Source organism: Mya arenaria, chromosome 4 (assembly GCF_026914265.1).
Source record: "Mya arenaria isolate MELC-2E11 chromosome 4, ASM2691426v1".
In the NCBI taxonomy this organism is placed as follows: Eukaryota; Metazoa; Mollusca; class Bivalvia; order Myida; family Myidae; genus Mya; species Mya arenaria.
In genome coordinates this window covers 49,716,321-49,780,832 of record NC_069125.1, presented here as the reverse complement: position 1 = coordinate 49,780,832, position 64,512 = coordinate 49,716,321, and the positions used below count along the sequence as shown (strand labels likewise).

Here is a 64,512-nt window from a genome sequence, read left to right as displayed (position 1 = left end):
GTCACAGAGGTGGGCATTCAGGTGGTCACTGTGGTGAGCAAGCATGTGGTCACAGTGGCGAGCAAGCAGGTGGTCACAGTGCTGGGCGCACAGGTGGTCACAGTGGCTGTGCATTCAGGTGGTCACAGTGGTTGGGCATTCAGTTGGTCACAGTGGCGGGCATGCGGTTGGTCATAGTGGCGAGGCATTCAGGTGGTCACGGTAATTGAGCATTCAGGTGGTCACAGAGGTGGGCATTCAGGTTGTCACAGTGGTGAGCAAGCAGGTGGTCACAGTGTCGGGCAAGCAGGTGGTCACAGTGGTGGGCATTAAGGTGGTCACAGTGGTGGGCATTCAGGTGGTCACAGTGGTGGCCATTCAGGTGGTCACAGTGGTGGTCATTTAGGTGGTCACAGTGGCGAGCAAGCAGATGGTCACAGTGATCGGGCATTCAGGTGGTCACAGAGGTGGGGATTCAGGTGATCACAGTGGTGAGCAAGCATGTGGTCACAGTGGCGAGCAAGCAGGTTGTCACAGTGGTGGCCATTCAGGTGGTCACAGTGGTTGGCATTCAGGTGGTAACAGTTGAAAGCAAGCAGGTGGTCACAGTGGCGAGCAAGCAGGTTGTCACAGTGGTGGCCATTCAGGTGGTCACAGTGGTTGGCATTCAGGTGGGTACAGTTGCAAGCAAGCAGGTGGTCACAGTGGTGGGCATTCAGATCGTCAAAGTGGCGGGCAAACAGGTGGTCACAGTGGTGGGCATTCAGGTTGTGACAGTTGCTGGCCATTCAGGTGGTCACAGAGTGGACATGCAGGTGGTCACAGTGGCGAGCAAACAGGAGGTCACAGTGGCTGGGCATTCTGATGGTCACAGTGGCGGGCATTCAGTTGGGCACAGTGATGGGGATGCAGATGGTCACAGTGGCGAGCAAGCAGGTGGTCACAGTGGCGAGCAAGCAGGTGTTCACAGAGGTGGGCATTCAGATGGTCACAGTGGCGGGCATTCAATTGGTCACAGTGGCGGGCATTCAGTTGGTCACAGTAGCGGGCATGCAGGTGGTCACAAAGTGGACATGCAGGTGGTCACAGTGGCGAGTAAGCAGGTGGTCACAATGGTGGACATTCAGATGGTCACAGTGGCGGGCATTCAATTGGTCACAGTGGTGGGCATTCAGTTGGTCACAGTAGCGGGCATGCAGGTGGTCACAGAGTGGACATGCAGGTGGTCACAGTGGCGAGCAAGCAGGTGGTCACAATGGTGGACATTCAGATGGTCACAGTGGCGGGCATGCAGGTGGTCACAGTGGGTGGGCATTCAGGTGGTCACAGTGGTGGGCATGCAGGTGTTCACAGTAATCGGGCATTCAGGTGGTTAAAGAGGTGGGCTTTCAGGTGGTCACAATGGTGAGCAAGCAGGTGGTCACAGTGGCGAGCAAGCATGTGGTCACAGTGGTGGCCATTCAGATGGTCACAGTGGCGGGCATACAGGTGGTCACAGTGGTGGGCATTAAGATTGTCACAATGGCTGGGCATTCAGGTGATCACAGAGTGGACATGCAGGTGGTCACAGTGGCGAGCAAGCAGGTGGTCACAGTGATGGGCATTCAGGTGGTCACAGTGATGGGGATGCAGGTGGTCCCAGTAGCGAGCAAGCGGGTGGTCACAGTGACTGGGCATTCAGGTTGTCACAGTGGTGGGCATTCAGGTGGTTACAGTGGCAGGCATTCAGGTGGTCACAGTGGTTGGCATTTAGGTGGTCATAGTGGTGGGCATGCAGGTGGTCACAGTGGCAAGCAAGCAGGTGGTCACAGTGGCGAGCAAGCAGGTGGTTACAGTTGCTGGGCATTCAGGTGGTCACAGTGGCGGGCTTGCAGTTGGTCACAGTGGGGGTATGCAGGTGGTCACAGTGGCTGGGCATTCAGGTGGCCACAGTGGTGTGCATGCAGGTGGTAACAGTGGTGGGCATTCAGGTGATCACAGTGGTGGGCATTCAGATGGTCACAGTGGTGGTCATTCAGGTGGTCACAGTGGCTGGGAATTAAGGTGGTCACATTAATCGGGCATTCAGGTGGTCACAGAGGTGGGCATTCAGGTGGTCACTGTGGTGAGCAAGCATGTGGTCACAGTGGCGAGCAAGCAGGTGGTCACAGTGCTGGGCGCACAGGTGGTCACAGTGGCTGTGCATTCAGGTGGTCACAGTGGTTGGGCATTCAGTTGGTCACAGTGGCGGGCATGCGGTTGGTCATAGTGGCGAGGCATTCAGGTGGTCACGGTAATTGAGCATTCAGGTGGTCACAGAGGTGGGCATTCAGGTTGTCACAGTGGTGAGCAAGCAGGTGGTCACAGTGTCGGGCAAGCAGGTGGTCACAGTGGTGGGCATTAAGGTGGTCACAGTGGTGGGCATTCAGGTGGTCACAGTGGTGGCCATTCAGGTGGTCACAGTGGTGGTCATTTAGGTGGTCACAGTGGCGAGCAAGCAGATGGTCACAGTGATCGGGCATTCAGGTGGTCACAGAGGTGGGGATTCAGGTGATCACAGTGGTGAGCAAGCATGTGGTCACAGTGGCGAGCAAGCAGGTTGTCACAGTGGTGGCCATTCAGGTGGTCACAGTGGTTGGCATTCAGGTGGTAACAGTTGAAAGCAAGCAGGTGGTCACAGTGGCGAGCAAGCAGGTTGTCACAGTGGTGGCCATTCAGGTGGTCACAGTGGTTGGCATTCAGGTGGGTACAGTTGCAAGCAAGCAGGTGGTCACAGTGGTGGGCATTCAGATCGTCAAAGTGGCGGGCAAACAGGTGGTCACAGTGGTGGGCATTCAGGTTGTGACAGTTGCTGGCCATTCAGGTGGTCACAGAGTGGACATGCAGGTGGTCACAGTGGCGAGCAAACAGGAGGTCACAGTGGCTGGGCATTCTGATGGTCACAGTGGCGGGCATTCAGTTGGGCACAGTGGCGGGCATTCATTTGATCACAGTGGCGGACATTCAGGTGGTCACAGAGTGGACATGCAGGTGGGCACAGCGGCGAGCAAGCAGACGGTCACAGGGGTGGGCATTCAGATGGTCACAGTGGCGGGCATTCAGTTGGTCACAGTGGCGGGCATGCAGGTGGTCACAGTGGGTGGGCATTAAGGTGGTCACAGTGGTGGGCATGCAGGTGTTCACAGTAATCGGGCATTCAGGTGGTCACATAGGTGGGCTTTCAGGTGGTCACAATTGTGAGCAAGCAGGTGGTCACAGTGGCGAGTAAGCATGTGATCACAGTGGTGGCCATTCAGTTGGTCACAGTGGTGGGCATTCAGGTGGTAATAGTGGCTGGGGATTCAGTTGGTCACAGTTGCGGGCCTGAGGGTGGTCATAGTGGCTAGGCATTCAGGTGGTCACAGTAATTGGGCATTCAGGTGGTCACAGAGGTGGGCATTCAGGTGGTCACAGTGGTGAGCAAGCAAGTGGTCATAGTGGTGGGCATTCAGGTGGTCACAGAGGTGGGCATTCAGCGGTGGCCATTCAGGTGGTCACAGTGGCGAGCAAGCAGATGTTCAAAGTAATCGGGCATTCAGGTGGTCACAGAAGTGGTCACAGTGGTGAGCAAGCAGGTGGTCTAAGTGGCGAGCAAGCAGGTGGTGGCCATTCAGGTGGTCACAGTGGTGGGCATGCAGGTGGTCACAGTGGCGAGTAAACAGATGGTCACAGTGGTGGGCATTCAGGTGGTCACAGTAATGAGGCATTCAGGAGGTCACAAAGGTGGGCATTCAGGTGGTCACAGTGGTGAGCAAGCAGGTGGTAACAGTGGCGAGCAAGCAGGTGGTCACAGTGGTGGCCATTCAGGTGGTCAGTGGTGGGCATGCAGGTGGTCACAGTGGCGAGTAAACAGATGGTCACAGTGATGGGCATTCAGGTGGTCACAGTGGTGGGCATTCAGGTGGTCACAGTGGCGGGCATTCAGGTAGTCACTGAGGTGGGCATTCAGGTGTTCACAGTGGTGGGCATTCAGGTGGTCACAGTGGTGGGCATGCAGGTGGTCACAGTGGTGAGGAAGCAGGTGGTCAGTGGCTGGGGATTCAGGTGGTTACAGTGGTGGGCATTCAGGTGGTCACAGTGGTGGGCATACAGGTGGTCACAGTGGTGGGCATGGAGGTGGTCACAGTGGTGGGCATGGAGGTGGTCACAGTGGTGGGCATTCAGGTGGTCACAGTGGTGGGCATGGAGGTGGTTACAGAGGCTTGGGTATTTTGGTAGTTACAGTGGCAGGCATTCATGTGGTCAAAGTGACAGGGATGCAGGTGGTCAGTGGCAGGCATGCAGGTGATCACAGTGGCTGGTGGGCATGCAGGTGGTCATTGTGGCTGGTGGACATGCAGTTGGTCACAGTGGCTGGTGGGCATGCAGGTGGTCATGGTGGCTGGTGGGCATGCAGGTGGTCACAGTGGTTGCCATGCAGGTGGTCACAGTGGCAAGAAAGAGAAACAAGTAGCAAAAGGAGTTCAGTTTTTATTTGAAATTAACACAACCTTAATCAATTACATGACATGTGAAATTTGGACTAGTATTACAAGGCTAAGGGTGAACATCAGTTTGTGTTCAATAAAGTTAACTGTCATTTCGCTTGAAAAATAAAGAAAGAATTGTTTTAGGAACAATCACAAAACTTAGAAATTTGGAACAGGTAGATGTAGATTTTCTATAGTATTAATACTATCTACTGCATCGTGTTGTGATCATTAAATTGTTACACTGAAACACTAGCTACTGTTCTATTGTAAATGAACTTGGAAACATTAAAAGCCTAAAAATAATGTGCTAGTGCCAATGATCCTTGCATTCTTTGATTAAAACAGAATAAAATGCTCATTAATTGCCTGTTGGTAATAAGATGTTTATTATCAAACAGCACTCTACAATGATCCAGAGTGTCTTGGTAAAACATGTGTTATGAAACTTCAACTTTTTCTACATTACAATAGATAATAAAATCATTACATGTATGTGAATGATTTTTTTCATAATTAACCAGAGATTCCCACTACATACTGAATAAGATGTAGATGCATACATTTTCATCAGAACTACTTTCACAGGGGTTAACACATAAAATGAACCATATCACAAACGGTCAACCTGCCACACCCACCCCTAGAAAATAACATAAGCCCCCATTTTCAAAAATAATTGATCATGTACCATACACTTTAAACTAAGTATGTTACAGTTGGAATATATAGTGTGGAAATATGTGCAAATAATAAATCGTAACTGTTAGAAACCTAAAATACAGTGTGCATATATAAGTGTATGTTAGTCCGCAAAATGCCTGACATATCTTTACTACATTGTAGTATCAGTAATCACCAACAACAATTTGAGCATTTTCAATATGCAGACTGGCTTCATTTCACAATCATTTCAATATTGACTTTGACCAGACAAGATCAAGAAGAAATGTATGTGTGTCAGATCTAAAAAATATAAACTTTTTGTTTCAAAGGGCATAAATATAAGCTAATTTTAATGATTCACTGCCCACTATCTTCCAGGATTGTCCATAATTGTCAAAAATTCTTGAAGAATCCTTCTACCAAATAGAAGTGAAGATGCTTGTCATTTTTCAATCATTCACTATGACCATTCATGATAGTCAAAAGTGTCTGAATTCGCTCTACCATATACAAGCAGAATAGCACAGTCTAAATAATACAAGTCTCCACATGCTGGTCGATGCATTGAAACACTCCCAACACAACTCGGGATATCCAGAGACACGATTAGACACTTCCATCTGGTTATCATGCATCATATACCATAACTATTCATCATTGTCAGTTCTTGAATTCCCTCAACCTTAAACCAATAGAAGCAAACACCCTTGTCACATGATGTCTTTCAACAAGTTTGAATCTCTTTACCAAGAAGAATGTGAACACTGATCTCAAATGTCATTCATGTCTTATGTACATAATATTTTCATCATCTGGCATACATGTGTTAACTGTCAAACTGTCAAGTTATTTAATATCCACTACCATGTACAAATAGCACCACCCATAATGTCACAAAATCTGGTTTGGGTTCACTTTTCAAGCAGGAACATCCTGTACAGCAGCTTTAGCTTCTCGTCAGTGAATTTAGGTACAAAATTGACCTTCACCATCTCTTTGTAGCCTTCACTCATCTCTGGGGCTTTGTACTTGCCTCTGTAAAAGGGATGTATTGAGATAAAGAAAGTCCAAATATTGGTAGGAATTATCTTTAGTTCATAATGATAATTACAGCCAAGTTCAGTGTTAAGCAATTTTCAGATTTAACTAGAGTGCTGCATGTGGATGGAAATACTTGTTTCTTGTTGTTATTTTCTTTTAAAACATGCCAATGATTACAGACAAAATCATCAACCTTGGTACACATGTACCCATTGTTGCACACAACATTTGTACCAAGTTTCATGCAATAATCTTGAAACTGTTTTTGAGTGATGTCCAACGTTAAAAAGAGTTGAACAAGGATGACAACAACACCAAGGCTATTACAATACCTCAACTTCTTTGCCTTCGAAAAACTAACAATTTCAACAGAACTTCAGACATATTAAAGATAGGGGGTAAAACTTGTGTGAATACACATACCTAACACTTTTTACTGGGAAGTAAACCATTTAACAATTGGAATGTTTATTCAAGATAGTCACTTACTTGAAACTGTTCATAATCATGTCATTAATAGGCTGGTGTGACTTGTCTGTAATCTCACGGAACTGAAAACAATCAATAGCAACATGAATGGCAATTTATAAAACTGATGCTTAAAGACAAGACAGATTAAAAGTTAACATAAGTTGAGCAAAAAAATAATCATCTAAATGAGATATTGTTTAATATTCAAACAGATTATTACACATTTAGGTTTTAATATGAGTCATTGGCCATTTGATATTGTAAATGGCATCCTTGTTAACTTTAAAAGGTTAAATATTTGTGATGTGCTCATATATTTGACAAAAAAAAGACAGCTAAAACAGATCTCTTGAACCTTGTTAGAAATATCAACAAAGTTCTGAACAATCGACCAATTGTTAATTTATAAGTTATAAACATTGTTATGAAATTAACAATTATTTAAAAGAGACACTAGTCAAGAACAGCTTAACTAACTGACCCTTTCATTGTGTTTGGCGTGCTGGAGAGTAGTGGTGAACACGAAACACCGACATGGCACACCCTGGGCTTTAGCTGCAGTCAAATACCTAGTGAAACACAAGTAGTATATATGAGCTATGGGAAAATCAGAAGTATCAGAAAAACATAAACAAGCACCAGAAAATTAGTCGCAATGGTAATTAAATAAGAGAATCTGTTAAATAGAGGTAAACATATCAGACATTTTATCATGAATATGAAATCAGATATGCTTGACACCATTTATGTATGGTATCACCTAATGAGACAGTAACAGGGGTACATAAACATGTAGTTACAAATGATAAAATTAGATTCCAGTTAATTTAAATCTACCAGTAAATGCAAAAATGTTTTCATACGTATGGCTCACCTTGCACGTGACTCAACATCAGGGTTTGTGTTGTCGACAGCCACACTCTTCCCTGCCTTCAGGCTCTCTGTACACATGGCTACACACTTTTGCCATGTCTTCAATGTGTCCTTAAAAACAACACCAGCATTACTATACTACACAAATGAACATATGAAATTATAAAAGTGAAATGAATAATAAGATTGAAACTACCATGGTAATAAATATGACGATGAATGTGAGAAGCATGATCACATGCAATTACGTAATATTTTTTGGAAAACATTTTAGTTTTCAACTTTTGTAAGAAAAGTTTTGGGCAGATGAAAGTTGGATCAGCACATTATGGGCCGATTGTTTAAAACTTCGCTAAAGTAAACAACGTTGTTAACAGCATCATTGTTAACTGTAAAAGGTGAACTCTTGAAACAGGTTTATATATTTAGATAAAACATATTCAGCTAAAACAGGTATCTTGAAAATTATTAAAAATATTGCAGACCACAAATGTGTCCACTTCAGTTACAGAACAGTAAAGAAATGAGAGTTAAAAATGATGACATACACAACAATGTTAACTTAAACCCAATTTCTGAACAATCAGCCAAAAATATATATATTTGTACATTTAACAAGAGCCGTCGTAAGACAGCGCACTTGACTACGCCGCTTTGTCTTAGAATACAATAACGATGTAATAATACCAAGTTTGGTCTCTATGTCAAACCTTACTAAAATTATTCAATACATAAGGTGACTTTGATGCTGCCCTCCCATCAGCCCGCCCAAACAATGACACAAGTCATTCAAATAACTTGATTTACCATTATGAAAATGTGGTTAAGAATATACAAATATGCCTTTCAAAGGAAATTCAAAAAAAATAATAATAATAATAATTCAAGGGCCATAATTTGTATTTAGGCTTAAAACAATATGCCTTTCAAAGAAAATTAAAAAAAAAAAAAATCAAAAAAAAATCAAGGGCCATGATTTGTATTTAGGCTTAAAACGGAGTTATGTTTCTTGTTGTAAGATGGTCATAAATAATTTTGAATTTTATTAAGTGCATTTAATGAACGGTATAGAAGTTTTTTTTATTAAAATCCCAACTTGCCCTTAACTTTTACTTGCCTAAAACTTTAACCTAAGTCAATCAGGGGCCATAACTTGTATTAAGGATATGGAGTAATGTAACCTCATTGGGTGATGGACCTGAACAATTGTGTGAAGTATTAAGTCAATTGAATGAAGGGTATAGAAGTTATTAAACAATATCCATACCTGCCCTAAAACTTTAACCTAAGTTGCATAGTCAATCAGGGGCCATAATTTGTATAAAAGATAATATGGAGTTATCTAACCTCATTATGTGATGGCTCTGAACATCTGTGTGAAGTATTAAGTCAATTGAATGAATGGTATTGGAGTTTTAAGTGAAAATCCCAACTTGCCCTAAAACTTTAACCTGCCCTAAAACTTTAACCTAAGTCAATCAGGGGCCATAACTTGTATTTAGGATAATATAGAGTTATGTAACCTCATTGTGTGATGGTCCTGAACAACTGTGTGAAGTATTAAGCCAATTGAACAAAGGATATAGAAGTTATTAATAAATATTCCAACTTGCCCTAAAACTTTAACCTGAGTTCCATAGTCAATCAGGGGCCATAATCTGTGTAAAGAATGATATGGAGTTATCTAACCTCATCATGTGATGGCCCTGAACAACTGCGTGAAGTATTAAGTCAATTGAATGTAGGGTATTGGACTTTAAGTGAAAATCCCAACTTGCCCTAAAACTTTAACTGGACGCCGACGCTTGGGAGAGTAGTACAGCCCACCTATTCTTCGAATAGTCGAGCTAAAAACCAGCCCAACATATGTATATTTGTACATTTAAAAACAAAACTAGGAATAAACATTTCTAAACATTTTAAGACACCAATCTTGCACATCACTCACTCTGTTCACCACAACATATCCCTTTGGCTCCAGGTAATGCTTGGCAAAGAAGGACTTTCCAGCTAAAAAGAAAACAAATGTCAATTCAAATGTCACATACTTTTTCCAAACACAAAGCAACAAGAAAACTTGATGTACATTCATGAATTCAACAAAATGTTGTTGTTTTTTTCGTTCTTTTCAAGATCTGCCCTCACATATTGGTTGCAGCATGGCTTAACCACATCACAATTAAAGCCTACCAAGCTCTCTGCCTGTCTATATGGATAATTTGTAATGAACTGTCCCCAAGTAAGGCTCAGAGCCTCAACTCAGAATATCTGATGATAATCACAGCCGAGAACCTGAACAAAATGTAAATAATACTCATCACATAATGTACTGGAAATTAATGAATGCAAACTTTTTTAATAATGAAAAAAAAACTGGAAGTTGGCTTCATTTAAGAAATTAAGATTAATTCATGACAAAATAAGTCTTAGATAACTTACAGGCTGGGCATCCCACCAGCAAAATCACCTGCAAGGGAGATAATCAATCAGTGCTTGACCTTATATGGACTGTATAATTATAAAGAAATTATTTCATGTAACCTATAATTTTGGAAGTCATCTTACATTCAAATACAAATGTGAACATAAAAAACTTGCTGCAAAACATTCTATGCCTGATCGGCAGTCTACAGTCATCCCCAGTCACTCAATTATTCCCATGTTTCATGTTAACTTGTTTTAACATGTACTTATCTGTAGAATACCTCTTTTGCAGATGAAGTTAGTTGTGTCGATTTAGGTTCGAACATTGGGGCATCTGGGTCTAGAGTTCGCTGTAATCAAATAAGATTAAGTATCATTGCAAAGATTAGGCACTAAACAATCTACAGCATATGGATGTACTGAAGCACAAAATTAAACTTATGATTGTCCAAATATCCTATATTATACATATACTCATATGAGAAGGCTAATATTATATTGTAATATATCATATGAAATTTCAACCATGTATAATGAACCTAATATGAGAGGCCCAATTAGAACATTTATTAAACACAAAGAATCATACATAAATAATACTGCTTATTATTATTATATAAAGTTATCACACATGTTTGGTCAAATGGTGCTTATGTGGATGTGTAAAGAAGCATATGGAAACAAGAGCGCCCAGAAGCAAATGCCCATGCTCCACAGATTTTTGTAGGAGAAAAGGGGCTTAACTCAACAACCTCTAGCGGGCATTGATAAACATGCTTATGTACATGTCTTACAGGGTCAAACTCTGGCATGACAAACTTGGTGGAAGGGTAGCCCAGGAAATACTCCTCAGGTGTGTGGAAAGCCAAGCCTTGGCCAATATTCAAGGCAAACTGGAATATATCGGATCAAACCTAAATTACTAAACAGTTTACATGGTGCCTTACATATGATTACACCATACTTGCTTTCAGTCATGTAAAATTTTTATCAAATCAAGATACCGTAATTCTTTTTTTGTTGTTGAAAGTATGGAAAGGGCAACTTTTAGGTCGTTTCTATTAAAAAATATTTCACAGTATGCTGGTGACCCACAGAAAAAAACCTTATTTACTTAATTTGAGAATATTAACTTTATAACCACACTTGATGGCAGCCTTACCAGTCTGTCACTGCTGCTGAAGTCTTTCTTCTTCTTTGGAGCCCAGTCTTTTGGTCTGCCAGCAGCATCTGCGTACCGTAAATTAGTGAATGATGGAATAATATTTAAATTAATTTATTCACTCTCAGAATTCATGGATTGTTTGTCCGATAAAGATCAATTTTTCTCTTATTTTGGTCAAAAGTTTTAAATTAGATGTGAATAGATGAAAAAAATCAGCATGTAACCAGTATCACTTGACACACACAACTAGCATAAAGCAGAGTCCCAAAACAAGTCAATCAGTGGATTTTTTTTAAAAGATATGAAAACAGCAAGCAATTCACATATTATAAATGTTCCATATATTTCTTTAACCGGCTGTGCCCACTGAGTCTTACCTCCAACATAGAAGCTCTTAGAAAAATCTATCTTCATGTTCCCATTTTGCTGAAAAATACAAGCAAGGAAGAATTCTGTATAACTACATACATCGTGTAATTCATGCAAGTGCAACTGTATGTTACATCACACTGTTCATTACAATGAAAAGCAGTTCTTTCCTTCATATTTCTTAACACAGAAAACAATCCAATGGTTATCAAATCTGCTGATCTTTTGGGACAGAATAAATCCGCTGTGTTTTCTGTCTGGAACGCCCATCATTTTTCTAACAAAGGTCACCATACAATGATCTTCGACCTACTGGCCCCTAAAATCAATAGGAGTCACCTATTGAACACGAGTCCATGACAAATGTGCATTCCAAGTTTGAAGACTCTACACTATGACTATTCAAAATTGATCAAAACCACAGTGTGAAGATGACATTGACATGATGTGGACAACAAGGGACAAAGTCAACTGTATGTGTCAACTTGGCAAGCAACACAAAACATTTTAAGAGCACAAACATTAAATATTATTTATATAATCTACATCCACATGTAAACACTAGGCTGTATACTTCCATTACCATTTTATCATCATGGGAACTGTACCATCTATAAGGGATTCTATAACATATATATGTACCTTGTCAACGAAATACGTCCACATCCCAGTGCATGGCTTTCTGTATAAACCTCCCTTGGTGGATACCAGGATCTAATATCAAAATAGTGAGTATAGAATTACACCTGTAATAATAGTTGCATCCACTCATCAACTTTTTTATTGTGACCAATTTGATTACAAACAATGGTGCCAACGGTTACAAAATATGCCTGACCTCATATAAGGTCACTAAGTTTGGTGATAAGTAGTTGTACATTAAGCCAAATGTAGAGAGCTAACACTGTAGACAGTTTTCGCCAATTCAGGGTCATTACTCAGGTGACCTGGCTGGCTATTGAACTTCACCAAGCTTTTCTGCCCATACACACTCTGGCCAAATTTGGTGATGCTTGGAAAAGGTTTAAAAAAATAAAGACTGATTTCTATAAGTTTATAACTAAATGGTGATAATTCTTTAGTGACTAGAGAGATATGGCTGGTTATTGAACATGTTCAAGATATTATGCCCATATACATTCTGACTAAAATGGCTGATGATTGGACGAAGGTTTCTAAAGTTATTGATTGGACAAAACCAATTTAAAATATTTTCTATAATTAAAGGGCAATAAATCTGGAGTGACTACAGGTTAGATACTTGTTTGAGATATTATGCCATTTCACATTTTGACCAAATTTGGTGGTAATTGGACACAGGCTTCTAAATAAATAGAGTGGACAAGACCAATTTAAGGTAATTTCTTTAATAAAAGGTTGATAACTACGGATTATGGCTGGTTATCAAACTTGTCCAAGATATTATGCCAATACATATTCTGATCACATTATCAAGCGGACAACATACTGGATGACACCCACCCGACTGCGCAAGTAAACCTATAATATGAGCCGCATCACGCGATTTTGGGCTTTCGGACATATATTTGCTATTATAATGTTTTAAGGTTTTTGAACTAAATAATACTTCAGGAGGAAACTCTGAAAATATCATGATGATATCACTTAAATTGCGTATTAAGCTACGTGTTTAGAAGTGAGACCATGTATTGCGCATTTTGAATACTAAATTTGACGTCATTCACATGACGTCGTTATGAAAGCACATTATTCAAATGAAGTGCAAAATTAACGTATCAATATTACAACTACCAATAATTTTAACTATTCTCTTAATACAGACTCTTTAAGGAACATAAATTAAGATAAAAAAGATGAACCATTTTTGTGTTAAATATTAATGCAGTCAAAATATGTCTGGACGAAATCCATACTTGCCATGGAAACATGAGTTAACCAATGATCATAAATCATCGAGAAAATGATGCTCCAATGACAAACCTTTAAAAGAAAGCAGTTCGGAAGAAATTGATAAACATAGAAAAAACATACTGTTTGGCATTTTTTTTATTTATGATTAATTCATTTGTAATAATTATGTCCGAAGGCCAAAAATCACGATGCGGCTCATATGTCCTATTTTAAAAATATCAATTAAATTGATTTTTCAATATTAATTGTATTTAAATAATATCATTATCATGATATCATGTTTTAAAGTCAAAGTTTACAGTGTACACATAAAGATTGTTATTTCCTATCTGTATAAAAAGGTTCCAAATCATGATAACCATGTTGTAAAGTTTCAAAAACATACCTATTGCCAGTGGTTACAATTTGAATTTTATATGCTAGGAAACAATTATAAAAATTGTGGGGCTTGTTAAAAGTAATTGTATCAAGTCTTTCATCCGACCTGTACGGGCAAACGAAGCTGGCGAACAATGTCCTCGAACTTGCTCTTCAACTCATGAATTTTAATCTTTCCCTTCGACACACCAAGCTGAAAATGTCAAAGTGGCATATGAAGTGATTTCTTATGGAATATTCAATGGCATCAAATGGGATAGTGCATTGTAATTTAAAGAATAATTTCACGCTATTACATGAACATAATATATAAAACACAGTCAATGTTATAAATTAACAATGATAAATTGTTAAATATGGGATAACATTTTATTTAGCAGGTTTACATACAAATATACTAGCTACCAATAGTATTTTGCTAGGGAAGAATTATAATGATTGCTTACATTTTCCAAGATGTTCAAAAGCTAAAATGATATTATCCAGTGTACTTGTAGTCCATACATGTAGTTCAGTGTGAGTGTACATGCCTTGTACGAACATTATAACTAGGCCTAAGAGGATAAGTCTACTCATCTAGTTACCTGATTGGTAAAGAACACAATCTTAAACCCATCCTCATAGAGACTTTTCAACTTTTTGAGAATCTCAGCTTTGTACAACAATCTGAAATTGAAATGCATTTCTTAGTATACAATACATTAACATGGCAAACTCAACGTATGCGGTATATTTTTAATGAGCATGTAATGCTGACAAAGTTAAAAACATAAACCAATGTATGATTTGATTTGAGTGTTTGAAATACTATTACTATTAAAATTTAAAAGCAAAACATTTATTCCTTGACTTATGGTATATTTATGAAAGCACATGTGTATGTATCAAGAAAATGTGACGATCCAAAACTCAAATTTACATCAACATCAAAGATTGTGACTTAAAATGTCTTCCTCAGCTTAAGTCCCCTATCACTCATGTCATTTTTTTTTCTTCATCATTAATTACATTTCTGGCAATAATGAATTATATCAAAAGTTACCATAGTATGTTGTCAGAAATATCATGTGAATATGAGTGAGAACTTGCCTCCAGTCCCCTGCATTAATAGGAAAGATCTTGCCAGACTGTGTAGTAATGATTGTGCCATCAATGTCAAACCCAGCAACCTAAAACAGAGTTCTTTGTAGCAAAATTCCAGAAAGAACAGACTTTGCATGAAATTCAATGCCTCAGTCAATATCTACATTGTTTGTGTTCAATTGCAAGCTTCAAATTTAAACATGCAATCACCATTTAATACAAAGCTTTAGCAAGGTCCCCATGACTTCAAACTAATGGTGCTAAGTGTAGGCACCAAATTAACTTCATGGATTCATTTTTCTGCATATATCTTTTTTTCAATTTCTTATATGAAAGTGATAAATAAATTCTTCAATTTCAATAATGAACAAATAAAATCATCTAAAACCTTTGAACTATGTTTCAATCCTTTACAAGTGTAAACGTGGAGACTCTCATGCTGGTCCCATTTAGATTCACTCGCTTGATAACTCCCTGAACTGTCATTTCTTTTATTGACTTCTTCATATACTTCAGTTGTTTTCTTTGCATTGTTAGTAGAACTGCCATTTTCAGATTTTTTTTGCTGCTTGGCAGAAGACTTCAAAAGATCCAATTTAGCCGACACATCGAGTAAATTCTTTTCATCCTCATCTGAGGCTTGTGCATGCTGCTGACTTGAACTTGCAGTTTCACTGTCATGTCCAAGTTTTTGCTTCTTATATGGCAAACCACCTCCACTGTCAGAGGAGGAAGGCCTCTTCTTGCTCTGAGATTCTTTATGAGACTGACCTGAAGTAGAATGATGCCTTGTCTTTTCATTACTGGAGTGATTTGATGACTTCCGTTCAGTTGAATCAGATTTATGTCTGTTCTTTGAGGTTGATAGTTCTGCTATTTTCAGTTTTTGAGGAAAGCAGCCAGTGAGTACATGGAGAACTGAGTTTGGCTTCATCTGGTATACTTTATTCTGTATCATTTCAACTCCATCAAGGGCTGAACTATTTGATCCAAGTTGAACTGCTTCAATTTGACAGGCATATAAGTCTGCTTTTATTTTCACTGCAATAAAAACAAATCAGATATTTGAAATTTTAAATGCACAATTTTTAATGTGTATGTCAAGGTACATGTATGTAAGTGGCGTAAATAGTGGTACTGTTATTAATGGCATTATGCCATATGCTATAACCTGATGTTTGTGTACATGCTGACAATCTTGACATAATTTACTTATGTAAGATTCACTTTATGTCACAGTTATTGATAAACAAGTAACAAGTATAAATTGATATTAATGGACTGTTCACCAAAGCAATTATTGAAACAGGTCAGGTTCAATTGAAAGAGGTTTTCCAGTAATCCATTGGATAATGCAACCAACTGCTTCTATTTATTAATTTACAAAATATTATCCTATTATTGGTCAACTGATTGCTATTAAACTAAGTCCAACAAGGCAAATAACTTAATTAATGATTAAGCATTATAGGTGATGCTAAACATGTGTTTACTGGCACTGACAAAATGTGTACCAGTTTTCTTTTGCCTATTTAAAACCTTTTTTTAATTATGATCAAAGTAAAAGGTTTTGGATTATACCATAGCCACAATAATTCGCGTATCGGGAACTTTTTTTAACATTTGGATATTCATTTTGTACTCTAAACGCCACAAGTCGACTGATTCATACCAATGTAAAATATATTCTTCAACTGGAGCTCAACAATATTTAATACAGCATTGTTAGATAAAAACACAAAAGTTACACATAAATTATTTTTAGCCAATACCTTTCTCTTATCACACTTAAGTGTTTCATGATACACAAATTCAGATCGATCTGTCAACAAAGCATCGCCATTTTTAAACTATCTAGCAGGTGCCCGTTATCTTTCCGCTCAATATACATGTACTTAGCGCTGGGATCTGTCATTCTTGGCTAAGAAAACACTAAGTGGGATATGTACGCATAGAGTTGCCAAAACAATTTTTTTCAAAGATTCTGAAGCTGTTTATATGGACTTGATTATGCCAATGACGCTGACACCAGTTCTTTTGGTCTGATCAACAGGCAAGGTATAAAAAATATATAAGAACTACTGACCCATCTTAGGATTCTCACCATTTTCATGAAATTCATAATCTACCACACTTCTGCACTGCAAATCAACTGAAATGCTGTAAACAATACACATATGAAATACCTTGTTTTCTCGAACATCTTGGATCAACAATACGAGTCTCTGGTGATCGACCCACATACACAGGCTCCAAATGTGGTAGATTAATGGGATCATGGTTATCATTTGGACAGACCAGTGAAATAGACCACCTTGACTTTGACGATTTTGAAGTCATCCTTATCGTCGTTTGTAGACTAATTAAGTTCACCCCGACTTGGCCAAGTCTAGAAATTTGTGTCCGAAAACTATGAATACAATAGAGCAACATAAAATAAGACGGGAGTGTTGTCACAAGAAGTCATCAGATATGTATCATGTAATAATCATACAACAGTCCAAAAAGTAACTTTTGCAAAATTTTCAAGTCAATATCAAATTGCTTTAAAACAATTTTATCAAATGTTTTGTCGGCATAATAACTGTCCGAATGTTAAGCCACTTTAATTTATTATGTTATAACGGAAATTTCTACAACGGGATAAAGCAATGGTTACAAGAGATACAGGATAGTGACTCGAGCGAGCAAGATATTAACGATTTATTGGAGTAATAGATTTTGTATCGAAACAAATAAAGAAAAAAAATATTTCAACGTCGGTCGGAGGCATCATAAATAAAACGTATTTGGATTTGGTTATTCACAACTTTTTGATGCCAAATGGCAGCGTATTTATAACAATGTCATCTAATGTGCAGATTCTGACATCAGGGTCGTCACGGTTAAACGACGTTTTTAAAATACAATGGCAACTACAGAGACAAGCCCAGGCGTCAACAACATATAATAAAGCACAAAGCTTTAAAAGGCCCATTAGACATGTGGCGGATCCGTGGTATAGTGGTAAAACACTTGACTATCAATCCAAGGGTCGCTAGTTCGATACCCCGTCGCAGCCCTAAAATACTAACTGTTTTCCGGGAGGGACGTTAAATGGCGGTCCCGTGTGACAGTGCTATACATTGGTGCACGTTTAAGAATATTCTAACCAGCGTTACACTCTGTCTGTGCACTATGCTGCAACAACCGTGGCTAAAATGACTATCACTCTTATCGGAGCCCTAGCCGAATGGGCAAGGCCCGAGTGCGAGTATAAATAAGCTAACACACACACGCACGAGCGAGAGACATATGAATCGTACAAACATCAAACACATACCACATATGCATCAAAATGTCAATAAAGTTCGGTCTGGAACAGTCAATGGAACAGGACCTTTTTGTACATTTATATATTATATGGGTGTGTACTATTTGAGAGGTGTGGAATTTACAGTTAGGTCTTACAGGAAAGAGCAAATTTTAAAAGATGAGTAGATTTGCGCCGGAACTTTCTTCTATTTTCCCACAAACGGGCATGGTTTCACAAATGGACGACTTTGATCTTAATATGAGACACCAGTGTATTGAATACGTGATGCGAATTTATGGCGTCACTTTCGCCTCTAAATTAATTGCTACCTTTCAATGAGTTCATTCTTATAATGTCATCAAAGGTTTGATAATGATATTTATGTTGTATGCATAACATCGTCGTCTGGTGTACAAGAATGTGGGAGTTTGGTATACAGAATTTTCTATTCGAAACTTTTCGAAAGAAGTATTTTTCTATGATTAAGTTTCATATTTTATTTAAACTCAGCTACCATATTTATAAGGAATGCTTCCTTCTATCTTAAAAGGGCATAGACTGGTGGAATTTTTTGATCCAGGTACCCGATCGTCAATTACACGCGAGTACCCGGGTACATTTACACCGTAGAATAAATACGACATATAAAGTAAATATATGCTTTCTTCTCTGTTTTAAAGCACTGGGAAGTCAGTGCACATGTCGTCTGAAACTTGGAGTAGGATTGTTATTAGTCCCAGTCTGAAGCAAAAATAGTACAGTTTCGTTCATTTTGTATCGCTTGTCAAATGAAAACACTTAATGCACGTGTTTTCCGTGACAGAGGTGGGGGACCGTCTTCATTGAAAAGGCACATGGAAACGAAACATCTCTTTTATTTACTTCAACTAGCATAATGTCAAATTCAATGTTGTATTGGTCGTGTACAGAGTTCTACAATTACACCAAGATACCCGCAAAAACGCATCCGGTCCGTGGGTACCTAGCTCAGGTACCCAACCATTCCCTTCTATATATATAGAGTAATATATAACAGTTCATGTTATCTCATTGCTACGTATGTTTAAATGTATCTTAATTAAAGTTTATTTTTGTAAAATGTTAAAAACGCTTTTAATAGTGCCATTATAATAATAATAATAATAATAACTTTATTTATAGAAGGTAACACATTAAGACATAGGCATCATATTATGAAAAACATAACACACGTCTTATTTACAATGCGGCCTTCTGAAAGAACATACAAAGACACACACACACACACACACACACACACACACACACACTAAATAAGATGTGATGCAAATAATTAATACTCAAAACACAAATGTGAAAAACACATTTTGAACAATACCGCAAAAATACATATTGTTAAAAAAGCATTATTACATTTTTTCGTCATGGCCTATAATTAGAATTAAAAACAATTGTAAAATATATCCCAAAAGCATATAAATGTTATTAGTTGTAAAGTCATTACAAACTTTGAAAGTCATTTTTTTCCACCGCAAAACGAATGAATACTAGGTTCTTGACCTATTCGATGTAGGTCAGTCGACAATGTGTTGGCTGCTCCATCCCGTTTAGAGGTTTCCGTTTTGACAAGAAAATTCTAAAAAACCATGACGTCACCTTTTAAAAGAAGGAAAACGAAATGAGGGATTTCGACTTTCAGTTCATGTTTCCATTGTTTAATTGTATTTTTGATCTATGATTACGTTAAAGATGGACGTAGACAATGATTTAGAGGGTAACCTGTTGCAGCAGTTCAGTTCAATGGGAACAACAGACAAAGAAGTGCTGATAGCTGAATTCCAAAACTTATTAGGAAATCAGCTGAACCCTGCAGGATGTGCATTTTTTCTAGATATGAACAATTGGTGGGTTTCATATTTTTCTATTTTAAATATTTGTAATATGCTGTAAACTGACTTTGTTGGTAATGTGTGTTGTACATTATGATAGATTAGAGATGTGTGTCATAAATAGTTAGTGGAAGGTTTTAGCATGACCCCGAATATGGTAGTCCACCTAAATGGCCGTCAACCAGTCTTTTGACAATTTTTAGACTATTGCAGACTGGTGACGTCCACCATCCCAGCAAAAAGTAGCAAACGGGCCTTGCGCAGAGGATCCTCGCGGCCACAATTTTTAAATTATCTTTGTTATAAATTCAAATTTCTACGAAAATATCATTGCCTACTATCAAACACACATTTATTTATGTCATTATGCCAAAAAAACATGTTCAGATACCATAATGCACTTACATGCATCGATTGTATCCATTAATCTGTAAATCTAGGACAAATCTGACAGGTTGTGTACATGTATGAAACGGGGTAGAGGATTTCGAATATTTTGGTCTTTAATAGGCTCGGTTAAATAACACTATTAAAATGCAACCATTTCAATGCGCTGAACGCTAACGTGTTTGATGGGTCAAGTTGGGAGAAGTTGATGATGATGATGTTCGTGATGATGATGATGATGATGATGATGATGATGATGATGATGATGATTAGGTATCACCATTTTTGAACACTGTTGCGTTGCTCTGCACAATACATAGAAAAGGGAGGATAACTGTGACTGCGCACAGGGTTAACCATCATTGACGGATGGGTACAAATTTATTCGATAAAAATCAACATGTATAAAAAATGGTGGACTGCTACGCTCATTTCGTGACTCAGAGTATATTTATGTGAAAATAACGACTCTAACGACAAATCCAACCCAGTTAAGATCACTGTTAGGTACATTTGTAACAATTATATCATTATTAATCAACATCGATGCATAATATTACTATATATTCTTTCGCCCAGTGTTAAATGGTAGAGAGTTGTAGCGTTACAGGGATACACATGAAATGTCAAAATAATAAAAAAGTATCCCTGATCGCTCATTATTGTAGCTACCGAATATGGCAACGATTGTCAGACAATATGGCCCAGACTGGCGGATAAAACAGCCCATATTGAAAGAAGAATAATTTGATATGGCACTAGCTGTCCGACTATGCCGCCCATTTTGTAAAGATTTATCCACCGTATGAACCATTGTCAAGGTGGAATTGGATTCAGTGATTGCGGACCTGATTTTCAGATCCCTGAATCTGGGTTGTAAAGTAAGCCACTTTAAGTAAACTGGCCTTAATCTGGACAGTATGTTCTTAATTTTCTTTCATTTTGGGCTGTATCATTTTTGAATGGGTACAGGCAAAGTCATACCAGTATGTAGTTCTGGAACATGGTTATGGTTATATGATTTGGTAAAATACACTTCAGCTTTTCTTCAGCTGAATAAATGCAAAAGTAAGTAAAATTAAATCATTTTATTGGCTCCGGATGACGTGTATTAAAGGGGTCAAATTCTAGTTCAACCGTAGTCATTCTCAGACGTTTCCTAAAATTTATAACAAAACTGGGAATCTTGTTCTGAAGAGATTTTAGCTCACCTGCGCACAAAGTGCACAGTGTGAGCTATTGTAATAACGCGTTTGTCTGTCGCTATATAAGTCTATTGTCAACATTTTTCTTTAAACAAGTTTTCCTAAAGTTTAAACCACTGCAACAATTTCGACCAAACATTGCAGAAATGTTCCTTGGGTGGTCCCCTTTCAGATTTCTTTAATAAAAGTGGTTTCATGCAGAACTCTTGTTGCCATGGCACCCAAAAGGAAAAACTTTGAAAAACTTCTTCTCAGAATCAGCAGGCATGATTTCAAAATAGTTTCACAGATAATTTCTAAGGTGATCCTCTGTCAAATTCCTTCACCACGTGTAATTCATAAAAAACTTGGCCCCTATAGACAGGGATACAATTTTTTGTTTATATGGGTAACTTTGAAAATCATTTCTTTAGAAACCATTGACCCAATTTAACAATAAATTTACTTAAATATTCCTTTATTTATTTAATCAGTGTAACATTTTAAAATAAATATATATTATACGTTCATATTGACTGATATACTTTTCACAGTCATACTGAAATAAAATGGTAAAACATGCCATATTCATTGTATATAATATTTATAATTAATTCCAAATGTAACCCAATTCCCTAGACCCTTCACTCCCCCCACCACCGACACCACCACCACAACCTCAAGCCCCTTTGTTCTCAATACTAAATTTATTTTCTGTACAATGGTTAATGTCATCTGTAAAAGAAACATTAGACCATAAAAACTTAACATGCCTGTAGTCCGTACTTTGTGTTTTTTTGCGCATGCGCACTGGGATTCCAAGTGGACATGAAATGTGATTTTTAGCTCTACTCAGTACTGGCCAAAGGCCAGAAGAACTTATGCGATGGCAATATGTACACCAAATGTGCATCCCTGCGTCTGTAAACATTTGCTTGTGAACACGATACAGTCTTCAGCAGTTTTGATTGTATCTTGTAAAAATTTTTTTTGGTTCTGCAGTTGGTTTTATGTTGTACTCTCCCTTGCAGAAGTGTCTGTCGTTCATGCATCCATCTAAACACAATTGCTTGTGAATGTTTGTTCAAATTATGCCCCTGGGGTCATTACTGGCCACGCCCAGGGGTTCAAAGGCTTGTTATACTTTAATATTTAGGGAAATGTTTAAAAAATCTTTTTGTCTGAAACCGCTAGTCAGACACTTGCTATTTTGAATAAGGCATCATTTAGTTGTCCACTTCCGAGATTGTTCATATTATGGCCCTTGGGTCAAAACTGGCCATGCCCCAGGATCACAACTTTCCTAGAGACTTTAAGAAAAACTTGCAATCTTTAGGTTTAAAACCACAAGGCTCATACCTTTGATATTTGTTGTGGAGCATCATAAAAACTATGATGACCCTCTATCAACACAGTTACAATTATGCCCCTTGGGCCAAAGCAGGCCCCACCCCTTTTGACCTACTCTTTTATTTTTAAAGATACGGCAATGAAATTTGGACCATGTGTACTGTTTCGCAAACAAGCATCAATGTTGTCCTCCGATGACCTTCACTGTGACCTTTTGATCTACTTTCTTATTTTTGAAGCTAAAGCAATGAAATTTGGACCATGTATACAGTTTTGCAAAGAAGTATCATTGTTGTCTTCTGATGACCTTGACTGTGACCTTTGACCTACTTTCTTATTTTTGAAGCTACATCAAAGAAATTTGAACCATGTGTACTGTTTTGTAAAAAAATAATATTTTGTTTTTTGATGACCATGTTTGTGACCTCTTGATGGACTTTTTCATTTTTGAAGCTACAGCAATAAAATTTGGACCATGTGTACTGTTTTGCAAACAAGTATCAATGTTGTCCTCTGATGACTTTGACCTTTTGACCTACTTTCTTATTTTTGAAGCTACTGCAATGAAATTTGGACCGCGTGTACAGTTTTGCAAATAAGCATCAATGTTGTCCTCAGATGACCATGACTGTGACTTTTTGACCTACTTTCTTATTTTAAAGCTACAGCAATGAAATTTGAACCAAGTGTACTGTTTTGTAAAAAAATAATATTTTGTACTTTGGTGACCTTGTTTGTGACCTCTTGACATACTTTTTCATTTTTGAATCTACAGCCATGTGTACAGTTTTGCAAACTAGTATCAATGTTGTCCTCAATAATTACCTTGACTGTGACCTTTTGACCTACTTTCTTAATTTTGAAGCTACAGCAGTGAAAATATGACCATGTGTACTGTTTTGAAAACAAATATTAATTTCATCATTGGATGACCTTGACTTGGCACATATTAAAATAGTTCATGCAACTCATCTGCTTACAATATTTTCTATCCTCAGATGTTAAACGTTTCCAGCTCTCCGAAACACAAAACTTTAACTTTATGTTTGTAGCCTATTACCCATACATACATGCTCTGGATTGAAAATGACCACAAGAGCCATGCCAGTAGAGCATAGGCCCTCATGGGCCTCTTGTTTAAAACACCTTATAAACTGTTTACAAACCCATGTATTTAACTTCAGAAATTCCTTATCTTTTGTAATAAAAAGTGTTATAATCTGCTGAGACACTTTAACCTGATTGATATTCACCATGTTCTTTATACTTAACTTAAAATGTGACTGTCCTAGAAATATAGCTGTTTGAGAACTACTACTGGCAGCAACATTAACTTGTACCATGTTGTGAACTCTTAGGGTCTAAATTATAGGATGCACTAAAGTTCTTCAAAGCAGACTTTGTGGGAATGTTTTTACACTACATGTCCAAACTTCATGGACCCAAAATAAATACCCTAATCACTAAGGAAATATACATGTATATATTAGTGACAACTTCATAGTGGTACAAACTGTCTTGTAATCCTTTCATTCAATCTGGGCCCTCATTTTTTCCATCATTTTGGAAAGGGGTCAAGGCATTTCTGCTTTAGTAAAAAATGCCTTGTTTTTATTAAATTTCGAAATTCCAATATTTCGTGGAAATTAACACTTATTAAATTAATGCTATAAAAAAGGTCGAGAAAGTCTTCCTCCGAAAAATGATAAAGTAGTAAATTTCTTTATTTCGTTGTGGAAAAAGTATGAATATATGACATTATAAATATTTTGGCATATAGAATCCAGCCATTAGGAATGGGACAGAGTATCAACCCTAACATGTCAAGGACAACCCCCAGCCATATTGTCTGCCAGTCTTGGGCAATGGGCCATATTGTCTGAGCTATATCAGGGATGGCCTTTGACATCCATATATTTTTTTTCTCATTTATTTGCACATAGAGTACCAATAACACATTAATGTTCATATTTATATAATTAAATAATTAAAAAAATACATACATTAAAAAAAAAATGAATCGTTATGGCTATTTATGTCTTTTACTGATTTATGTTAGTTTCAGTACTTCCCACTTTTTATTATGGGCTTCGTACTTAACGTTGTTTAAAGCAATTTGCTCTTCTATTTTAATTCTTAATTTAAGATACATCATACATGCATTAATGGATAGATGTCTATTATTACAATTGGTTGAGTTTATATAAAATTTCATTAAAACAATTTAAGGAAGTTGCAAATATTACTGTATTTGTTTTTACATACTATTCCTAATAAAGCCTCACACTTCTTGATAAATTTCAAGATCTAATTTCATCTAATGTGAACATCAGTTCTTCGCTCTGTATGTTTGGGTGTGTGGCTGTGAGCTTACTGATTTGTTGTGATGTAAATGGTAAAAATGTGAATACTTGTGACAATTCAGTATTGTCAAGAACTGAAGGAAGAGTTCTAGCATTTTTACATTAACATGTATGACAGGACACCCTACCCAGTATAGCTATAATTACTAGGTCATATTTAGAAAAAAATAGGGCTGTTTTTTGTGAAACTGTAAACTGACAGCATGACTTGTATTACATATTTAATTCACACACCATATTCCCCAATAAAGATGATTATATTGACAGGGCTTCTGTTAAAGAAAGTTTGGAAGTATATTACTCCCTAGAAATGGGTTAAAACTTCCAAAATTGATTCATTGGAAGTACAGAAACTTCCATAATTTTGAAGAAAACTTCCAAAGTTGAAAGCTTGGAAGTTCAAAATATCAAAACCTTTTTTATGCCCCCTTTTGAAAAAAGTGGGGTATATTGTTTTGCACATGTCGGTCGGTCGGTCGGTCTGTCTGTCTGTCTGTCGGTCGGTCGGTCGGTCGGAATACCAAATGGTTTCCGATCAATAACTTGAGAACGCTTTGACCGAGGGACCTCATACTTGGTATGTGTATTGGTCATCACCAGCAGATGAACCCTATTGATTTTGAGGTCAGTGGGTCAAAGGTCAAGGTCAGTGTGACCTTTACATGAAAAACGGTTTCCGATCAATAACTTGAGAACGCTTTGACCCAGGAACCTCATACTTGGTAGGTGTATTGGTCATGACCAGCAGATGAACCCTATTGATTTTGAGGTCAGTGGGTCAAAGGTCAAGGTCAGTGTGACCTTAACATGAAAAACGGTTTCCGATCAATAACTTGAGAACGCTTTGACCCAGGGACCTCATACTAGGTAGGCTTATTGGTCATGACCAGCAGATGAACCCTATTGATTTTGAGGTCAGTGGGTCAAAGGTCAAGGTCAGTGTGACCTTTACATGAAAAACGGTTTCCGATCAATAACTTGAGAACGCTTTGACCCAGGAACCTCATACTTGGTAGGTGTATTGGTCATGACCAGCAGATGAACCCTATTGATTTTGAGGTCAAAGGTCAAGGTCAGTGTGACCTTAACATGAAAAACGGTTTCCGATCAATAACTTGAGAACGCTTTGACCCAGGGACCTCATACTAGGTAGGCTTATTGGTCATGACCAGCAGATGAACCCTATTGATTTTGAGGTCAGTGGGTCAAAGGTCAAGGTCAGTGTGACTGTAAGCTGAAAAAAGGTTTTCTGATTGTCCATATTTTATTTTCTTATATAGTAGACAGTAGAAATTTATATGTCACTAAATGCATGAGTTGAAGTATCAGTTTTCAGTGAACATCTAGTTTAATTATGCCCCCCTTCGAAGCAGAGGGGTTATATAATTGCTTTGCACATGTCGGTCGGTCTGTTGGAAGACCAAAGCTTGTCCGAGTGATAACTCAACAATTCCCGGACCTATGGTCATCAAACTTGACATGAAGATTAGGTATGACCAGTAGATGACCTGCCTCATATGCATCCAATGACAAATCAGCTGTCATTTCAGTCCATGCATATTTCATTCAATTGTCCAAATATTTCTGGCAACTTGGCGCTCAGGGGGCATAATGTTTGACAAACATCTCTTGTTCAATATTACTTTTATAGTCACAATTTTAATCAGTTTAACTGTTTCTAAGTAGAATGAATTATCATAATATAAGTCTGTGAATTTGGCAAGTTAAAGTTGCAAATTATTTGATTATTAATAAACTTGTTGAAAAATGGTTGAAAAGATATTGTATTCTGGACACTTAAACTTCCACATTTCAGTGTAAAACTTCCAAAATTGATTGATAGGAAGTTCATACCGGGAACTTCCAGTTTCAAATTCTTAATGGAAGCCCAGAATTGATTAGTATGCTTCCTATTGTAGGAACCTTCAAGCAGCAATTGGTTCATACTATGATTTTGATCAGCCCAATGTGAAAGTTCCTGAGCTGGCTTTTGTGAGTGACGTAACAGTGGGTGAGGGAGAGGCTGTTCCACCTAACACAACATTCACAAAAACATGGAGGGTTGAAAACTCAGGTGCATTGCTATATTATAAAAAATATTATCCATCTGTATTCTTAAATTTTAAGTGTCAATTGTATGTTTTAGCTCAATTCTTAATATTGTGAAATATCTTTAAGCTGATATAACTAAGAACTAAACTAATAACTAAATACGGTTTGTTAGTTTTGGTGTCCATTACAAGGGTATCGGTTATAAATAGATACATTTCAACATATAAATATTGCATGACGTGAACTTGTGATATACTAAAATGATTACTAAGAGTAAGAGATGATTTAAGTATTCTTTGGATCCCACTCCTCATTTATCTAATTATTTATTTGCAATGTATGCTTGACATATCATATGACATGATCATGTTATATATTGTAGTATTCACAAAAATCTTGCAGGAGATGAGTCATGGCCACCAGGCTGCCAGCTTCGATTCTGTCAAGGAGAGAACCTGGCCAACACAGACCGTGTGTTGGTTGAGACTTTAGGCCCACGGGCAACAACAGACATCAGCGTTCAGATGCAGGCCCGCTCCGAACCTGGAACCTACCAGAGCCAGTGGAGGATGTGCACCGCCACTGGCATGTTTTTCGGAGGTGAGAAATACTGTATATGTTATTAAGTTGAAAAAATACTGACAAAACTCAAGATTGCTTTGTAGTTGAATGGTGCTCAATTGGTTCAACAAAACTAGAAATTTCCTGATTCAATTTGTTTAATGTAGGACGATACAATGTCAAGTTAGTAATGTTTTTCCATTCAGTCAAGATAGTAATATATGACAAAATTACACTTTAAAGACCATTATTTACGTGGTACTGTTACCAAGGTTTTTAATGTATATTATTTTTAAATTTTACTGTTTCTGTTTTGCAGAATCTGTATGGGTGATTATAACTGTAGCAGAAGGAGGTGTGTTAGGAGTGACTCAGCAACTTTCACGTTTTGGAAATGAATTTGTGCATAATCCCTCCCCACAAGGTGCTTCAAACCCATTTCTTTCCCCAAGTAAAACTAATCAGGCTGGAACAGACAGTATGAGTTGCCTGCCTGCATTCATGTCCCCAAATGATTCCCTGGTTGCTCAACAAGGAAGCCCTTACACGAGCCAGCTAAGCCCCAGTCCTGACCGGACAGCCCACACAGGGGCTGGGTTACCTAACCACACAACAGCTCCTGCCAGGACACTTTTCCCAGTAAGTCTTGCAGAAAGGACATTTTGGCAATTTTTCTGATGCACCATAGTGCCTGATCCTATGTTGCTAGTTAAAGCGTTATTGCTATGTTGTATTATTTATCTATAAGGTTAGCTCATATTTGGTTCAGATTAATTTTGATTTTATAAAACACGAAATTCTTAATTACAACCATTATTTGTAGTTTGACGTATAGACATAGTTAAATCTTAATCTGAAATAGAAGCTAATGTTCTATATCTTGATACTCTGTCTCTGACAGAAGAAAACTCCAATTCCAAGAAATATATGTTAAAACTATCATGTTTAATCATTACTGCGTTTACAGGGGTTGAATGGTGGGGCAGAGGGAGATGGAGACTGTGATACAATGCAAGAAGAGGAAATGTCCTAGCAGGCCTTGTGGCGATGAAGCTTTGGAAATAGTGACACAAGGAGCATCTCATTATACAGTTAATGTATGAAGAAAAACTTGCACTGCCTTGCAGGAGTTGGGGAGAAACCATTCCACTTGCTGGCCTGGAAGTATTGGCCACTGATTTAGTATGGGAAATAGAGGCACAACAAGGCCCCAAACTGAATGGTCATTGTTTGACAATTAGTGAATAAGTGTATTACATTTACTGTTCCTCTATAGGATAATGCAAATGGGTTTTTTTCAAAGCAGGTATCAACTGCACGTAAGGCAAGCATACACAATTTTGGTAATGGAGCTTTTTTGTTTTAAGTCAGCTTATAAACTTTTAAGGCTTGTGGTTTATATTTTATTTGGCTTCTTGGTGCCAAAGGTACATGCCAGCTTTGCACACAAGCAATAGTTCTTTTGAGGATATTTTAATAAAGACAGTTATTCTCTTGTTTTAATACTGGCAATTTTGGTATAACAGTTAAATGTTAATTACAGAAAACTCATGAATTTATGAACACATTAAGTTGAGCATAGAGAGAATTCATAGTGAAATGGATCATAGTGATTGCCTGCATGAACAAGTACATACTGGGAAACGCGCATTGTCAGTTATACAAATGAAGGTGTGTTTTTTGTTTTGTGAATGAATTTTTTTGTGGAATATACTTCCTTCTTTTGTCTGTATGTTAACTCAAGTAAGTTTTTAAATTGCATGTACCCCGTAACAGTATCTACTCCACATGGTAATACAGTTACAAAACCATTGATTATGTATCATGTGATATATGCACTAACTGTTGAAAATAATTTCCAATGATATTTTTTAAACCAGAGAAAAACTGCAATGAACACTAAATTATATAGGTTTTGGCTTCCAACAGAGAGAAGAATTTATCACTTGTAAAAGTATGAAACAATTATTCAGATATAAAAATGCTCATTTATTCAGATTGTTTAGTTTTGTCATATGTTATTCAATATTTTTTCTGGTTTAGCATTGATTTTAAAATGTTAATACTGGAGTGACCTTCCAAAAACACCAAAATCCTGTTGCTCATATATGTCTTATACATGTAGCTAGAGGTAATTATTTTTACATTCATATTGGAGTTTTAGGTGGTGTGTTAAAAAAACTGTTCAAAGTATTGTCATAGTTTTTTTGTGTTGTCGTTGATGGAAAACTTTCTAACTGTACTTATGTACATGTACCTGCAAAACGTCAAAGTGCTTGCTAGTGTCAAGTGGATTTGAGCAGCAGGATTTGTACCACAGTGCCATGTTTCTGACCAAACCCAAGATACTGTTCTGTTGGTGAATATATTACCGTAAGCTATGCATCTTTTGTTTTCCAATAGACCTGTACCAAACCAACTTATAATTATAAATTTTTGTTTCGTGAGAAAACCAAGGCAGTTGTAGATGAAAGCCTGATTTTTCATTTTTTTAAAGTTTTTCTTTCAATTTCTGTCATTATTCAAAGTACATGCACTTTTATTCTAAATAACTGTCAAGACACAAAGTAAAGTAGCTTCATCTCCTAAAGGTTGAAAATTGTTACGTACAAACATTTATTTTCAATATTTAATTTTCCTGATACAGACTGAACAATTTTTCTAATTGGTCACCTCAAATATTTTCTAAAATATAATTGTCAAAAGTAGTTGTAATTTACATAAGAAATCCTTTATTAATAAGGAATGCATGTGCAACCAATTGTTGATGTAACATAATGATGTTGGTTAAATCAAGAGAGAAGTAGTAAAACTTGCCATGAAGGTTCACAATGTGGCGGAGAGTCGCAGGTTCTGTGTGTGTGCGTCTGTCTTAGACTGAACCATGGCATTACCAAGCATTATAGGATTTTTTAAAAACTTACTTGTAAATTATATCAAAATCACTTGGCACAAATGCTCTCCACATTGACCTTAAGTGTTGATGAAACCGTAAAAAAATGAAAATTTATAACTGGTAGGTTACAAGAACAACTTTAAATTTGTGCTGTTTTTTCCGAATTTGTACCCAGTCAGGGAGCATACATAAGATAGAGTGATACTTTTTTATGAAAGGAAACTATTTTACATTTCATTGCAAAACTTGGCTGGACAGAAGGGGTAATAACTGTGAAAATGTGATGGTAAAGATCCCCTAAACAATCATAAGATTTGTTTTAGAAACTGGATGTCCTTTAGGCTATTACGTTTGAGGTGACAAACTACCCAGTAGCAAATGTATTGCAATTTTAAAAATGGCCAATTAGAAAATCTGTTCAATGTGAATCACACAAAAAGTGTATTGTTTTGGAAATGTTAATGATTTTAATTATATATAATGCTTTTGTATATATTAAACATGTTAATTTAATAAGGCACAAAATAAAATGTGATCTCAATTTGTTTGTATATTTTTTATGCCCCCCGAAGGTGGGCGTATTAAAATCGCACCGTCCGTCCGCCGTCCGTCCGTCCGGCTCTGTAACTTTCCCTTGTATGGACAGATTTTAAAATAACTTGCCACATGTGTTCCAAATACCAAGACGACGTGTGGCGTGTAAGACTCATGTCCCTACCTCAAAGGTCAAGGTCACAATTAGTGTTTATTCACAATGGAGTGCTGCATATAAGGACATATGTTGTCGTGTCCGGGCTGTAACTTTCTCTTGTATGGACAGATTTTAAAATAACTTGCCACATGTGTACCACATACCAAGACGACGTGTCGCGTGCAAGACCCGTGTCCCTACCTCAAAGGTCAAGGTCACACTTAGTGTTTATTCACAATGTAGTGCTGCATATAAGGACATTGTCATGTCCGGGCTGTAACTTTCCCTTGTATGGACAGATTTTAAAATAACTTGCCACATGTGTTCCACATACCAAGACGACGTGTCGCGTGCAAGACCCATGTCCCTACCTCAAAGGTCAAGGTCACACTTAGTGTTTATTCACAATGGAGTGCTGCATATAAGGACATAGAGTATAGGTTGGCGTGTCCGGGCTGTAACTTTCCCTTGTATGGACAGATTTTAAAATAACTTGCCACATGTGTTCCACATACCAAGACGACGTGTCGCGTGCAAGACCCATGTCCCTACCTCAAAGGTCAAGGTCACACTTAGTGTTTATTCACAATGGAGTGCTGCATATAAGGACATAGAGTATAGGTTGGCGTGTCTGGGCTGTAACTTTCTCTTGTATGGACAGATTTTAAAATAACTTGCCACATGTGTTCCACATACCAAGACGACGTGTCACGTGCAAGACCTGTGTCCCTGCCTCAAAGGTCAAGGTCACACTTAGTGTTTATTCACAATGGAGTGCTGCATATAAGGACATGAGTATAGGTTGTCGTGTCCGGGCTGTAACTTTCTCTTGTATGGACAGATTTTAAAATGTTTATTCACAATGGAGTGCTGCATATAAGGACATAGAGTACAGGTTGTTGTGTCCGGGCTGTAACTTTCCCTTGTATGGACAGATTTTTAAATAACTTGCCACATGTGTTCCACATACCAAGACGACGTGTCGCCTGCAAGACCCGTGTCCCTGCCTCAAAGGTCAAGGTCACACTTAGTGTTTATTCACAATGGAGTGCTGCATATAAGGACATAGAGTATAGGTTGTCGTGTCCGGGCTGTAACTTTCCCTTGTATGGACAGATTTTAAAATAACTTGCCACATGTGTTCCACATACCAAGACAACATGTCCCGTGCAAAACCTGTGTCCCTACCTCAAAGGTCAAGGTCACACTTAGTGTTTATTCACAATGGAGTGCTGCATATAAGGACATAGAGTACAGGTTGTCATGTCTGGGATGTAACTTTCTCTTGTATGGACAGATTTTAAAATAACTTGCCACATGTGTTCCACATACCAAGACGACGTGTCGCGTGCAAGACCCGTGTCCCTACCTCAAAGGTCAAGGTCACACTTAGTGTTTATTTACAATGGAGTGCTGCATATAAGGACATAGAGTATAGGTTGTCGTGTCCGGGCTGTAACTTTCCCTTGTATGGACAGATTTTAAAATAACTTGCCACATGTGTACCACATACCAAGACGACGCGACGCGTGCAAGACCCGTGTCCCTACCTCAAAGGTCAAGGTCACACTTAGTGTTTATTCACAATGGAGTGCTGCATATAAGGACATAGAGTACAGGTTGTCGTGTCCGGGCTGTAACTTTCTCTTGTATGGACAGATTTTAAAATAACTTGCCACATGTGTTCCACATACCAAGACGACGTGTCGCGTGCAAGACCCGTGTCCCTACCTCAAAGGTCAAGGTCACACTTAGTGTTTATTCACAATGGAGTGCTGCATATAAGGACATAAAGTATAGGTTGTCGTGTCAGGGCTGTTACTTTCCCTTGTATGGACAGATTTTAAAATCACTTGCTACATGTGTTCCACATACGAAGACGTGTCGTGTGCAAGACCCATGTCCCTACCTCTAAGGTGAAAGATACACTTAGTGTTTATTCACAAGGGAATTCTGAATATAAGGACAACAGTGTAGGTTGTCAAGTATGGGTGGTATTTTTTTATGTTCAGAGGCAATTTAAAATAACTTGCAATATGTATTTGACACGTAAAGGCAAGATCAACTTTTCATGTACTGACCTTGTTCGTAGGTCAATGTCACATTCGGGGGCATTCGTCACATACTGTGACAGCTCTTGTTTATTACATGTCTAATAATCAACGGGTGAACATTTTGAAATGAAGTTGCCTCTTGTAACAGAGCATTTTGTGATTATATCCGTCATTTCTGGTTGCATGGTCTGCACCCCTGTAAATGTGCTCATACCCTAACATCTAGTACTTGATAAATTAATTGACAAAGCCAAACTTTTCATTTTGATACATTGTTACGAAAAAAGTGATGGGGCTAAAATGACAAGTTTGTTTTTGTATCTAGGGATGGATCTCAACAGGCATTTAAAAGATATTGTGAATCTTTTATCATAGTTTCTACCGATCGAAGTGTTCACAGTAGTATGTTAATGTTTTTGAGCCGTGCATAAACTGTGTATCTGCTCCACATCTCCTTCACTCATTAAAGGTTTGCAAAACTAAATATGACAAAATGCAACAAAACAAGGTTTTTTTATATGGTCAATAAATAGGTAGGTTTATCAAGAAATGTTAGGTACCACCTTGGAACGGTCAGTAAAATGTAAATTTACTGGGGGTTTAAACCAGTTTATGTGCACAAATCTAACTCTTATCCCAACAATCCTTAATATAGATAAAACGCCTTCAAACCACAAGGCTCATACCTTTGATATTTGTTATGGAGCATCATATGATGACTGTCTAGCAAAACAGTTGAAATTATGCCCCTGGGGCAAAAGCTGGCCCCATCCTTTTTTTTTTTTTTTTCAAAGCTACAGCAATGATATTTGGACCATGTGTACAGTTTTGCAAACGAGCATAAATGTTGTCCTCGGTTGACCTTGACTTTGACCTTTTGACCAACTTTTTTTATTTTTAAAGCTACAGAAATGAAATTTTGACCAAGAGGCCACACCAAATTGATATTTCGTTCCGCAGATTTACCGCTCCTATTTTTTTGAAAATGTAAAAAAATTTTTTTATTTTTTTTGTGCGCCCGCACCTCCATTTTGATCGCCAAGCAGATTCTTTTCAGGTAATAATTTATTAGAAGGCTTAAAATAATCAAGTATAATTTTTCTACGCTAGTTTTCATGTTTTTGTAAAGGGAAGTTACCGACGCGTAGTGTTTTTATACTGTATATCAATCGGTTTATCATGGGTTTCAATTAGTCCAAATAATTGTACGTTGACGGATTTTTTTTTAGATTTTTGATATGGCAAATCCTTAGGGATTGGAAGAATCCCGTATAACATGTCTATTATTTTAGACTAGGGTTTCAACAAATTCAATCAAAATGGCAGCTTCCGGTATAAACAAAGTGGCTCGAAGTTTGGAAATTAAATCTTATTTTTGACAATAAATATGTTTTGAGCATGCTTGAAGTCATTGTTGATCGTCTCATGCAGTAAAGGATCATTATTTAAAGCAATCATTATGCAATAAAGCATGTGTATCTAAGACTGGTAGCGATTATATTGCGTAATTAGTGACTCGTTTTGAATGGAAATCGGACAGGTCAACTTAACTGGAATATGAGTCATTGTTTGGTCCAAATTGATGTATCAAGCTCATTTTTGATCAAAGTCTGACAAAACAACAGTTTTGAACAAATATCTTTTCACAAACAGCGATATAAACACTGGTCTGGATATACCTCAACATAAGTAAGCCTAAGTTTATCACCTTATATTTTGTTTTTATTTGCAGCATAATCCGGGATTGTAATGCACTTGTCAATTGTAACCACTGCCCCGCCCACCCCTCGCCCTTGAGCAGAGGCAATGGGCTGTGTTTTTACCTTTCAGGTTGCCCCGCAGTGCCTAGTGAATGTAGTTTTGTCTTCATATTGAAAATAGTCGGGAATGGGCCTCACATAGGTATTCAGGGTTGCGGGGCAGGGATTTTACCAGCAGTGTGTCCCTGCAGGTCGGGTATTTTACCCGAGTTTTTAGAGACCGGAAGTCAAAGTCCCCACTATTCCGGACTTAAGGGGGGGGGGGGGGGGGGGGGGGGGGGGGGGGGCATATACAATTGGCTGGTGCATAAAAACATCTAAATAACCAAAAAAAAGTACTCTGAAAAATACTCTTGTTCTTTTTGTTTTAATAAGCACATGTCATTGCATTTCCTGTGATAATAAAAACAAAATTTAGTCTTATGTTATATAGAGTCTGATGGTTGATGATGCCTGTGTAAGTGATCATTTTTTAAAAATCCCAAATCAATCCTTAGTTATGTCTAAATACAGTTGCATATGATGTTAAAACTGATTCAGGTAGATTTATATAAGTTGTTTCAAACTTTTTACGAAAAGCAGGGTTATTTATTATTATGAATGATCGTCATATTAATGTACGTTTTAATTATATAAGAAATTAGATTTATCCATATAATGTTTGTACTAAACACGGATGAATAAATAGTATGTATTCCAACATTTTCCCAATGTCCATTAGAGGTTCAGTGCAAGATGGCGTTAAAATGGGTTTAAGGGCAATTATTTTGAACATTCTTTCTTATTTATATTGAATATAAGGAAAATATATTTTTCGCTCTTCGCTCGCTTCGGTTTTTATGAAAACTGACAAAATTTTATTTTTTATTTTTTTTTTCGCTCGCTCGCTCCAATTTTTTTTGGCAAAAATCCGAGGAACTAAACATTAATTTGGTGTGGCCTGAGTACAGTTTTGAAAGCATTTTTTTTTTTGTCAGATGACCTTTACTTGGCACATATTAAAATAGTTCATGCAATTAATCTGCTTTCAACACTTTCCGTCCTCAGATGTTGAACATGCAACATTTTCAGCTAACCCTAACACAAAACGTGAACTATATGATTGTTGCCTTTTACCCATACATACATGCTCTGGATTGAAAATGAACACAAAAGCCATGCCAGTAGAGCACAGGCCCTTATGGGCCTCTTGTTTTAATGACCATCATATATGCCGTTACCAAGTTTCATCACTACAAGTTATTCTAAACAAAGCTATTGAGAGAACTTTTAGTGACAGTGACCTTGATACTTGACACCAACTGCAATCCAAAGGTAACTTAAAAAAGGTTTGCTTTATACCAAGTTTTAACTGAAACCATTTTTCTATGTTTAGTAACGGTGACCTTGACCATGACCCTACTCACCTTTGTTACGTCTTTGCATAAGTTAGATACACTCCAAATTTCATTACTATACAGGATTTGAGTCCCTCCTTTCAAATCCTCTCCATTTTATTTTTAATGATACAAAGTATTTACATGCAAGAAATTTAATCGTTAACACTTGTTCAAATCCTAGCTTATATTTGAGAATATAGCTTTCATTCAGATTGTCCTGTACTTTATTATAGCTCAGTTGTAAGGAAGATATTATCAAGCAGTGACACACATTCTCATTGTTCTCTGTATTCTGCTTTTGTTAACTTCCATGTACTGAGTATCATTGTTCTATTGTTGTTAACTTCCATGTACCTAGTATCATTGTTCTATTGTTGTTAACTTCCATGTGCTGAGTATCATTGTTATTCTTATACTATTGCTTCAGCCTTGGCATCAAATTTTTGAACAAGCCCTGCTATATAAAATTCAGAATTTGGGCAAGCCCAAAAGACATTTTACCAGTGCAGGGCTAGCGGGCTTGTGCTAATTTCGACCACTGTATATGCCCTTTCAGTAGATAATGTTATGCTTAAAGCGTGTTGTAAAATTTATTTAATATAAATTGAGCAAACATTATTACCAATTCAATGAACACATAATGTATACATAAGTTTGACAAGCATTTGTGGTATTATGTTCACATAGTCATTAACTATTGCTCAGTTTCTCATTCAATGCCACAGAAAAATGTGCTATGTGTATGAGACATATTTTATATATATATTTTTCTTAGAGGTCAGAAAAAAAGCTATGGTACATGACAGCAAGCATTGAAAGAGGAGAAAGAATATAAAGTTACAAAATGAGAAATACATTAACAAAACACTTGCTTAGTAGCACCTGTAAAAGTATAGCTTTACAAGCACAATCCACATTATTAATATTTTGTCAAATATGGCACTTGTCAATGCAACAGTAGGACAATGTTCTAGCAGTGAAGGGTTCAAACAGCCATGTCCATTTTGATGGTGGGGTAGGGCTTGTAGTCCACTATTTCGAAGTCTTCCATTTTAAAATCATCAATGTCTGTCACATTTCTCTTGATCACAAGTTTTGGATATGGTCTTGGCTCGCGTTGCAGCTACAAAGTTTAAAAGCAAAAGCATGTTAAATTTTCAGAATTAAATTCATCCAATCAAACATAAAATCATTCAATTATTATTAATTTAACATGTAATTAAACTTCAGTAAGTCAGGAACATGAACATACTTGATAATAAGCATTGCCTTTTTTTTTAAAAACAATAAGAAGAAGTAAATCAATATAAAGAAAATTCATTTACGAAAATTCAAGTGTATGACCACACCAACCACTTGTTTCCTATTAAAGACATAATGGGAGTTTATTGTTTGGTATGTCATGGACAAGAAATGTTAGCAAATCTAACCTGTTCTTTTAGAGCATCAATGTGGTTCACATACACATGGGCGTCTCCAAGAGTGTGGACAAAGTCACCAGGCTGAATAACAACATGAGTAACATTTAATAAAACTTAAATAGTTCATGTAATTTTAAATTTCCATTGCAAAATGATACTATCTGTGTTTTGCATTTCTGACGAAAATATCTTAAAATTATATTAAAGTTTTGGTTCAGAAAATAAGGGGATTTTGACATTTGCTTAGGGGATTCCTGATGCATCAAAAGGAAATATCTCATACCAGCTATATTTTTGGTAGGCTTCCCAGGGCATATTGCCCTCAACTAGGACAGTTTCTTTTGCACGTTAAAACTTTTAAAAACATTTTATGTAAACTAGCATTTCCTATTAACTGAAAAGCACTGTATTCAGTCTACATGTTGTTAGAATATCTATTTGTACAAAGCAATATTGTCAATATTTTTTCCCTATCACAAACACCAAAAATAAAGTATATACACTGAACACTTAACCAGAATAACTAGGGTTGCATGTTTACCTTGAGCCCGGTGATGTGTGCAATCATGTAGGTCAGGAGTGAGTAGCTGGCAATGTTAAACGGAACTCCAAGACCCTGCAAAAAAGGGCAACATTTTGAAACTTGTAAGAACTAGAAAAACCAAATACTTGTTCATTTACGAATGGCGCCATCTAGATATATTGTAACAATGTGTTTTATTATGCCAGAATGTTAAACAATGAAAAGTTTAACTGTTTTTATGCCAAATGCTAGTGTTCTTTTCACTAAGCATTAAATACAATACCTGCTTTTTACGCACATTATTATCAGCGCCTAGTCCAAAGGCCACAGCGGAAGCATCATGTATTATGTATATTTTATTTTAAGGCCAACATACCATGTCTGCAGACCTCTGGTACAGCTGACAGGAGAGCTCCCCATTTGCCACAAAGAACTGTACAAATGCATGGCAAGGGGGAAGGGCCATCTTCTTCAGATCTACAAACAAAACAAGAAAAAAATATGTTAACATTTCCTATTTAGTTTTGCATCAAAGTTTTAATTTTTATGTGCATAACAGCACCATAAGAATAGTGAAAACAACAACTTGGAAAATTACATGTTTTCCATTGTTTTACATTTCCATCCAAACACCGCAAAAGTAGAATAAATGTTATGTTAAAATCATTTATCAAACACACCAATGGGATTCCAAGCGGACATAATGATTCTGCGGTCATCTGGATTGTTGCGTATTTTATCTATAACATCCATCAGCTGATCCACTCCCTGGCCCTCATAGTCTGCATGCATGTCCGTGTACTCTGCACCAAAATGTCGCCACTGAAACCCATACACCGGACCCAAGTCACCTGAAATCAGTAAGAACAGTATTGTTTTGTTTTTGATACTATGACAATCAAATCAGGTCTACTGTATTTTTCTAGGAAACCAGAAATATCTGACCAATTGCCTTGGAACCATTTAGAATTCCAAATTTTACAGGTAATTCCCAGTTTTGATTTTCCAATTTGATTCAATTTTCCAATAGAATGTCCAGAAAAAGACCTGCTTACAATATCTGAAAATATACCTTTGAATATGTTTCAATTGATTAACCTGTTATTTGTGTTTTATGTTTGTATTAAGGATTAAGGAACTTCGTGCTTTCTTCAAAAAAAATTATTGGTATTTTTCTTTTATAAAATGAATGACTCCAACCAACCCTCTTCCCTATGTCCTAGGCCCAGGTTGGTCAGGAACTCCTTGGAACCGTTGGCATCCCAGATGTGTACATTCTTGTCCTTCAGAATGTTGGCATTTGTGCACCCCTTGACAAACCATAGTAGCTCCTCCGCAAGTCCTCGCCAGAACACCCGCTTTGTTGTCAACAGTGGAAATTCTAAAAACAAATCATTTCAACTAACTAAAAGACTTAGTCTCAGTGTTATTTTACCACCGTTATAGTGTTGCAAGTATGAAATCTATTTTATGAATAATTTCCGCAGAACGTCTTTCAGCAAAATGTACCGGTATTTATCTATCACAAATAGGGCTAACATCTGAGTAAATTCTCTAACATGTTTTTTTAAAAATAATGCACATGAATTTGATCTCTTTTTAAGTAAGTCACCCACCATCTCTTAGGTTGTATCTCATCTGCATCCCAAATATTGAAAGTGTGTCTGTGCCTGTCCTGTTGGACTTCCTAACACCATGATCGATGATCTGTTGTATTGCATCCAGGTAGTTGTATTCAGAGTGCCTCCTTACGCTATTTGAGCTAAAAACAATATAATCTTCATTTACATAACATTTTAAACACACATTTGAACAATTTTTTTATTTCATTTTTATAACTCAAAAGCCAAGTTGATAACTAAATAAGCATTCAGTGAATACCTGTTACACAATCCATTTGTCATTGAACCATTTACTTTCTTACTCGTCTGGTCATGTGTTGCATCACCTTGAGCGTGTCCGTTGACCTCCACTGACATCATGACAATATCTAAGTACAAAAATATGCCTATAAATTCAAATAATTATTTTTTCCTTGTTGTACACAAGATGTTTGTACCGTAATAAATGTGTCAAATACATATGGCAAGTTATTTTAAATTGCCTCTGAACATAAAAAAAATACCACCCATACTTGACAACCTACAATGTTATGTCCTTATATTCAGAATTCCCTTGTGAATAAACACTTAGTGTATCTTTCACCTTAGAGGTAGGGACATGGGTCTTGCACACGACACGTCGTCTTCGTATGTGGAACACATGTAGCAAGTTATTTTAAAATCTGTCCATACAAGAGAAAGTTACAGCCCGGACACGACAACCTATACCCTATGTCCTTGTATGCAGCACTCCATTGTGAATAAACACTAAGTGTGACCTTGACCTTTGAGGTAGGGACACGGGTCTTGCAGGCGACACGTCGTCTTGGTATGTGGAACACATGTGGCAAGTTATTTTAGAATCTGTCCATACAAGGGAAAGTTACAGCCCGGACACGACAACCTATACTCTATGTCCTTATATGCAGCACTCCATTGTGAATAAACACTAAGTGTGACCTTGACCTTTGAGGTAGGGACACGGGTCTTGCACGCGACACGTTGTCTTGGTATGTGGAACACATGTGGCAAGTTATTTTAAAATCTGTCCATACAAGGGAAAGTTACAGAGCCAGACGGACGGACGGACAGTGCGATTTTAATATGCCCACCTTCGGAGGCATAAAAACATACTGGTCAAACATGTTGCCTGGATAATCACTGACAGGACCTGTCACAATTGCCTGCACACTGACAGGACTTGTCACAGTTTCCTGCACACTGACAGTACTTGTCGATTGACTGCACACTGACAGAATTTTGTTCAGTTGCCTGCACACTGACAGGACTTGATGACTGACTGCACACTGACAGAATTTGATTCTCATACCTGCACACTGACAGGACTTTGTTCAGTTGCCTGCACACTGACAGGACTTGATAATTGACTGCACACTGACAGCACTTGGTACAAATACCTGCACACTGACAGGACTTTGTTCAATTGCCTGCACACTGACAGGACTTCGTTCAATTGTCTGCACACTGACAAAACTATGTTAAATTGCTTGCACACTGAAAGAACAAGTATAGATACACAAACAACTGAGAGGACTTCGTTCAATTGCCTGCACACTGACAAAACTATGTTAAATTGCTTGCACACTGAAATAACTTTTAGTATGGATACACAAAAAACAAACAGTGCACCATCCAATAAACTGCCTTAAGCTCTTAAATCAGCAGAACACATTCAATATCTATTATTGCTTCTTCCATCTAGGACAACATCACCATCCTTCAAATAATCAAAATTTTCTATATAAGGCCCAAAAAAATTAGCTGTGTTTCCGGTAACCCGACCGAACCTTATCTTTTTTTAGGCATAAAACTAAAAAAATCAAAAATTAAATATATCATCATTATTTTCGTTGTTTGTCTGTCTCTGTTCTCGGAGAATATACTTTCATTCCTGATTATGTATTACCGAGACACTTTGTCAACAGGGAAACAAAATGGCGGAGTTCGGCGATCCCTGTCCGATATCTTCTAATTGGCAAACGCATGTTTATGGTCCAAACACGTGGTTGATCACAGGAGACACATTTTGCTGTCTGTATAATGAAAATATTTAAGATATAGTTCGCGGTGTTATTTATCCATGTCCAAAATAGAACTTACTTTTTTACATTAGGCTTTGCGTACATCAGCTTAACAGCGAGGTTCACATTTCATTAATCGTTACATTAATTTATCCGCAGTTATCAATGGCTATTCATTTCGCTTAATTTAAGTCTCATCAACTGAAATCCAAACAAAAACATGCGAAAGTTAAAACAACACAATTATAGGAATGTGTCAGTTGCTGATCAAACGGTACAATTTGTGACGTCAGAGCACGAGCGGTAATAAGATCAAAGGCGTGTGGCTATGGTTCGTATTTAAATCGGTCGGTCGGGTACCGTATGATACCACTTGATTGCCAGGAATCCGTCTAGGCTGGTAAGAAAATACCATACGATCGGAAAAATATTATAATCAATACTAGTCGTCTGGGATTCTTAAAACAATGAACGAAATGTTTGAATTCACTACAAATATGAATGAAACTTTGATTGTTACGATTATAATGATAAATTATAAATAATATGTAAAATAAATCCATATCCACGTTTACTTGTTCTATTATTAACCTACCTCCACATAAGAGAGCTCACAGTTCACAAGAAAATTGGCGATTTTTAGTTGATAAATGGCTGTTTCGCTAGAACATCATCATAGATTTGTAGAAATTGCAGTGCTGGATTTGTTTTAAAAACCGATCGCGTCTTATAAAGGAGTATTGTATACAAAATACACACCAAATGTCATGGGCAAAATTGGCGTGAAAATACCGCAGGCAAAGGTAAGGAAATGATTTCAGACATTAAACAATGCTGTTTTTACTGATATTTTGTTAATTATGGAAAGCTTAGATATAATTTAATTGATTTGATGCAACAGAATTTTGCATGAAATCGAAACTGTAAAAACAACAAAAAAATAAACCCCGACCGACCGCCCCCTAATTTTTTTCGCCATGTAACGGGAAACACAGGTATTTTTTTTTGGCCTAGTGTATAGTGTATAATAATTATTATAATCTATGAACTTAAAAAAAGGACAATAATTACCTTTGAAGTGACTATGTTGAAGACTTAATAAAATTTAAAATCTATTCCATTGTTACTAAAAATAGAAAGTAGTGGAATCTCCAACAAAAAGTGAGTCTGAGACCATACAGCAATACTTGCTGCCCTTGTTTCAAGAGTAAACTTTACATAAACATCAAATTTTAACAAAATGTATTTATAATGAACTCGTAACTCACTGGGTGATGCCAATTTTTATCCAGGGGCATAATTTGAATAAACATGGTAGATAATGACAATGTTACACACCAAATATTTAAGCACTAGGCCTGATAGTATTTGCCAAAAAAAGTTTTGTAATTTTTCCTTTAGGTTGCCAAAGCAACAAGAGTTCTGCATGAATTCATTTTTTTGAACAATTTTGAAAAAGCACCAACCAAGGATCATTCCTATGAAATTTCATAAAAATTGTCCAAGCGGTTTAGGAGAAGATGATGATTATAACCAATTGTTGACACATTTCCTTTAGGTTGCAATGGCAACCAGACTCCAGAGTTCTGCATGGAATACATTTTTTTTTACAATTTTGAAAAAGCACCAACCAAGGATCATTCCTATGAAGTTTCATTAAAATTGTCCAAGGGGTTTAGAAGAAGATGATGATTATAACCAAGTGTTGACGCTTTTCCTTTAGGTTGCCAAAGCAACCAGAGTTCAGCATGGAATTCATTTCTTTGAACAATTTTGAAAAAGCACCAACCAAGGATCATTCCTATGAAGTTTCATTAAAATTGTCCAAGGGGTTTAGGAGAAGATGATGATTATAACCAATGGTTGACGCTTTTCCTTTAGGTTGCCATGGCAACCAGAGTTCTGCATGGAATTCATTTCTTTGAACAATTTTGAAAAAGCACCAACCAAGGATCTTTCCTATGAAGTCTCATTAAAATTGTCCAAGGGGTTTAGGAGAAGATGATGATTATAACTAATTGTTGACGCCGAACGCCGTATGACGTATAATTATTTATGAAGAATGAGGGATCATTTGGCACAAAAATCATGTTTTACATGTTATGATGATTGTAACTGTCATTGAAGAGAGTTGAAACAGTTTTAATAGTTGTCTTTGTTACTGGTTATTTTAAATGACCATTTTAATGTTCATTGTATTTTCCCAATTTTGTAAAGCCACAGGTGGTTTTGAAAATTTAAATAAAAATCACTGTGTAAAACATTCATGTTCTAACCTTTTTATGCATACATTATGCTGTGAAAGAGTAAGTATTAAGATTTTGTTTATATTTCAAGAAATTCATTTCTTTTTTATTCATTACCATAATCTTCATTAATCAAATTGGGAAAAAATATAAATTCTGGGGTTAATTGACATTTTTTGCTAGGGGAAACAGCCTTTAGAAGGCAGTAAATTGCACCCCCTCCCCCCCAAAAAAAATCACTGTCAGAATAGAAGAGTTTTTTCTTTCAGCATTCTTTTTCAAGAAAATAGTGTCATTGTGCATGTTTTTTTATTTAAAGTTCAATCGAAAAAGCAAACATGCACATCCTGCCAAAACAGTGGGGAACATGTCCCTGACCCCAACCCTCCCCCTTGCATCTGTCCCTAGCAAGCCTGTACACCAAGCTTAACCCCTGACCAATAAAATATCAATTTGCTGTGCACTATACTAAGGGTTAATTCCTAAAAATAAAATTTAAGGGTGTAAGATGTTATTAGGAGGTCTCTAATGCACCAGTCAATTGTAACCACGGCCCCCCAGGTCTGGGGAATAGCGGGGACTTTGACTTTCAGTCCAGCCAAAGTCTCCGCCCGGACTGCGAACGAACTGCTCGTAAAACCCCCGCTAAATGCCCCCGCACCCAAGGGGACTCTAGGTAAGGCCCATTCCCAGCTATATTTGACTGGAAGACAAAACCACCGCATTCACCCGGCACTGCGGGGCCACCTGGAAGGTAAAAACACGGCCCATTTCCGCGGTATACCCCCGGACCTGGGGGTGGGGTGGGTGTGGGTGGTTACAATTGACTGGTGCATAACTAATAGTAATACTATCTTTAGGAAAATGTTGTCTGATTGATCAATTAGTGATTTTAAAAATATATAATGATATATACATTAAGTCCATATAAACAACCACTTCGGTGTCTTTGATGGTTTTTGTTTTGTCGACTCCACGGTAAAGCTGCACTCTCAGAGATAGACAATTTTGATATTTTTATTGTTTTTGTCTCCAATTCAGTCATATAAGATAATTCACAATATAACAGATCTCAATTGTTTGGGGAACTGCCGAAATGTTCATTTTTCGTCAAGCATTATATTATTGCTTTAAGATAAACGCTTAACAGGGATTTTATCCGGGCTTGACTTGACCAGAAGTCAAGTCCCCACTATTCCGTGGACCCCCATATTACAATTGACTGGCACATAATGAATGTGCAAAATTTAAAGTAAGATTGCCTTGGGAAGACTCATCAGATGCTGGCCGCTTTTTGATTTTTTGGTAACAAAGCTGTCCAATAATTTGACATTGTTCAGTTTGTTTATTTACCCTCGCCATCGGGTAATACCCATTCCGCAAGCATGCTACAGATTTCATTAAGTCTAGAAGTATTAAAACATTATAAATTTAAAATAAATAAAAGCAACATTAAATGTAGCGTGGATGCTTTGGACCATGGAATATATCGATCGATGAAATCTATTCACTTTGACAGTTGGGCGGAAATATATTCAAAGGTTGATGGAGTTTACATATAGTGCGCGCAATTTAGCCAATGACTGAGCTAGGTGATTACATCATTTGTATTCACTTTGTATTATGCACGCCTCGGAGCATCCCAGAAAGATTAGAGATAAAACTCAGCCTTTTCCGTATTTGTTTTATTTTTGAAAACTTACTAGAGCGTGATTCTGTACTGTCTTCTTTATACTGGTAGTGTAAACATGCCACCTATACCTATAGCCTGTTTACACTCGACTTAGTAGCGGAGTTAAGTTCATGTTTATTCTACTTTCCTTTTAACATTTTGTGGTCTGGAAAAAGCCACTCGCAGAATTTTGCGAGCTTGAATAAAAGTCACTCGCATTCTGCGAGTATGCAAGTCTAAATTCGAACCCTGATGAATGTATGTATTTCTTTAGACCTTGCTGTCAAGGATAACCCGTGAAAGTGCAAGCACTTAATTCCAACGGGGTCCTTTTTTTTTTGCTGAAGGGACAGCACTCTAAAGTGACAGTGGTGGGATACAAGGAAGTCCGGGTGCAATACCCTAGCTCTTTTTCAAAGAGACCCCTTGGTTCTTTTACGTGCTCGGTGTAAAGCACCGATACACGGGGTATAACTTTCCTGGGTTAAACCAGTACCGAGTACACCACTTTTCCAACTGTTAACATCTTTTGGTATGACACGGCCAGGGATCGAACCCACGACCTCCTGCTCCGTAGGTGGGTGCTTAACCACTAGGCCACGGAGAAGAACATTATTGTGGCTAAATTATACATCGGCTGTTTCTTTCAAAAATAGTGTAGAAAATCAAAATGGCACTAAATTTAACTTCTGTTCCTAACACCAAAATTGCAAAAAAAACAAAACAAAAACATTAGTTTAAACTCATTTATTTTTCAACGCTTGTGAAAAAAGTTTATACAACATTATATCAATCAATCAATTTGGCCGGCTTGTTAACCACAAACCACCCAGGCCGAAACTTACCTAACAAACGCGGAGTTGTTGACCAGTTTATATTTCCCGCCGGGTCGGTGGAATTACCGAAATCCCGAAATCCTGGTAAATACCGAAATCCCCTTTCATTTCATAGGTATATATCGTTTTCTTTTATACGCCCGATTTTAATACTTTATTAATTGTGTTGGAATGTTGTATGCCATAATTGTTGGAGGTTGGAGAGGGGTGGAGAAGTCGGAGGAGGGGTGGGGTGGGGTTGTGGTGACTAAAACCCGGGACCCCCTTTCATTTACATAAGTTCATACAAAAGAAGAGTATGCGAGGAGGTTCGTACGCCGTGCTTCAAAACTGCATTGTGTTTTAGTGGGTTGTATGCTGTATTTCTTGGTTGTTGGAGAGGGGTGGGGGAGTCGGAGTAGTTGGGGTGGGGCATGGAGTGATTAAAACCCGGGAACCCCATTCATATTTCTAAGTACATACAAAAGAGAATGCAGTATGATTTAAATCTGTATTGCGTTTAAGTGGGTTGTATGTCGTGGTTGAGGTTGGTTGGAGAGTGGTGGGGGAGTCAGAGGAGGGGTCGGTGGCTACGAAGAAGTCTCAAATACTACTTTCCGATACTTCATTTCAAAGTGTGGAGGTAATGGATGGTAGGGATCATACTTTACATACAATAGAGTCTGCGAGGTGGTTTGTGTGCCGTAGTTGTTGGTGGTTTGAGATGCGTGGGGAAGTCGGAGGAATTCGGGGTGGCTATGAAGAAGTCTCAATACTACTTTCACATACCTCATTTCAAAGTGTAGAGGTAAAGGAGGGTAGGGCTCGTACCTTACATACAAAAGAGTATGCGAGGGTGTGTACGCCGATATTTAATACATTACTTCATTTTGGTCGTGACCTGTATGCCAAAGTTCTTGGTGGGTGGAGAGGGGTGTGGAAGTCGGACGAGGGGGCATTCGGATCTCCTCGGCCATTTTTTCAAAAACAACCTTGGATGTATTTGGACGGTTTACATACTTAAAAAGTGGTACGTTTAAGTCCGCTGCAAATAGATCGCGTAGTAATCTTATTTAGTAGTTAAAATTTATGACTTAACTCTTGGACATTGTAATTATGTTTGCAATAATACACTTCACTGGCAATCAATTTAAACTGAGAGCAATAAATACAACTCTTAAACACTACATTTAATTAATGATATTATTAAAAAAAATACGGACTACTTCAACTGATGTACCGGCATACATCCGAGGTTGTTTTTGAAAATAATGGCCGAGGAGCTCCGAATGACGAGGGTGAGGGTTTAATCCCGGGAAGACCTTTCAATTTCATATATGTTAATGTTTTAACGACTAGTTCAATATCACATTTTATATTTGTTTGATTGCTTTTCGTATTTTTAGTATGTCGTATATTGTTTGTTTTGAAGGTTTCTTATTTTTTAAGGGTGATTTACTGTCCATAAAATGCATGATTTTTGACATAAAATTGATGAGGTCGTGAATCTGTATTTTGACATATGTTGTCACATTAACCAAAGATGTTTCATATGAAATTTTGACTTACTACAACAAAAACTCTCCAGGAAAATTGTGAAAAACCTCAAAAAGTGTTCGGATTTGTGACCGTAGCCAGTATACATGGCTGTCAGACTTTTCAACCCCAAGACTTTTCAACCCCATTTGTCATTTGTGAAATCAAAGACTTTTCAACCCCTTTGTCATTTCAACCCCTAAAAGTGCTAAGACTTTTCAACCCCACCTTAAACAAAGACTTTTCAACCCCTAATAAACGAAGACTTTTCAACCCCTTAATTTCTCACCTTTTTAAGAAAATAACTACAACAGTAAACAATTTATTTTGAAATTTCTTTTAAAAATCAAGAATATATTAAGACTAAAAATATAACAAACAAAAAATATGTAATACATACAAAATATACATACTTAAAACACATGATAATACAATAATTCATTAAATATTTACATTGAAATAAGTAAAAAAAAATGCTCGACTGTCCATTTAGCTATTTAGTCATTTAGCCATAAATCTTCCTTATCTCCCTGAGGAAATCCTCACACAATATATAATGTGCATGGTACTGCTCCATCAATTAATTGAATGAAAATATTTATAAAGTGACAGTTAATTAAGGTTCTAATATCATGGCCATCATTCCAAACTATGGCCAGCTTGATACATTTTGTGTATAATTTTCAGGATTTAAAATCAAACAAAAAATATATTTTATTTATTTATACCCGCAATCTCTGAATTTTTAGATAATACATTATCAAGAATTAAAATCAAACTGTACTGAAATAGCAGGAAGGATTATCGCCCTTGGTTAATGGCGGGCACGTGCTTTTTGCTCTAAGCAATTTTTAATTACTTAGTGTACAACAGGATTATTCTAGTTTTTTTTGTGTGTGGATTTATAACACAATGGCCAGCACTTCTAACAGGTTTTCTCCTTTGTGGCAAAATGAAAAGAAGCGCAAACGTAGAGGGACAAGTGCTTCATCATGCCCGGACACGTGTCCGGATATCGGCCAGTATGATGGCCAGCGTGGTCATCATGGTGGACGTGGCACCCCATCTGTATTCCCTGAGACGGCACCACCGCGTAGGGAGTTTACTTGTATGTCGTTGGACAACAAACTCGACTGTTTATTTGACCTCATCACTTACACAAGTCCAATTCACAATAAATTGGATAATATTGAGCAATGTTTGTTTCACACAAAGGCTACCACCGATGTCATTGAGAGCCGCCTTCGCCTTTTGGAGTACAAAAGTATAGATAACGAGGCCAGGATGTTGAAAGGGAACTTAATTTTCAATGGCATTGCCGACCCAAACGGGGCCGAGAACTGTGTTGACACCATCCGTAAGTTCCTTAGTGAACGATTGTTTGAGGACGTTTCTAAAATCGGAATAGTGCAGGCGAACAGAATCGGCCGCCGGCGTGGTGGCCCGGGATCTCGCCCAAGAGGTGTGCTTGTAACATTTTCAGACCTCTGTGATGTCAATTTTATTATGAGCAACGTTGGGAAACGTTGGGGATCGAGGAATGCCAACAATGTTGCTCGTGTCGGTGAGCGTCTGTCCGCCCTCAAGATCGAGTCTGTGCAGCGACAAGTCAGGTTGGCGACATCGTATGCGTCCCAGCCCACCCCTATACCGCCGATGGAGTCTTCACGAGTGACATCCGATGTGGACAGCAGTTCAGGCGACGAAACAGGATGCGATGTCGACCTTGACCCGCAGGGAGGTACTACTAGACGTGCGATGCCTCGCGACGGCACAAGTCCTGTCCTTACAGCCCCCGGCTATCTCCTTAATGTCCATCCAGCCATGAACACGCAGGGGAGCAAAGTGTCCACGTCGCATGTATCCAACCCCACGGAGACGGGCCTCAAAAGTAAAGCACCAAGTATCACTTCCGGTTCGAACCCCAATGGCTCCCCCGATATCGAGTTGGCTCAACCTAACAGTATTCCTCATACGGAGAGCTCCAAGCTCTAGGGTTGCGCGGGGAGTGTGGCATTCTGTGACGTTTGTGTAACACGCCCGTGCTCATCTTCGAAACTTCATTGTGCCCATATCTCTTCTGAAGAATTCCAATCTTTGATTAATTCCCATAACGAAACGATGAAAAGTGATTCTCGTAGTATACAGCATCCTGAAAACAGAAATAATAATTTGTCGAATGACCTCTGTTATAATGCTTTAGATTTAAATATTGGTTCACTCAACGTGTGTGGCCTAAAGACAAGGCTTAACTATCCAGTCGTTTTTACTCAAGACCTAGTGTCTTACACTTTAGTGAAGTTTTAAATTGTATGAACCCGGATACCTTAAGGAAAACAGCAATTTTTGTTAAAATCTTAGTTAATCACTTTAAACGAATCTGATCATGTACTTTATAGTTTTTCATTTGATATCTCATAACTATATCGATTATATTGTATCCTAATTCAAATAAATGAATTTGTTTTGTTATAAAAAAATAAATAATAATAATAATTAAACTAACCACATTCCCCTTACTTACTAATTATATTTGTTTTGTATAATGATAAACACTAAACCTGTTGTGTAGCCGCCATTAACCCACATATTTATACCTGTGTTAACATATATATATTGCGTTTTCACATGCTTTTACTTAAATGTAAACTGTGATATAATAAAAGAATATTGAGTTGAGTTGAGCAATATGGTACTACAAAAAAACTTTCCACTGTTGACCTTTTTTAAAAGCAATGAAAGTTTTATAAATGTTCAAGTTCAGGTTTTTATTGGCATTCTACAGACACAAAAAGGAGAATGTTCCGTAAATTCTTCTTTGCATTCATTTTCTTTTGCAACTATTCAAATTTGTTATTTAAAGAACACAATTATGGTAATAACATTGTACATAATATATATGTGAATTCGCTGAGATATGTAATATCAAAATCTTACTTTACCGTACCATTGTTAATGTTCGGAATATTATTTTGAAAAAACCTAACCATCAAGTGCTTAGTAAATCAAGGCAAAGCCTTTGTAAATTTCATCCAATACTTTCGAGAAAAGTGTAACAAATAAGCCAAACAAATCTCTAATTGTATTTCAATAACAATTGGTTAAGTTTCTTGCAAAAACAGTGAAAAAGACAACACCTGGCTGACAAAAATAATAGGGGTTGAAAAGTCTTTGATATAGGGGTTGAAAAGTCTTCAATATGGCTATCAAAATATTTCAACTAGGGGTTGAAAAGTCTTTGATTTAGGGGTTGAAAAGTCCAAACAGGTAGGGGTTGAAAAGTCTTTAAAATAGGGGTTGAAAAGTCTAAGGGTTGAAAAGTCTTCGTTTTGAGAAGGGGTTGAAAAGTCTTGGGGTTGAAAAGTCCTGCTCCCGTATACATTAACATAGATGATGAGTGTATATTATATGTAAATACATAATAATAAAGTTCTTATGCAGCTGTCACTAATCTTCTGTTTCATTTGTGTTTGGGACGGTGTGCACGTATATAGACGAAATCTTTATTAGCAGGCCGGTGTGAACTGGCTTTAATCTTGGGCAAACTCAATTATTTGAGGTCATTTATTAAGCAAGTGTGAACCCACTTTCATCTTTCTTCAACGGATTATTGCACAATGTGATAATGTAGATGCCCTTTCTTCTCTAATTAATTAGTCTTTAATATGTGCGAATTATTATTTTTATATTTTAAGCTGCACTCTCACAGATTAAACATTTGACTTTTTTAATTTTTTTGTCTTGGAACGAGGCCTTTTATTGCGAATGTTAAGTTAAAAAATTGATATTTTATGCATTTTTCTTAAACCGTTAATAACGATTTAAACCATAAAACATTAATTTTCGAACGGAAATGTTCGATCTGATTTTTATCGCAACGCCTATCTAATTTATTTACAAAATCTTTGGTGTCAATGATAATCAAGTCACCTCAAGACGGCTTAGTAGAGCGTTTGGTAGCTACACTTACTGTTGGAATCTCGCCTTCGACACATAAACTCTATAGTCCTCTGACATATTCTAGTGTAAGTGGTTCGTCCACACTGGATTTGTAAACAACATTTAGTGAGTGCTCAACATTATCCGTTCCACCATCAACCTGGCGTTGCTTCTTGCTTCTCTTTCTGAGACGGTGCGGTTTCGGACCAGTTCCGTTGATCCACTTCACGAGCTTGTCGATGTATGTCATGTCGCCAGAAAACTGTTGCCCAAAGAACCGAGCCAAGGAAGTTTGCCCAGGGGACCGACGCAATGATGCTTGCGAAGGCGACCGATCAGATGACGTTCGAATAGGGGAACGACCCGAGGACGCTTGCCCACACGCCGACCGACCCGAGGACGCCTAAAACCATTAATCCGGTATCCCATATCACTTACCGATTATCGGGCTTGTCGATGCCGTGTGATACCGGGATATTCTTAGATGATAGAGTTACACTTGTGAACTTTCACCCATTGTAATACTTTCCCAAAACCGGGATGATTATCGGAAAAGCCGGCACTTCTACTAATACAAATCCATATACGTTTTTTGTATATCACAACAGTCAATACCTAGATATCGGTGATTATAAATATTGATCCACAAACCAAAACGATGTTCTATGCATTCTCTATTTTAAAGACCAATTAATTTGCTATTTAACATGATAATTGCACTGTCATGGCTAAAAAGTTTCACATGTTTTGGGTATGGAGAAGGGTTGTGAATAAATGATTAACTCCATTGTTCTCGTTTTATTTGTGCCAATCAATTAATTAAGGTATACACGTAAAATAATGTTGTTAATATTTGACTAAAATTTCATTCAACTTCTCTGTGTGTATTTTTTATTTTGTCCAGATGAATACTTAAACCAGTTCTCGTGTATGGCTGAAAACGGAGTTAATAGCTGAATAGGTCTAATAACGTTTAAAGAAATATCGAAGGGCAACTTTGCTATGCTTTTAAGACTGTCGGCTGCAAGCCGACTGTCTTTAGAGAGCGGTATTTCAGAAACGTGACTAGTCGCCTGACACGACATATTGAACATGAATATATTAATACACACCACCTGCGTAGCAACAGAACTACTTACGTGAATGTGGGGTGTCAAGTACCTTCTAATGTGTATTTAACGCGTTATTGCCTGTTTTATGACAAACATTGCGTGTTACTCTTAGTATAGTTGTACCGTTGCAATTTGGTGAGTTTTATTGAACAAAATAATGAAAAATAATGAAAGAATAGCATTTACATACGAAGTCATTTTACCCTACATCCAATAGTAAGCTACACCACATGTTTGCACCCCGTGTGACGTCACACATATCCCGGCATTCAAGACTGACCCAGCAAACCCCGGCAAAGCTATTAAGAAATAAATCATACGCGGTTAAAGAGTTCATGTCATGTAATATTTTGTGAAATAGCTTTTATGTTTCAAATGATTTTTTTCAGCAGCAATCGAACTATTGTATTTGTTTCAGTAAATTATTTGGATTATACCTATCACAGTGTGTCAACGTTATGCCTATTGTTATTTTGGACTATAGGGTGTAGTTTTTAAAGTCATACACAATATGGCGGCGATTATGCGGAAATGAAATTGAATGTTACTTCGAACACGTTCTTCTACAAAATAACCGACCTGTATTTAGTGCTATTGCTTTAACATCAATCGAAGCAAAAATGGCATCAATGTATGCGTCTAAAAATGTTAAATTTAGATGGAGACAATCCAGAAATGAGCTGCCAGGAAGTGATCGATTTCGGACGGTCCATAGAATTACCGGAATCCCCTTATTACCGGAATCTACCATAATCTAATTAAATTATACTTAAATGTTGTTTGGGGATGTTTTAAGCTTTAATATATGTAATGTTCTAAGAGGTATACCTTTATAATCATATTTCCATATACAGAAAGTGACAAGGATTCCGGTAGTTTGCAGGTCGGATTGGCGATTATAACGATTTGACCAAGCTACCGGAATCTCTTGAGAAATAATGATTAAACTATACTTAAATGTTGTTTGGGGTGTTTTTAAGCTTTACTATATGTAATGTACTAAGAGGTATACCTTTATAATCATATTTCCATATACAGAAAGTGACAAGGATTCCGGTAGTTTGCAGGTCGGATTGCCGATTATAACGATTTGACCAAGCTACCGGAATCTCCTGAGAAATAATAATTAAACTATACTTAAATGTTGTTTGGGGTGTTTTTAAGCTTTAATATATGTTATGTACTAAGAGGTATACCTTTATAATCATATTTCCATATACAGAAAGTGACAAGGATTCCGGTAGTTTGCAGGTCGGATTGCTGATTATAATGATTTGACCAAGCTACCGGAATCCCCTGAGAAATAATAATTAAACTATACTTAAATGTTGTTTGGGGTGTTTTTAAGCTTTAATATATGTAATGTACTAAGAGGTATACCTTTATAATCATATTTCCATATACAGAAAGTGACAAGGATTCCGGTAGTTTGCAGGTCGGATTGCCGATTATAACGATTTGACCAAGCTACCGGAATCTCCTGAGAAATAATAATTAAACTATACTTAAATGTTGTTTGGGGTGTTTTTAAGCTTTAATATATGTTATGTACTAAGAGGTATACCTTTATAATCATATTTCCATATACAGAAAGTGACAAGGATTCCGGTAGTTTGCAGGTCGGATTGCCGATTATAACGATTTGACCAAGCTACCGGAATCTCCTGAGAAATAATAATTAAACTATACTTAAATGTTGTTTGGGGTGTTTTTAAGCTTTACTATATGTAATGTTCTAAGAGGTATACCTTTATAATCATATTTCCATATACAGAAAGTGACAAGGATTTCGGTAGTTTGCAGGTCGGATTGCCGATTATAACGATTTGACCAAGCTAACGGAATCTCCTGAGAAATAATAATTAAACTATACTTAAATGTTGTTTGGGGTGTTTTTAAGCTTTAATATATGTTATGTACTAAGAGGTATACCTTTATAATCATATTTCCATATACAGAAAGTGACAAGGATTCCGGTAGTTTGCAGGTCGGATTGCTGATTATAATGATTTGACCAAGCTACCGGAATCCCCTGAGAAATAATAATTAAACTATACTTAAATGTTGTTTGGGGTGTTTTTAAGCTTTAATATATGTAATGTACTAAGAGGTATACCTTTATAATCATATTTCCATATACAGAAAGTGACAAGGATTCCGGTAGTTTGCAGGTCGGATTGCCGATTATAACGATTTGACCAAGCTACCGGAATCTCCTGAGAAATAATAATTAAACTATACTTAAATGTTGTTTGGGGTGTTTTTAAGCTTTAATATATGTTATGTACTAAGAGGTATACCTTTATAATCATATTTCCATATACAGAAAGTGACAAGGATTCCGGTAGTTTGCAGGTCGGATTGCCGATTATAATGATTTGACCAAGCTACCGGAATCCCCTGAGAAATAATAATTAAACTATACTTAAATGTTGTTTGGGGTGTTTTTAAGCTTTAATATATGTCATGTACTAAGAGGTATACCTTTATAATCATATTTCCATATACAGAAAGTGACAAGGATTCCGGTAGTTTGCAGGTCGGATTGCCGATTATAACGATTTGACCAAACTACCGGAATCCCCTGAGAAATAATAATTAAACTTTACTGAAATGTTTTTGGTACCAAAATCTAATTAAACTATACGTAAATGTTGTTTGGGGTATTTTTAAGCTTTAATATATGTAATGTTCTACGAGGTACACCTTTATAATCATATTTCCATATACAGAAAGTGACAAGGATTCCGGTAGTTTGCAGGTCGGATTGCCGATTATAATGATTTGACAAAGCTACCGGAATCCCCTGTGAGACAGAATGACTAAATTTCAATACTGTTTTCTTTTTCAGATTTAACTTAGAATACAATAGGAGTATTTCAATTACGTTTTTGAAAATGATACTTTGTTGAATGTTTGTGTCGTGTTCTATCTATATATTTCTTTTTTCAATCTGAATGATGTTACTGTAGCTGGAAGGGAAGACCGCTAGCACGTGACAATAGAGTACCAATAATACATAGATGGATGTCGGACAGAATCTGTTTCTTGATCCTTTATGCTGTTATTCATGTTGAATGGGGAAAACAAATTCACCGATATAAATGAAATTTATTTCTCGTAAACAATAAGAACAAGTAACATTTAATTCAAAACATAACAACACGAATGAGGAAAAATAGTTTTTACAACCCTGTCTCATCAAGATAAACTAAATCTTTTAAATAATGTTTAGGGAATCTTATATTTTTCATACACAAATAGCTGCCGCTTTCATTAAAGATTTCGTTGATCTTTTTCCTCTGGGCGTTGAAACTCCGGTGGGTTAAGTCCACGCTCCTCGGGAAGGTACCGCGTTCTGTGATACCACAGAGGTACACTTCTTGTACGCCCGCGTCCAGGATTACATCCCTTAGATGTAGAACATCTCCGGCGATCCGTCTTGGAGATGATGCCGTGTACCTGTTGTTGGGGCCCTTAATCACTAGGGTGGTAATACAATGAAGACCTAGTAACCGTTCACCTACATGCACCATCTCAACCAAGTTTCATTTCTGTATATATTATTTTATTTTAAAACAAACTCTTCTTTTGGTCAGGAATTACCTGTTGGTGGGGCCCGGTAGTAATATAATGAATACCTGGTATGCATTTTCCTTAAATATAAAGAGTTAGTAAGCTTTCACCTGTATGCACAATCTCAAGCAAGTTTCATTTCTGTATATATTATTTTAATTTAAAACAAACTCATTTTTTATCAGGAACAAGTCTCATATCTGTATATATGATTTTATTTTAGAACAAACTTTTTTCAAATGTAAATGTCTTCAAAATGATATTATGTGGCATTATTAAAAATATTTAAGGCAGTATGACGCTTTGTCTACACAATTGACACTTTGTTTTGTTCGTTTGTAACAAATTGTCTATTCCAATATTCAAATATTTCAACCTACCATCTGTGATATAGTGAATATGACTTCAACATTACTAATAACAATTTTTATTTACTACTAATCTGTGATACAATGCGAATTTTCTTTTCGTATACAGTTGAACACCGCTATTCCGAACACCGTTTATCCAAAATTCTGAAAATTTTCGTAATTATTTTTCGGCCCCGATATTACTCCTTCTTTGTTTAACTGATCTTTAATCTCCCGATTTGGTATCTCACACCTATTTATCAGTTCTTATTTCGAACTTGACCATGTCATAGTTTTTCACACCATACTTAAAATGCACTCGGGCATCGGCTTGAGGTGACAATGGATCACAATTGGAGCTTGTTTAAGAATGACACTGAGCACACGTATGTTACAAACATCGATGTCAGAAAATGAGCGATTTATTTGGGTGATGCGGTGTGTATATAATTGCTGGTTAACACAACTGAATATCATTCTGAAATAACTCCGTGTAACCAACATTGCAATGTTCACGACTTAGTATTTTAAGTCATCTATATTTCGCGAACGCTGTCATTTTCTAAAAAATTGTTAATCCGAAATATCGCATACATGTCATGTGCACCGGTAAACCCTGTTGTTTTATTTAAATATTCCAATACCCCCTCGTGTTCTCATGCACCAGGAAGTTCTGCAAAAGAAAGGTACTTCAACACAACTAACTCACAGGGGATTCCGGTAGTTTGGTCATAACATAATCAGCGGTAAACTACCGGAATCCTTGTCACTTTCTGATTAAAATTTCACTTTATTCTATATTCAAGCATTAAAATACTTGAAGCAGTATTGAAATTTAGTTATTTTAGTAATTCACAAGGGATTCCGGTAGTTTGGTCATAACATAATCAGCGGTAAACTACCGGAATCCTTGTCACTTTTAGATTAAAACTCTTACTTCATTCTACATTCAAGCATTAAAATACTTGAAATAATATTGAAATTTAGTTATTTTAGTAATTCACAGGGGATTCCGGTAGCTTGGTCAAAACAAAATCAGCGGTAAACTACCGGAATCCTTGTCACTTTCTGATTAAAATTTCACTTTATTCTATATTCAAGCATTAAAATACTTAAAATAATATTGAAATTTAGTTATTTTAGTAATTCACAGGGGATTCCGGTAGTTTGGTCATAACATAATCAGCGGTAAACTACCGGTACCTTGTCACTTTTAGATTAAAACTCTTACTTCATTCTATATTCAAGCATTAAAATACTTGAAATAGTATTGAAATTTAGTTATTTTAGTAATTCACAGGGGATTCCGGTAGCTTGGTTAAAACATAATCAGCGGTAAACTACCGGAATCCTTATCCATATTCCTTAAATACAGACTTATACTCATTATAGTCGTTGTATACTGACATGAAAACTACCGGAATCCCCGTACCCTTTCAGATAGTATGTACGTACATACGCTCATAATGATATATAATGGGTAGTAAATAATTAAAACACCTCCAAACATTTATATAAACTAAAACAATATTAAGTTTTAAATTTAAAGTTATTTCTCAGGGGATTCCGGCAGATTCCGGTGGATTTTGGTAGTTAGGGAGATTCCGGTAATTCTATTCCACGAAGGTACATGTACATTAGTCTGAAATAATAGACGTGTTATACGGGATTCTTCCAATCCCTAACGTCTAAACGGTTTTGTGCAAAAAGCGGGGGTGTTTGAAAAATATTGTAATTGTATTAGGTGAAGTATTTTATGGTTGAAATTGATAATAAAGTAAAGATTTATATTCATATTTTACCATGGAAGTGCAAAGCTATTTTGCAAAAAAACAAGCATTTAATGCATTAAAACACATTATTCACCTTTTCATTAAAAGGAAAGTTGACTGACACAGACAACAATTATGCCAAGTGGAACAACTTGACCCAATCGTAATAATTCGGCCACCTCCGACAAGCTTCGAGGTAATACAATCGTAACAACTCGGCCTTGGCCGAACAATCTGAACACCTCAGCCAGTATCCAACATGGATTGACTATCTTGAAGCTTATGTAAGATGGCGAGTTGTTACAATTGATGGCCGAAATGTTCCGATTGTTGTAAAATTGTGAAATGCAGCCTTGCAGGAGCCCTTCATGTATATATTGTTATGTTTTGACAGAATGAAATGAAGAAAAAACCCATCAAACTCATAATTATTTGCTTGATATTACTTTTTGGTTACGGAAGTTATATAAAATAACATTATCTGGTAATATTTCTTGTTTTTATGATATGTTATAGATGCAATTTGCTTTAACCCGGAATCCCGATCGGAATAACTACCCACTTTTCGTACAAAACAATTTGTATGTGAAGGATTTGCTGTATCAAAAATCGTAAAAAAATCTGTCAACGTACAATTATTTGGACTAGAAGGTACATCTAGCAGATCTACATCTCTTAGTCTAAATATTCGTACGTTGACGGACTCTTTTTACGATTAAAAAAAAATGTATATATATATATATATATATATATATATATATATATATATATATATATATATATATATATATATATATATATATGGCAAATCCTTCACTACAACATCTTCATGTTGTTACTTTCAATTCAGAGTTGAGTTGAGTTCACTAAAACTATTCCGCATTTTTAATTGTTGTTTAACCTGAAACGTCTCAACCATCAAAAAAGAACATATATGCTTCCATAGTCTAAAAAAAAATAGACGTGTTATATGGGATTCTTCCAATCCCTTACGTCTAATCGGGTTTGTGCAAAACAGGGTGGGGGTTGAAAGATATTGAAATCGTAGTTAGATAAGTATTATATGTTTGAAATAGATATTAAAGGTTTATATACGTATTTTAGTTATTACCATGTAAGTGCAAAGATTTTTTTCACAAAACAAGCATTTAATCATAAATGCATTTAAACACAACCATTTTACATCTATGTAAATCTATGCACTGCAGCCTTGCAGGTGATCTTCATGTATAACAGTTTATATCATTATGTTTTGACAGTATGAAATGAAGAAAAACACTCATCAAACTCATAATAATTCGTCAGCTTTTATTTTTTGTGTACATAACTCATATTTTAGATATATATAATTATCTGACCCGGAATCCCAATCGGAAAAGCTACCCACTTTTGGTACAAAAATTGTATGTGAAGGATATGCCATTTCAAAATTTGTAAAAAGATCAGTTAAGTTACTATTATTTGGACTAGTGCTTCAAGTGTTTGATTTATTGTCTCTATAATGTATAATGCACCTGTCAATTGTAGAGCCAAGCTGGGAGCTGCCTAAAAATCAGTTACCCAGTTAGCTCAGTTTGACAGATCTCCATGCAAGTGTTCACATGGTTGTGGGTTCAAGCACCATACCAGTAGCATCTTTTCTCAAAGGTTTACTTTAGAACCCATCATCCAGGAGTAAACAATTATGATTTTTTTATTAAATATTACAGGCCATGTTCTTTTGTAAACTTTCAGATTGAGAAGTGCCTGGATACAAGGCTAGTATTGTTAACATCATCTGATACAATCAACTGGAACAAAGCTGAAATGGCTGCCTGACCTGACTTAAAAATTGGATGGCAGTACATCAGACTAAAAGATTACAAGTATTGAGGTGGACAAAATGAAACCTGAGCCTACCAAAGCTGACAGATTGCAGAAGAAACACATAAATGCAGGTATTTACTGAGATATTGTAATTATTTTTTGAAACTTCTCATTCATTTAGGAAGTTCAGTTGAAACAGAGTTGGCAAAAAAAATGAACAAAGGTATATACATTTTGAATTCTAATTCAAATGAGAACTTTACTGGCCAGCACAGAATGGTAAAATGCTAGTCTACCAATATAAATGTGCCTGGTTCGAATCAGTAAAGCTGATGAATGTACTGGTTGTGTAGCCAGGATGTGAGTAGGTCTGCACTTGGCTGATAATGCATATCATATGTTTAAGCTGCACTCTCACAGATTGTCTGTTTTACCAACTCTTTTTTTTATTTCTTGGTCTTGTAATGAATTATTTTATGCGAATTTCTGAACACTGAACATAACAGACAACTGGAAAAAGGGGATTGCTGCTTTCTTATATTAATTCAGTCAAAAAAGACAACTGAAAATATTGGAACACTGTTTTCTTATTTTAATACGGTCAAAAGATGATGTTCTGTGCCAAAAATCTCATTATTAGTAAAGCTTTAGTAATGTTTTTAACCATAAAACCAATAGTTACAAATGTAAATATAAAAAACATGATCTTATCTTTTGTCAGCAGTCTTATTTCATCAGTTTTCATACTGCTTTTCATTAGCTTATTCCAAGCCAAAAAGTAAAAGAAGTTGTCAAAACCTTCAATCTGTGACTGAGAGTGCATCACTCTTACAGATTGAATGTTTTGACTACTTTATTTATTTTTTGTCTTGGAACGGGCCAATTTATGTGAAAATGCATGTTAACCATTCATATAAGATTGCTGACAATAAATTTGTCAGAAAATGTTTATATTTAAGTTCAAAATGTTTTATGCATTTTTCTGAAACCGTTAGTAACGCTTTAAGCCATAAAAAACCTTTGTTTTCGACCTGAAATATGGAAGTCTGCAATCTAATATTTTGTCAGTAGTCTTATATCACTGGTTTGCAGATATTTTAGCAAAAAAATAGGTCATTCCAAGACAAAAAATACAGAAGTTGTAAAAACAGTAAATCTGTGAGAGTGCAGCTTTAAATGACTAAATGTTTTGATTTGGCTCAATTTTCACCTAAAATGTTATAGTTTTGTGGCATCTAAATGGTTTGTTTTTAACAACATTACATGTGCATATGTATATATTTGTTCTTAAATTTGTAATTTAGATGGGAAGATTCATTCTCTGGAAAGTAGAAAAGGGCATGTTACATACTGTTATCACTGCCATGACAGAAACCATATTGAGGAGCTGGTCCACCTGTTGGAAGAATTGCGCTATTGGTTGGAGCAGCACTATTACCCAGCCATACACCAGCACTTAGTTTGTCATAGGGAGCATTTCTGAGCAGTTATGGAGACCACTAACTATGCAGGTATGTCATAATCAAAATCTTGGTTTATATATTTTTTTATAATTTAGCATCTGTTGAGAAGAAATTTATTTCTAGATTGAAGGCACACACTATAGATTGATGCCCAAAAATATATTTCTTATTTTAATGCATTATCATGTCTAACTGATTTGACTTAAATGATCAAAGCAAAAGAAATGCAAATGATTAATCTGCAGATATACAAATGTAAGCTTTTTTAACTGGGGAAATTGTTGCCACTTGTCTATTAATTAAAGAACACATTTATAATTAATAATGTTTAATCTGTACACAAATCATATGCCTTCTTTGTTTTAACCATCAATGTCAAAGAGTCCAGCATGATAATGCATTAAATTGAAAAAAATGCATTAATTTATATGAACCCTTTAAAACAAAGACATTTCCTAAATCCAATAAAAAATAATTGAATATTGATGCAGAGTTCAGTTAGAATATAATATAACTTTTTTGCAGTTGTTGCAGTGAAACTTGCACCAGTGTGTTTTCTGTGGAGATAAAGAGATAGTGTCCAGCAATGAAGACCCAACTCAAGATCTGACCTTGTTATGCCAATATGAAATAACTGTGTGGGAAAATGGGAAAAACCTGCAGTCAGGAATGCACGGAAATCATCAAAAGAACAGTGATTAATCTTGAATAACTTGACATTTTTTTTGTTTGACATAGTTATTCATGGTGCAGTGAAAACATTCTTTTTTTCTTATGGTTATTTAAATTTAGAATTGATAGGAGGGAACATCACTATGTAGTTTCATGTTCATAGTCAGATCAAAACCCATGTACATGCCCAAATGAGCATTCGAAAATATCAAAATGGTACTTGTTGTATGTAGTGTAAGTTAATTAACATAATAAACAAAAATATTTAATCAATTTCAATTTATTATGCCCCTTTCAAAGAAAAGGAGTATATTGCTTTGCACATGTTGGCCGCTACGTCCGTCTGTCTGACAGTAGACCAAAGCTTTTTCGGGTGATAACTCTACAATTCCTAGACCTATTGTCAAACTTGACATGAAAGTTTGGTTTAACCAGTAGAAGACCCCTTTTGATTTAAGGGGTAATATGGTCAAAGGTCACAGTGACCTTGAACAGGAAGGTGTCAAACCATACATCTGACTGATAAGTTGACAATGCCTGCACCTATGGCCCTCAAACTCAGTCTGACTATTAAAAGATCCTATTGATTTAAGGGGTCATTGGGTCAAAAGTCAAGATCACAGTGACCTTGAATGCTAAAAGGTTGTACTAATAATGACTGGACAAAGCCTGCACCCATGGCCCTTGAACAACTTGACTTTGGGGTTGGGCCTGACCAGTAGGTGAGCCCTATTGATTTGTCACAGACCATTGAACGCAAAAAGCTTGCCTGTGTGACAACTCGACAAAGTCTGCACCCATGGCCTTCAAACTTGAAATTTAGGTTTGGGGTAACCAGCAGATGACCCCTTTGGATTTGGAGGTCAAGGTCACATCTCCAATATTGGTCATTAAAACTATGCCATTTACTTATTCCCTGCTGCTAAGAGGATACATGTTTATCAGCAAATATCAGCCATCATCTGAATATGAGTGAAAACTGTACCAACTACCCTCATACTTTGAATAGCATAATCTTTAAACTGCCTCAAAGGCATCTTTTGTCAATGAAAAAACAGCTGTCATTTCGGTCCATGCATATTTCATTCAATTGTCCAGATATTCTTGACAACATGGCGCTAATTAATGCTGTAGGTTTGAAATTTAAGACATTAGTTTTTTTTCTTCAGCACCATGCAGATTTATTAACACTTTTATAATAAAAACAAACTAGAAAACAAATTTTAAAGATATTAGTTTTTTTCATGGTATGATGCCACAGCACCATGCAGATTTGTTTTCACTTTTATATCAAAGA

At 36.8% G+C, this 64,512-nt stretch overlaps 3 protein-coding genes and 1 long non-coding RNA gene across 8 annotated transcripts; 2 read left to right on the top strand and 2 right to left on the bottom strand.

Annotated features, from left to right (window-relative positions):
- Positions 1-4,451: 4,451 nt before the first annotated feature.
- On the bottom strand, positions 4,452-17,421 carry LOC128229628 (bifunctional polynucleotide phosphatase/kinase-like). The gene is made up of 16 exons (XM_052941392.1): positions 17,016-17,421; positions 15,218-15,870; positions 14,836-14,915; positions 14,331-14,412; positions 13,853-13,939; positions 12,118-12,189; positions 11,484-11,532; positions 11,104-11,171; positions 10,736-10,834; positions 10,223-10,291; positions 9,957-9,984; positions 9,466-9,527; positions 7,519-7,628; positions 7,126-7,213; positions 6,663-6,724; positions 4,452-6,167 (listed from the first exon to the last, which is right to left on the bottom strand). The coding sequence occupies exons 1-16, from the start codon at positions 17,260-17,262 to the stop codon at positions 6,044-6,046; spliced, it is 1,980 nt and encodes a 659-aa protein (XP_052797352.1). The 5' UTR covers positions 17,263-17,421; the 3' UTR covers positions 4,452-6,043.
- A 2,319-nt stretch (positions 17,422-19,740) lies between these two features.
- On the top strand, positions 19,741-31,326 carry LOC128232307 (protein ILRUN-like). The gene is made up of 5 exons (XM_052945788.1): positions 19,741-20,007; positions 27,196-27,350; positions 27,731-27,928; positions 28,209-28,528; positions 28,857-31,326. The coding sequence occupies exons 1-5, from the start codon at positions 19,838-19,840 to the stop codon at positions 28,920-28,922; spliced, it is 909 nt and encodes a 302-aa protein (XP_052801748.1). The 5' UTR covers positions 19,741-19,837; the 3' UTR covers positions 28,923-31,326.
- Positions 31,327-37,245: 5,919 nt separating this feature from the next.
- Positions 37,246-47,070, bottom strand: LOC128229734 (thymidylate synthase-like). Of its 2 annotated transcripts, XM_052941545.1 has the most exons (10): positions 47,020-47,070; positions 42,142-42,268; positions 40,495-40,603; positions 40,230-40,375; positions 39,818-39,994; positions 39,294-39,464; positions 38,990-39,090; positions 38,632-38,706; positions 38,100-38,171; positions 37,246-37,792 (listed from the first exon to the last, which is right to left on the bottom strand). In XM_052941545.1, the coding sequence occupies exons 2-10, from the start codon at positions 42,218-42,220 to the stop codon at positions 37,655-37,657; spliced, it is 1,068 nt and encodes a 355-aa protein (XP_052797505.1). In that variant the 5' UTR covers positions 42,221-42,268; positions 47,020-47,070; the 3' UTR covers positions 37,246-37,654. The 2 variants fall into 2 exon arrangements, with proteins under 2 accessions (XP_052797505.1, XP_052797506.1); XM_052941546.1 differs by lacking the exon at positions 42,142-42,268.
- Positions 47,071-54,039: 6,969 nt separating this feature from the next.
- On the top strand, positions 54,040-63,488 carry LOC128230093 (uncharacterized). Of its 4 annotated transcripts, none has more exons than XR_008260170.1 (4): positions 54,040-54,398; positions 61,009-61,211; positions 62,385-62,591; positions 63,069-63,488. It is a non-coding gene; the product is annotated as an uncharacterized LOC128230093 (long non-coding RNA). The 4 variants fall into 4 exon arrangements; XR_008260169.1 differs by having other exon boundaries at positions 54,041-58,188; XR_008260171.1 differs by lacking the exon at positions 54,040-54,398 and adding an exon at positions 57,821-57,940.
- The last annotated feature ends 1,024 nt before the right edge of the window (positions 63,489-64,512 follow it).

What these genes read in the sequence shown, in the direction of transcription:
- LOC128229628 (XM_052941392.1), bottom strand. Translation starts at nt 17,262, where the DNA reads ATGTTGCTCTATTGTATTCATAGTTTTCGGACACAAATTTCTAGACTT. An exon ending in TCAGCAGCAGTGACAGACTG is followed by an intron (nt 10,835 to 11,103) that starts GTAAGGCTGCCA and finishes GATATATTCCAG; the next exon opens with TTTGCCTTGAATATTGGCCA. An exon ending in GATATGTTGTGGTGAACAGA is followed by an intron (nt 7,629 to 9,465) that starts GTGAGTGATGTG and finishes GTTGTTTTTAAG; the next exon opens with GACACATTGAAGACATGGCA.
- LOC128232307 (XM_052945788.1), top strand. Translation starts at nt 19,838, where the DNA reads ATGATTACGTTAAAGATGGACGTAGACAATGATTTAGAGGGTAACCTG. An exon ending in TTTCTAGATATGAACAATTG is followed by an intron (nt 20,008 to 27,195) that starts GTGGGTTTCATA and finishes TTCCTATTGTAG; the next exon opens with GAACCTTCAAGCAGCAATTG. An exon ending in CTGCCAGGACACTTTTCCCA is followed by an intron (nt 28,529 to 28,856) that starts GTAAGTCTTGCA and finishes CTGCGTTTACAG; the next exon opens with GGGTTGAATGGTGGGGCAGA.
- LOC128229734 (XM_052941545.1), bottom strand. Translation starts at nt 42,220, where the DNA reads ATGCGTTTGCCAATTAGAAGATATCGGACAGGGATCGCCGAACTCCGC. An exon ending in CCTGTTGACAAAGTGTCTCG is followed by an intron (nt 40,604 to 42,141) that starts GTAATACATAAT and finishes TTTTGTACTTAG; the next exon opens with ATATTGTCATGATGTCAGTG. An exon ending in CCTAGGACATAGGGAAGAGG is followed by an intron (nt 39,465 to 39,817) that starts GTTGGTTGGAGT and finishes TACTGATTTCAG; the next exon opens with GTGACTTGGGTCCGGTGTAT.